General features: G+C 37.6%; 1 protein-coding gene across 1 annotated transcript; it reads right to left on the bottom strand.

The window, feature by feature from the left end:
• Positions 1 to 25,019: 25,019 nt before the first annotated feature.
• Positions 25,020 to 60,882, bottom strand: SLC17A6 (solute carrier family 17 member 6; the record flags this gene model as incomplete). Its single annotated transcript, XM_082660883.1, has 12 exons — positions 25,020 to 25,421; positions 26,142 to 26,269; positions 26,736 to 26,846; positions 27,258 to 27,390; positions 30,523 to 30,672; positions 34,402 to 34,544; positions 37,534 to 37,620; positions 38,154 to 38,241; positions 39,341 to 39,455; positions 56,121 to 56,239; positions 57,829 to 58,081; positions 60,797 to 60,882. The coding sequence occupies 12 exons, from the start codon at positions 60,880 to 60,882 to the stop codon at positions 25,086 to 25,088; spliced, it is 1,749 nt and encodes a 582-aa protein (XP_082517009.1). The 3' UTR covers positions 25,020 to 25,085.
• Positions 60,883 to 72,089: the final 11,207 nt, after the last annotated feature.

Here is a 72,089-nt window from a genome sequence, read left to right as displayed (position 1 = left end):
AGTATTTTGTTTTTAATGCCAGAAAACTGATTCTAGTATAAATTACAATATGTGTGTGTGCGTGGGGGCATTACATACCAGTCAAGTCAATCTCCAACACCAGGTGACTGTCCTACAATTCACTCAATTCTAATACAATCTCCCTGGAGATAGCATCAGATCCTATAGGTTAAGGGTTCAGTCACATAAGACTGCCTCCACCCACTTCAGATTCCAATCACAAGTCCAGGTTGTCACCTGTGCTTCTGACACATTGGCTGTGTAAAGCAGAGGTTCCCATGTCCTCCTCCTTGGGTTCAATTACTTTGCTAGAGCAGCTCACAAAACTCACGAAAATTTACCTACATTTACCAGCTTATTATAAAAGGGTATGATAAAGGAGACAGATGAACATCCAAACAGAAAACATGCATAGAGCAAGCCATATGGAAAGGGGTGAGGAGCTTCCATGTCCTCTCCAAGCCTGCCATTCTCCCCAAATTTTCATGTGTTCACCAACCCAAAAGCTCTCTGAATCTTGTCCTTTTTTGTGTTTTTATGGAGGTTTCATTACATAGGCATGATTGATTAAATCATTGGCAGTTGGCAATTGATTCAAACTCCAGCTTTGCCCCTTCCCCAGAAATCAGAAGTTGGAACTGAAAGTTCTAAGCCTCTATTCATGGTTGGTTCCCATGGCCAGCAGCCCCATCCTTAGGCACTTTCCAAAAGTCACCTCATAAACATAAACCCAATTGTGGTGGAAAGACATTTGTTATGAATAACAACATACCTATTTTATCTTTATGGCTCTGAATCAATTTCAGGAACTGAAGACAAGAGACCAAATATTATGGCAGAAGATGCTCCATTTACTCTTATCACTCTGGAAATTCAAAAGTGAACCAAGAACAGTGGATGAAGACCAAATAAAATTTTTTGTATTATAAATCAGGATATCACAGCAAGGAATAATAATTTTGAATGGGTTAGATTCTCACAATTAAACTCAGAGTCAAATCTTGTGTTAAAAACCCAGGCACATATCTAGGAAGGGCATCAAACCAAAATAAAACAAAATTTGGAAATAAAGAATAGAAAAAATTATATAAGTCAATGTTAACAAAGAGAAAATAGAACAGGCAATATAATGCAAAAATATAATTCAAAGAGGGAAATATTAAACAAGCCATTCTTTTCCAAAAGTACAATTCAACTTCTTGATATGACTTCTATGGATTACTTCATTGTATTTCCCTGTCCTTTGGCGTCTGGTTGGGTTTGGCCCAAGGAAGATCTAGGAAGATAGAGAGTGGAAAGGGAGTAAATGAGGTATTATACTCCTTCACTTCCTCTCTGCAAGGGCCACAGTGGATTAGCTATGTCCCTCTTCCAAGGCTGTAGTTGCAGACGGGTAACACTTCTCACTGCGTCTTCTCCTACAGCTGCATCTACAGTAACTCTCTCCAGGTCAGTTAAATGCTGCTTCATCTTGCCCCTTTGAGTCTAAGGCTGATAATGCCTCCCTGCCTCCCAGAGGTTGTTAACTCAAGAGGGCTTCACCATCTTTTGGTGGTTTCCTTTAACCAAGTTCAAGCTTTGTAAGTACACCCTGTAATAAAATTCTTTTCATTTACCTTGCTTGAGTGTGCTGCTTCCTGATGCAAACCTGGATTTGTATATAAACACATAAATATATATTTTATATATGCAGTCTTTGCTTTATTATGCTTGGCAGATATTACTTTTTTTTTTATTACAAATTGAAGGTTTGTGGCAACCTGCATCAAGCGAGTATATCAGCGCCATTTTTCAACAGCATTTGCTCACTATGTGTCTCTGTGCCTCATTTTGGTAATTCTTGAAATGTTTCACACCCTTCACCAGCAAAAAGACAACAACTGGCTGAAGGCTCAGGTGATGGTTAACATTTTTTAGCGATGAAGTATTATTTAATTAAGGTATGAACTTTGTTTTTTTAGACAATGCTATTGCACACTTAATAGACTACAGAATAGTGTAAACATAACTTTCATATATACTGGGAAACCAGAACATTTGTGTGACTCAGTTTATTGTGATATTCACTTTATTGCTATGGTTTGGAACCAAACCCACAATATATCCGAGGTGTGCATGTATACATATATTTAAAGCAATGAATAGAAGCATCTGGAAATTATTGCTTAAATAAATGCAGACGTTAATTTGACTTTCCACGTTGTAAGGAATAAGCTCAAAATTTAAAACATTGGGCTTCCCTGGTGGCGCAGAGGTTGAGAGCCCGCCTGCCGGTGCAGGAGACACGGGTTCGTGCCCTGGTCCGGGAGGATCCCACATGCCGCGGAGCGGCTGGGCCCGCGAGCCATGGCCGCTGAGCCTGCGCGTCCGGAGCCTATGCGCCGCAATGGGAGAGGCCACAGCAGTGAGAGGCCCGTGTAACACACACACACAAAAAAAAAAAAAAAAAAAAAAAAAAAATTTAAAACATTATTCAGCTGTCAAGAAATACTTTCAATTTGTAACGAAGTCAAATAGTAAGCGTCTCTGTAGTTAGTCCTGACATTTTAAGAGATTAAGTGCTAGGTTGTAATGTACACATCATTGTGTTAAACGGAAAGACTATTCTGAACATTAAAAATGCTCAAGTTCGGGCTTCCCTGGTGGTGCAGTGGTTGGGAGTCCGCCTGCCGATGCGGGGGACGCGGGTTCGTGCCCCGGTCCGGGGGGATCCCACATGCCACGGAGCGGCTGGGCCCGCGCGGCCGGAGCTTGTGCTTCGCGGTCGGGGGCGGGGGCGCAGCAGTGAGAGGCCCGCATACCGCAAAAAATAAAAAAAAATAAAAATAAAATAATGCTCAAGTTCTTAAATGTTTATATTGCCATGTGTAGAATATATGATTTATAGAATTGCTGTTTTTTTTAATTAAGTTCTTTTCTCCAAAATTCAAAAAATAGCCATATTGTTGAATTTCATTATTTCTGACACTGTCTGCACACCTAGCATTTTACAGACGAACAGGGAAAGGAAAAGACAAGAAAACAAAGAAAATCTCTGTCATATCCAGGCCAGATATGGTCCTCAGAAACATTGTGAATTAGACAAGTTCTTCTCAGTTCAGATTTAAACACCTTCCTATCATATGCCTAACATCCTGTTTTTCTCTCAAAACCTATCCTCAATCCTTTGCTTTTCATTCATATTTCATTTACTGATAAAACTTGAAATTCCATCTTAATTTATTTCAATATTCTTCCCTATGTCCTTGAATCCTCTTAATACTGGCACATCAAAGACTCCCAAAGCTGAGAATCTTGATGCATCACTGAATCTCCAAGTCATAGCATCATTTTATACCAATAACCCTCGTTTATTGAGTGCCTACTATATGCCAGGCTCTGCCCTAAATCCTTCATGCATTCTCTCACATTTAATCTTCACAACTGCTATCATGTAGATACTCTGACTATCCCTGCTTCATAGATGAAGTTTCTGAGACACCAAAGAGGTTTTCTTCTCAAGCTACACAACTTTTAAGCCGCTGAGATAGTAAAGGAGGTCTATTTAACATGAGAGACAGTGCACTTAAATTCTGTGTTGTCCTGTGGTCTTAAGAAGGTGTCCAATGCACAGTTGTTTAATATATAGATTCTAATACATAGAGAAATTCTAATACATAGAGAAATTTGTGGAAACTCTTAGCTAGAAAATGGTCTCTGTTCCAATAGGACCTGGATTTCTCTTCTTTATTCCAGTTGTTTTTGCAAACAAAAGAGACCAAGTACCTTGTAAATCAAAGGACTAATTGTGAAATTTTTCTTGATCACGATTTTATAGGCAGTATCATTCAGATCAACTGGGTTTGAAAAATGGCTGAAATTTAAACTGTCTTAATCAAAACTTTCTTTTAAATATATGCTCTGCTTTAGTATTTAAAGAGCACATATTGCTGTGGTTCTTATCAGAAGGTCACACCAAGATAAATTACAAGTGGAAGAGGGGAGAAATGGCAAGGGAAAAGAGTGGGGATTTGTGGCAGAAGGAAATAGCAGACCCAGCGGGAAGACATTTGGATCAATGGGGGACAGTCAGGGTTGATGAATGTAAGGAGGAAAGTAATCTAATTCTTATTACTGTCCATATTTATAGAACTGAAAAGGGCAGGTCCAAAGCATAGTCCCTCCAAGGAAGGTTTTCTTAGGGTCTAGGGAAAGATCCTGCCAGAAGAGTCTGAATCCTTCTCTAAGTCCTGTCACTTACTAGACAATGTCTTGCCTTGGGGGAATTGCATCTTACCAGGATGAGGGGCTTTGTATAAAGGCTGCAAATGCTGGTTAGCAGCAGTATTGGCATCAAGGTCTTTTCCTTGTTTTACCTGTTTTGGCTACCAAAAGGTATTTTGGGTATACCAAAAAGTATTTCTTTGTTTCTCTGAATCTCCTAGCTAATGACTTCTCTCTCAGACTCTTTAACCACTGTTACATCAGCTCCTGAGTCCCCCCAAAGTTCTGTTTACCTAATAAGTAACATGCCTAAAATTCATGACAAAAGTCAATATAGTCCGACAACTCCATTTATCAATGTATTATGAATATTTCCGTCACTTATCTAGGACTTTGAAAGTCATAAAATCCACCTAAGAACTTTTTTTAAACAAGAAAGATAATTTTAACACAACTATATGCAATGAACTATAAATAATACACAGTGTAGATTTAATTTTAAATCATCTTCCTTCTGCACTACTGTTAGTTCTGGTTTTATCTGATTCTGTCTTGTTCTTTCCCTTCCCTGATTGACCAGGATCTTTCTCTGTGCATTTATTGCATAATGGTAGTTAACTCCTACTACCCATTCTTCCTTATTATTTTTTTAATAAGAGAAATTTTAGTTGTATATGTGGTCACCCAGATAAAGTCTACATTTTCCAGCCTCCCTTGCAGATATGTATGGCCATGTGATTAGGGTTTGGCCAATGGAATTTGTCAAGGCAATATGTTTAACTTCTGGAACATGCCTTTTCCTGCAGACTGTCCCGTGGAAGTGAAGGAGAGCCATCTGTGAACGCGCAGACAAGGCAATACCCTCAAGAGGGAAGAGCAACAGAATGAGTGGGTCTCGGTCCTCAATATGGTCAAAGTCACCCTACCAGCCTTGGACATGACTTCCTGCTCAGAGATGAGAGCAAAGTAAACTTTCATACTGTTCAAGCCATTATGTTTGGAGTCTTATTCTTACAACAAGCAAGCCTACATCCTAACAACTATATTGTGTTCTTGTCCCACACCATTTTTTTTTTTTTTTTTTTTTTTGCGGTACGCGGGCCCCTCACTGTTGTGGCCTCTCCTGTTGCGGAGGACAGGCTCCGGACGTGCAGGCTCAGCGGCCATGGCTCACGGGCCCAGCCACTCCGCGGCATGCGGGATCTTCCCGGACCGGGGCACAAACCCGTGTCCCTTGCATCGGCAGGCGGACTCTCAACCCCTGCGCCACCAGGGAAGCCCCCACACCATTTTTCATTGGATTGGTCACTCCATGTACCAGGATCTTTTACTATTAATCAAGCTCTTGGTTTGTAATTGTCCAAAGTTTGGGTTTTAGAGTTGCCACCAACCAAATTTAAATAAGAGTTTCTTCATTCCAATGTACCTACTGTAATCTGTTTCATATGCAGGAAATAATCTTTCCTTGTTTTCATAGACATTCTGGAAGAGAAGCTTGCAGGTATGGAGGTTTCCTGAATGTGCAAATGGAGAATCTTTGGGGAATATATGTCTGTACCATCCCTGGTCTTTTAAACTCAATCCCTCTGCTCGTGCTCTGCATTCCAGATAGCGTACAAAATCAAACCAATAAAGAGGAGTGCAAAGTTTAACCAATTTCCCTACACCCTTCTGAAAACTTTGTTTACAGTATATAACATTAGTTCATTTTCATTAAAAATCATCTTAAATCCCAGAAAAAAACATAACAAAATTGCCAATAAGTCTGGCATCGTTCATAGTATTTTGTATTAACCATTCATAGTATTTTTGGTGTATATCTTCCTGTTTTGTTTCTGTTATTTTTCAAAATAAATGTAATACCAATATAAATTTTTCATACTTAAAAGCTAACTAAACTCTATGTCATGTGTATTAGAGCATGTTAACTGCTATAACAAACAACTCCAGTTGCAGTGCTTAATGTAACAAAGGTGTATTTCTCATGTAACTAATAGCAGAATATGGTTCAGTTGGGACATTTACTCCATTTGGTCATTCAGAGACCCAGCTCCTTCCGTCTAGTGGCTATGCCATCTTCTGGTGCTTCAGAAGTCCTACACGAAATTCTCTAGATCTGGCAGGGAGATAAGAGTTAAACTGAATGCATGGAGGATCTCATAGGATCATAGGAGATTTCAGGAGTCAGGTTTAAAAGTGGCACCCATGACTTCTGACTACATTCTATTGAGTGAAACTCAGACATTTAGGAACACTTAAATTCAAGAGTCTGGGGAATGCAGTTTAGCTGTGTGCTGAGGAAGAAAAGGTCACAGCTTTGATGAGCATCTCTTTTATCTCTACAACATAGTATTTTCCCATGTGACTTAAATATTCTTTGAAAATGTGACTTTAAATGATTACATAGGTTTGCTTCCTGCTTTTTCAGATACTCATATCCCTGGTTCTTGTATTGCTGACTGTGTATCCCAGCTTCCATTTCTGGTTTTAGAAGTACCATTAAATTTCCATGTTGTCTTTCTATCCATTTCTTGATTCTGTTCTCTCTTCTTGCTTCAGCATCTCATCACAGTGTTCATGAAGAATTTTCTACTCCCAATTTGAGCCTGCAGAAACCTAATTAGCTCCAAAAGTTGATGTTCATTTGGAGAAATGGGAAGTAGGAGGAATATCTGGAATCTGTCAACCATTCACCTTTCTTTGTTTGTGAATAGCTCCCTATTTTATTTGGAGATACTATCCCCATCCACTGCTGTCAGATCATGAACTTCAAATGGAACTGACTCTACCCATAAGTCCAGGGATAGAATTCAAACCCATGTCTGGTTGATTAGAACATCATATTCTCTTCTTCAAAGTAGTTATTTCAGAGAAAGGAGAGTGTGTGTAAGAAAGTCTGAAACTCAAGAGGAAAGTAGACAGATTCTTAATTTCAACATTTTAACTATTGGATACATGATTTCCAGATTTCTGAAATCTGTATGCCAATGGATTTTTAAGTTTTTTGTAAACCAGCACATTCCAATTTGGATTGGGTGTCTGCCTCTTTTAATAAAGAGGCCCAACTGATAATAAATATGGAGACATGGGGAGTAGTTAAGGTTTTATCAGTTCAAGGAGTTACGACTCCAGGAAAAGAAAATAAAGTGACATCTAGTAAATAGCAGAACACGTTAAAAAATGAAAAAAATTAAAAACATTCTTTCTTTTTTTTTTTTTTTGCAGTACACGGGCCTCTCACTGTCGTGGCCCCTCCTGTTGGGAAGCACAGGCTCCGGACGCGCAGGCTCAGCGGCCATGGCTCACGGGCCCAGCCGCTCCGCGGCATGTGAGATCTTCCCGGACCGGGGCACGAACCCGTGACCTCTGCATTGGCAGGCGGACTCCCAACCACTGCGCCACCAGGGAAACCCTAAAAGCATTCTTATTGAGCAACTCAGTAAACTGAAAGAGTAAAGCAAAAGAGGAAGAGAGTATTAGAACAAGTCCATCGTATAGCAGATAAAGTTTCAAAGCTGGTTCAGTAATTAATTCCAAGAATATCGAGCATCTGTTGTGGAATCCTTTTAAGCTCAGCTAGGTAAGCTTCACTAGTTAAAACACAGGTATATTTCTAAAGTGTAACGTCCACATAATCTCTCTATTTTTGTAAGATTAAGCTTCATATCTCAAGTTGCCAAAAAAAATTGTTTAATAGGGTGTTCCAGCTCAACCTGAACAGAAATTGAGTGTGGACTTGGCCAGAGGTCAGCTACCAAATGCCTAGGGAAAAGGCAGTGATTCCTCAGAGAAAGACATGGAAAAGAAAAATGGATTCTCCATTGTCATTGTCTCAGTGCTTAGATGTCTTCCTGGGTCATGGATTTAGGAAGCGTTTTCCTTTTGCAGGGGTTGTTAGATGAAGGGAAACATGTGACAGTTTACAGTTAAAATCTGGCTGATATTATCCCTTAGGTTGTTTAAACCTTGATGGAGAAATTGTCACAACAGTTACCTTCCTATAACACAAGGTGGGAGTTTAACTATAATATAACTATACCTTTGTGGTAGGCCATTTCTTGGTTCTTGGAAAACCATGCAAATGGGTTATTTACTTATGCAAGTACTTTTTAGAGATTATAATCAAAAATAGAGGTGTCTCAGAAGCTGTGGAATTGAGGCGATGAACCGTTTGATGTGAATGTTTGTTGATGTTGGACAGAGTTGCATCTCTGAATCCTGTGTTTCATTCAGAGAAGATCTAATTTCCAAGTATGGATTTGGAGTAGTGTGACTCCAAAATATCTCATGGATTTATATGCGCTTCCTTTGGACTACTTTTTCACAAAAGAAGAACATTTATTAACATCACTGACAATTTCCATGTTTCAAAATCTAAGCATTAATTTCTGTCCTCCTTTAAGTTACTCTCAGCAGCATTTGACACTGTGGTAACCCCTTCCTTTTTGAATTACTCTTCTCTTCTGAATTATGCATCAACTAGAAGACCTTGTATTGCAAGTTACTAAAGCTATAAAATCTGACTCAAAAATAAAAGGGATTTATTGGCTTATACAAGTATAAAACATTCAGAGATAGCATAGGATAGATTTAGGTAGAGTTTGGTCCAGGCTCTGACTCCATTTATACACAGTTCTTTCACCTCTACCTCTCTCCAAGAGTCAGCTTCATCCACAGGTGTGCTTTTTATGGTTATAGATACTTCCAGACACATCTAGGATTAAGAGCTCCCTCACTTACAACCAGGAAGAAAAGTCAGCTTTTAACTATGAAAAAATTAAGATATCTGTTTCATATTGACTAGAACAGACTAGAATGGAATCCTGTAGTCAAGATAATGTCATGCACTACTTGACTTAAACCAGGGCAACAAACCCAATTAGGTACTGAGTCAAGGGGGATGAGATTATCCCTACGTATTCACTTGGAACACATTTTATGGGGTGGAGTCAATCTCCCCCAAATTTCGTGGCTGCCACACCATGAAGGGATGAAATTGATGACCATTAGTCAAGGTTAGTCAAATACAACTTTGGTAAGATAGTCTCTTCTTTTTCCACATGTTTCCTTCTTATTGTCCATTACTGGCTCCCCTCCCCTACCCAAGCTGTAAATATTGCACAATCCAGAGCTTGGTCCTGGACCTCCTTCTCTTTTCTGTACTGTTTCCCTGGCTGATCTCACTTTCTCCCATAACTTTATTATCTATTGGTTAGTGACTCTCAGATTTATATCTCTAGCCCTGACTTCACCTTGAGCTTTAGACTCATTTATCCAACTTTTTATACAACGTCTACAGTTGAATGTTGAATAGGTATCTCATATTTAGGATGACCAATATAGAATTATTCATCTCCCTACTCTAAACTTTCTTTTATCTACCATATTAACCTGAGTTAACTAATAACACCACCAACTATCCAAAGGGCAGAAATTCTAGAGGTCATTACTGACTCCTCTTTTTTCCTCACTTCAACATCTAATACACCAGGAAACCTGTCAGCTTTCCCTTCAGCATACCTTGCAACTCTAACAGTTTCTTATCTTTTCTATGGCTACCTTCCTAGTCCAAGCCCCATTGTCTGTCAACTAGACACTAAAGTAACCTAACTGGTCTCTTGCTTTCATTCATGCTTCCCCTACAAGTTATCCTCTACAAGGGAACCTCAGATCTTATTCTGAAATTTAAGTCAAATCATGTCACTACTCACTTAAAACTTTATAGTGAGTTTCCCATAGCACAAGAAAATACATACAGGTATTGTTTCCCCATCTACTTCTCCAGCTACATTTCATCCCATGGCCCACATTTTCACTGGGCCCCAAAAGCATTGGTCAAACTCATTCCCATGATGGAAAGGACACTTGCCCTTTCTTCTGCCTGAAGTACTCTTCCTCCAGATATTTGCATGACTGACTGTTTCTTACTTCCAGGGCCAAGATCAAATATTATTCCCCATAGTGAACATGGCTGGCACTTACCCATTGCTATGCCAGTGCACCCATTCTCAACTGTTGGGTATATTGCTCATTAATAGCTCACAGCTGACACCTTTTACAAAGAACTGCCCTCAGTCCCCTAGTCTAAGAGGTTGTGCGCCCCTCACCAAGGGGCAGACTGAAGTCAATGACTGACTGATGTCAGCCCTCTTGATTCAAGATGGTACCAGTTGTGGTGCAGTTCATGTTCTAGAGCTCCTGGTGGGACCAGGATTATGGGACCTACAGCTGAGACCACATCCCTGATTTGCTTTCTTTTCCTACTCTCTTTTTTCCCTAATTCCCCTTCTCCTCAGAGTATACTTTCAACAAATCACTCAGGAATCCCCATCGCAGGCTTTACTTCTAAAAACCTTAAGATTCCTCCTCAGAGGCTTTCTTGACAGCTGGATCTAAAGTAGAAATCCACCTTCCCACCATTCTTCTCTATCTCACTACCCTGTTTAATTTTTGCCCTAACACATACCATTCTGAAATTATCTTTTTAATTTATTTACCTAGAAAAATCTGTCTCCTAGACATGTAATAAACTCCATGACATACATACATATCTTTGGAACAATACCTGCCGATCGATGTGTGGCCACGTAGTCTATATTTGTTGGATAAATGGAATTCAGGCTTTAGACTTAGATAAGGAGGGAAATGCTTTCTCTCTCTGGACGTTGATCTCTTGAGCCTGGCCTCTGATGTGGGTAGATGTTTTTGAGCACAGTTGCAGGTAAAGGAAAAATGTGGTCTCTGCCACAGGAAGATAGGCTAAGAGGAAGGCAGGGAGGTATCCCTAGATATTGCCAGCAAATCAGGCCTGCAATGAGTGTGGGGTATCCTAAGAGATGCCTGAGGAGTTTCCAAGCCTCCAAAATTGTTAGCCCAGAAACTTCCAAGTTGGAACCTGCAGGCCAAATTGTCCTGGAGAGATTTTGTAAGGTAACATAGATTGTTAAGCTGCCGATATGTTTGCCAACGTTAAAAAAAAAATTGTGAGATGTCACATAGATTTTCAGTCTCTTGGAAAAAAAGTGGCATTGTTCCTACATGGCCACAGTCTACTGGAACTGAGGAGTTGCTGCCCCCTTTCGGCTGGGCATGAGTTTTCCCTACCATCATATCCACACTAGCCTTCCTCTTTCTTTTGCATAATATGCTTTGTACCTACTGAGTTTCTAATCCCGGTAGTGATCAGTTGAAAATCTCTGTATTGAAAACTTCATCTATAATCCTGGATCCTTTCTTTAATAATTCTTTGTAAAATCTTCAGTTTGTCTTGATGTGTGCTGTGAATGACTATAGGGAAGATTGGAGTGGTAAAAAGGAGCTTGTAGAACCATCTCATAACTTGGTGCAAGGCATAGCCTGCACAAAGGGGCCAGGCTGAGGGAGCCATCGAGGGCTGAAACCCAGCTAGAATCCTGTGTGCCAGGAAATATACCCTGACATCAGTTCACCTGAACTGGGAGGAACAATGTCCCTTTCAAATCTTATCTGCTCTTTTGTAATTCATTAGTCACAGACAGGCCATATGTAGAAGCTATGTCTGTGGGAGAACCATACCCCCTCAGGTCAGCATGGTGGTAGCAGGAAGAGTCCCTGATGAAACTTCCAGCAGTAGCACTGTCAGTGACCAGTGGGTGAATCAGTTCCCTGGTATCGAATACAGCAGAGGCCCCGTCAGCCACTCAGATGCTTATGCCAGCCCAAGGGAAGCTCCCCCAAAAGAAAGTTGGACATTGAGACAGGAGGGAACTTCAGGTTTAACTGTTATGTGACCTCATTAGACGCCAGAAGCAGAATGACCTAGAAGAATACTTCTAGGTTTTATTTGATTTTCAGGCAACTATTCAGTTTCATATACTCTGCATATCTCACATTGAGATATACACAGTTGTTGATTCTTAAAGAAATACTTACACCAAATAAATGCTCTACCTCGTGCAGTGACTGCTGTTGCCATTATATTGAATGGCTTTGCTGAATTTTCTGAGTGACATTAAGCATAGTGTAAGACACAAACTGCCAAATGGAAGAAACCAGCCTCTTGAGTAATTGAGAAACCAGTCACACAGCCAGGTACACTTGTTTCATGCCCTTGTCTTCAGCGCTCATTTTCTTTCTTGCCCTTTGATCTAGGACTTCTACCATCTGATCCTTGAGGGGATCGACAACATGTCTTGTCAGATGGACTCCTTGTCAGCAGAATGGCCGTGCAGTGTCTCTGTGATGTTTTCCTTGCTGTCCAGAATGCGTGTTCACTCTCCCATTTCTGGACATGTTAGCGGTAAGATGAGATGGTCACATTCCTGCATGTCTTAGAGAAAATGCTGGGAAACCAATGCCCACAATAAGCCAAGTGTAGCAACATTTTGCAAGAGTCTTATTACCCACAGTAAAGAGGAGTAATGGAGAGAGAATATAAAAAATAGCCGCTTCGTTATCACTAACTGAACAAGCTCTGAAAAATGGAGAGCCTGGTAGGCTCTCTTAAGACCAGAGGGAGGTTGTGATAGGTTGAATTCATATGTAGAATTCCTGACCTCCAGTACCTCAGAATGTGACCTTATTTGGAAATAGAGCCATTGCTGAGGTAACTAGTTGAGTTAAGATGAGGTCATACTGGGTTAGGGTGGGTCCCCAATCCAATGTGACCAGTACCTTTAGAAAACGAATTCCACGTGAAGAGACAGACATGCACACAGGGAGAAGAATGCCATGTGAAGATTGGAGTTATGCTGCCAAGGAAATACCCAAAACTAGGAGAGAGGCCTGGAACAACCATCGTTCCATAATGCCTTCAGGAAGAACATGGGCCTGTTGATTTCAGGAACACCTTGATTTCAGACTTCTGACCTCCAGAACACTGAGACAATAAACTTCTGTTGTTCTGAGCCATCCAGTTTGTGGTACTTCATTACAACAGCCTGAAGAAACTTGTACAGAGGTATTCTGAGCTTCCCTCCTCTCAATTCTGTATTTATTAGGTGGGAGGCATAGTTTTTGGTAACATGGGAATATATGAAAAGAAAATAAGACATGATTCCTACTTTCAGTGAGTTCTCTGGGGAACACTAATTTAGGCACAAATAATGAGACAATGATAAATAAGGGCTACATGGAAATAAAAGTAACTTGCTGTCAGTGAGCAGAGGAACGCATGATGTACTAGACCGATTCCCTTCCTTCTCAGTGCTCCCTTTCTCCTCACCCCACACAGAGCTCCCATGCAGTCACATGGCTTCTCCTGCCTACCCTTGCCTGAGGTCTCCCTATCAAACCTACCCTTCCTAGAGAGCAGCTCTTCCCAACTACCACCCCTCTTGTGAGTTATTTCACTTGGGTCTCTGATCTAAGAATGAGTACTGTGGTGTATCTGAATTAGCACTAGTCCTGGGTTTTAACCCCACATTGGACAAATCAAATATTCTCTCTGAGTCTTGATTTTTTTTTTATTATTTGGAAAAAAAAGGGGGAATAATGATCCTTCTCCATTCTGCCTCAGATCAAATAAGAGACAATGTCTAGAGGAACTTTGAAAACATATAATAGACCATAAAATATTCATAGTTATTAGTGGCCTAATATATTGGCATCCAGTTTATATTTCACTTTTACTGGGAGCCTCTGGGAGAGTATCACCTTCAACTAAATGGAAGAACTTGAAAACACTGTATTTGTTTGACACCTTATAAAGATTTACAAAACATGCAAATCAAATCATCTCACTCAATTTTTACCATAGTTGGGTGAAATATGCATTGTTATTCCCATTTGCAAATGAGCATACTGAGCTCAGAAAAATGAAGTGGTTTGCTTATATATGATTAGAGGTGTTAAGTGGAGGCAAGTCCAATGCTCGTATCATTGCACTTGGCAACACCTAGTGAGGGGGATATTTTGGATCACCCAGCCCTTTCTATGTTTTTTTTAAAATAAATCCCAATACAGGCAACCATAATGTCCATCGTTACTGACGAAAAAGTGTGATTTTGACCTTGAAACCCCTCGTGATACATTAAGTTTTCATAGAGGTTTCTAGACACATCACGAATAATTATGCTCTGTCAAGGAAAAAGGAAGAAATACAAGGGGGAAATAAAGCACAAAAAATGATGGGGATATGGCCAAAGTTTAATGTGAATCTACCATTACGGCTATTGTTCCCTTGGTTGAATGCATCAATTTCCTTGAGGAAAGAGATTAACCTGGGGATACTTCTGGAATAAATATGCCCCTTGACATGAGAGAGAAAACAAAGTCAAAATTGAGATACTTTTTCTTCTTCTTGTGTATAAACCTTGAGTTTCATACTGAATTTTGAAAATGAAGGAAGTATTATCTCATAAATATTGTGCATGGTTCTATCTGTCTAGAGTTGTAGAAGCCAGGGACAAGTGGATCACGCTGCCTTGGAATCATTATTCAAGGTGTGGAAAGCATGAATTGTGTATTCGTTAATATATTTGCATTATCCACATCTTGCTCTGGGGTTTGAGTTGTGAGTGGGTAGATATGGAAATAAATATGCCAAGCTTTTGTCTTGACATCTGTAAATACACCATGGTCCCCAGGGTGTGCCACCCCCCACCCCACCATGTCTTCCTTGACACTCTTGTCCAGAACCTGCTTCCAGTCTCTTCCTACTCCTGTGCAACATTCTACCAGACAGATCTTATCACTCAGTCCCCACTTAAAATTCCTTCAACTATAAGAAAACATCTGAACACCTTAGCCTGGCATCTATGGCACTGCGCAACTAGCTTAATCGTCCTATCTAGCCTCATATCTGCTCCTAAGCTCACTTGATAGTCCAACCACACTCACTCCTCCAGACACATTATGGTAGATGCACCTGCATGATCTGCTAATGATGGGGTCTCTGCCTCTATGCCTGTTCTCCATTTATAAGGTAGACAAATATCTATTCCACTTTCAAATTCTAGTTCTATGTCTTCTTTCTTTCTCTGTCTTCCTTTCTGGAAAGAAGAATTAATTTAATGAGGATAATACCCTTCTGCCTACCTGTATAATTTTCTGTGCATATCAAATATGACCATGCATTTTTCCATTCATTAACTATTAGTTGAGTTCTTAATCTATGTTAGACCTTGGATATAGTATAGAGAACAAAAGATATACTTCATAGTGTTTATGGTTTAGTGGGAGAAATATATGATGAAGTTATAAACAAACAAATGTCTAAGTGAAAATTGTGATAAATCATATTTAAGAGTACCCTGAAAACATTAAGTGGTATACTTATGTAAGGAATAATTGTGAAATCTGTTGATATGCAGGATTCGCTGCCCAAATGACAGATTCTATATACATGAAGTTATCTTTCATTTGCTCTGAAGACATTCTATATCTATTTCTATGTGTATCATTCTTCTCCTCTAAATGAAGCGTTTCTCAGAGCAGAGACCATGTTTAATTCCTTCTTGTATCCTCATAGTGCAATATATACTTGCACATAGCTTAATAGATGTTGAATGAGGTAATGAATAGGCAAACATTGTAGCTCTTGAAAAAAATGTTCTAGCATGCTAGATTTAAGCATTAGCTGATTAGCATTTCTATGTATTAGTTAAATCCCATATATCCTCATTAACATTTGGGGAATGCTAACACTAAATACTAAAATACTTGCCAAGATCTTTCCACATTGGGGTCTTTGCACATAGTGCTCTGTCAGGCTAACTCCTTCTCACCTCTGAGGTCTCACATTGTATGTCACATCTCTGAAGAAATTTTCCTCAACACATTGACTAGATCAAGTCCCCATTTGAAATCCTCAGAGCACCTATACTTCTATTTTATAGCATCTATCACAATTGTAATAGATATTTTTGTTCATTATTTTTACCATCTGTCACCCCACTGTATTAAGGGTTCTATGAAGGCAGGACCCATTTAGTCATTTTCCCCACTGTATTCCTAGGACCAGCCATATAATACGTTATCAATAAATATTTATTGTTTGAAAAACTAACTTAATGAAAGAGTGGTTTTTATCTCAAGAGCACTGTTTTGAATCCCAAGATATAAGTCCAAGTTACCCCTCCGTCACTAACTAGTTGTGTAGACTTAAGCCTGTCTTTTCATTTTTCTACCTTCAGCGTCCCCATCTATAGAAAGAAGAGGTTTGAGCATGTATTTCCATCCTTTCCAGTGCCAGGACTCCATAACACATTCCATTACACCAGTAAAAGCTGAGTGTGACCTGTTATGGAAACTTTGACTCATGTTTGTCATACAAGTATTTCAACTCGCTGCAGGGTGTTTAGTTAATAAATGGTTTCATGAAATTCCCAAATCTCAAGTCAGAATGAAAGGAGCGTCTCAGTAAGAAGCCCACTAGGATGAAGGGAGCCTTCAATAGTGTCCAACCTGTTAGCTATTGAGATGGGTGGCTACTTTTTTTAAAAAGTCAATAGGAATGTAAGCAGAAAATATTTAGTCTTCTATTCAGCAGAATTCTGAGAACAGTTATATTTCATCAAGTTAACTTGAGGAACTCAGCTATTTGTCAGCAAGAATAAAGACAGAAAATTTCAGAGCTTCAGAGCTGGGAGGATCAAAAACCACTCAGGATAACCAATCCCTTTATTCTCCAGATGGGAAAGCCCAAGCCCAGAGGGCCAACATGGCTTGTCTTGGATTATATAAAGGGGCAGTGGCAGGTCTAGGGCATGAACCCCAATAATTTTGTTTTATCTGTGATCCCATTGCAACTGGAATTGAAAGTTAATGTGCCTTTAGACTAATGGCAATATACTAATTTCCACCCTGAATTCATAGTGATAGACATGCCCTTCCACCCACCAACACTCCTTTTTTTAAATCTTTGAGAAGCAGTCCAATAGACTATGATGAGATCTGTCAAGAACGATGGCTTTCATCTGTGACATTTATTCTCATGCACACTTTTGTTAGCTTTGTACAGAAGATCTTCATTTGGATTCATAAATCTGTTCATGAACACATATAATTCTACCTTTACCTTGACTTTATAAAATAAAAACATTCTCCCAAAACTGTTGTATTAAGTTCTGTGGCTTCAGAAAACTGTCAAATGCTCTTGAAGATCATGACAATATCTCCATTGGCAGCCCAGAGATTAAAAAAAAAACAAAAAAAAACTGGAGAGAGATAAGACTTGTGTTCTCTGGGAAATATATCTTATCTGGTTTGCTTGTTTTTACACTTTAAAATATAGAAAAGTATCATGAAAAATATAATTAAAAGCCACATGTGAATTCTGAGAATAAACGAATATTGATATTTTTCTCATATTTGCTTCAGATCTTCTTTGAAATTAAAAGATGACAATTTTGAAATTTATTTTATGCTTTTCCCAGGTCCATTCCCTTCCTTCCTTTCCAGATGCAATTGCTATGAATACTTTTTTTTTTAACATCTTTATTGGAGTATAATTGCTTTACAATGGTGTGTTAGTTTCTGCTTTATAACAAAGTGAATCAGTTATACATATACACATGTTCCCATATCTCTTCCCTCTTGCATCTCCCTCCCTCCCACCTGCTCTATCCCACCCCTCCAGGCGGTCACAAAGCACCGAGCTGATCTCCTTGTGCTATGCGGCTGCTTCCCACTAGCTATCTACCTTACGTTTGGTAGTGTATATATGTCCATGCCTCTCTCTCACTTTGTCACAGCTTACCCTTCCCCCTTCCCATATCCTCAAGTCCATTGTCTAGTAGGTCTGTGTCTTTATTCCTATCTTACCCCTAGGTTCTTCATGACATTTTTTTTCTTAAATTCCATATATATGTGTTAGCATTATGGTATTTGTCTTTCTCTTTCTGACTTACTTCACTCTGTATGACAGACTCTAGGTCTATCCACCTCATTACAAATAGCTCAATTTCATTTCTTTTTATGGCTGAGTAATATTCCATTGTATATATGTGCCACATCTCCTTTATCCATTCATCCGATGATGGACACTTAGGTTGTTTCCATCTCCGGGCTATTGTAAATAGAGCTGCAATGAACATTTTGGTACATGACTCTTTTTGAATTATGGTTTTCTCAGGGTATATGCCCAGTAGTGGGATTGCTGGGTCATATGGTAGTTCTATTTGTAGTTTTTTAAGGAACCTCCATACCATTCTCCATAGCGGCTGTACCAATTCACATTCCCACCAGCAGTGCAAGAGGGTTCCCTTTTCTCCACACCCTCTCCAGCATTTATTGTTTCTAGATTTTTTGATGATGACCATTCTGACTGGTGTGAGATGATATCTCATTGTAGTTTTGATTTGCATTTCTCTAATGATTAATGATGTTGAGCATTCTTTCATGTGTTTTTTGGCAGTCTGTATATCTTCTTTGGAGAAATGTCTATTTAGGTCTTCTGCCCATTTTTGGATTGGGGTTTTTGGTTTTTTGTTATTGAGCTGCATGAGCTGCTTATAACTTTTGGAGATTAATCCTTTGTCAGTTGCTTCATTTGCAAATATTTTCTCCCATTCTAAGGGTTGTCTTTTGGTCTTGTTTATGGTTTCCTTTGCTGTGCAAAAGCTTTGAAGTTTCATTAGGTCCCATTTGTTTATTTTTGTTTTTATTTCCATTTCTCTAGGAGGTGGGTCAAAAAGGATCTTGCTGTGATTTATGTCACAGAGTGTTCTGCCTATGCTTTCCTCTAAGAGTTTGATAGTTTCTGGCCTTACATTTAGGTCTTTAATCCATTTTGAGCTTATTTTTGTGTATGGTGTTAGGGAGTGATCTAATCTCATACTTTTACATGTACCTGTCCAGTTTTCCCAGCACCACTTATTGAAGAGGCTGTCCTTTGCTATGAATACTTTTGTGTGTATCCTTCCAACCTATGTTTTTATCCTTTCATTATGCAGTATATACTTTCTTAAATTTGTATAAGTATATATTATATTTTACATAAGTCGCATCCAACAGTGTTTAATGTTCTGCACTTGTGTCACATAACTGATAACATACAAATTCAAAAAAAATAATTTAGAGAACAAACCTGAGTAATTTAGTTATGGTAAAAATAAAAATTTCTCTAAAGATAGTTTCCAAAATGGTCCATTTTGATGAATCTGACGAAGTTATACTGGAAGAGTTAATGTCTAGTGTTTACTTAGTGTAATGAGGAAGGGGAAAGGGAAAGGACATTTGTTAAACACTACGTGCAGCTTGCTGTGCTAAGAAGTTCTCTGTTATTTGATTTAGTTACAAAACCAGCTACTAATGAGGTGTTAGATTGTCATTTTACAAATTAAAAAATTGAGCGTCAGTAGACTTAAGTAACTTCCCAAAGTCACACACCTATTTAGAGGCAGTGTATGGTAGTGATGAAGAGTACAGGGTCTGGAGCCAGATGGCTTGTGTTCACTTTCTAACTTTACTCCATTAGTTGTATGACCTCAGATAAGTTACTTAACTTCTCTGTGCCAAAGTTCCCTCATTTATAAATGTGGTTGATAGTAGTATCTACCATCAAGTGTTATTGTGAACATTATGTGAATTAATACAAATAAAACCCTGAGAGTAGTATCTGGCATTTCATAAGCTATAAATAATTCCTATTATCATAATTTTTATACTTGATCCTTCATTCACATCCTCCTTCAAAATAAAATCAAAGGTAAGTAACACCTAAACAAACCAACAAACTGTAAAAGACGAAAACTAAATGAAAATGAGAAAGGGAGATAAAAGCAGCAATTGAGCCAAAAAGAGTGTCTCTAAGCTCCTTGAGAAGCAGACAAGGGAGCCATGGTGGATCCCAGGTCCTTTCCTATCTAATCGTTGACAGTGCTCTAATGCATCAGGAAAAGCATTCCTCAAACTCTTTTATATTTATCTAACGCATATTAAGTAAAGTAATAAAACATGTTCTCAAATGTGATTTAACAAAACTGGAGGGGTTTCTTCATTTTGTTTGCTCTTGGTGAAAGCCAAGGGTTTCATTTCATAAAAGCTACTGAATTTGGACAAGAGACAGGATAAGAGTCCAGATTATGCAGCTTTCAGGTGCCTGCTGCATTCAGGGGAAAGCTTGGAGAAGATTGAGCATTTGAAGGGACTGTATAGCATAGACCGATAACCTTCACAAATAAAGTGCTTTTGACAGCTGCTGAATGAAAATTCAGGTTTGAGGTCTTGCATGAGATGAAGATGGAGAGAAAAGAAAAACCCACTAGAATTAAATGTCAATAGCCCCTATTTGAGGTTAAAACTTAGGGAGGCAGCATGTAGATAAAGGGGAAAAAAATGAAAAGAGAAAATATATAGGTCCTTAAAAACCCAGGGGAGGAGCACAAACAGAAAGAAATTTAGAAAAGAAAAAAATGCACTTAGAAGTTCAGTCCATCCCTCTCCCCTCCTGCAGAGAGTCAGGCACTGGAGATGGTTGACACTGATTCCCACCCCAGCCCAACCCCACAGCCTAGGCTCCTTGCAGCACAGGCATCTCTGAGGCTGAGAAAAGTTTCCTCACCTGAAACTTTTAAAAAATGATGTAGGGAGTATATTGAATGCAGCCCACTTTAGGTCTTTGGGGGATTAAGAAAAATCCTTTCTCAGGAAAGTTAGCAAGTTTCTGGTGTCTAGACAGGAGCTTCGTCTCTCCGTCACATCTGTGTGGCCTGACTGGGCAGCTGGGGGTGTCGCCAACATCTCAAGAAGGGGACTGGACTTTAGGGTCCAAGAGAACAGGGGCTGTTTTCTCCCACGTGTATCCCCCCTGATTGCACAGTGTAGCTGCTTAGTAGACATTTATTGAATGAATAACTAGTAAATGAATCTCAGAAAAGCCAATTGCCAGTAATACTCTCTGTAGACAAACACAGGAACAATAAACTACAAATAGTAACTTAAATATCCATTATGGTTATAGAAGTTAAAGGTATATGTATATGTGACGTCAGGTTTCCCCAAAACACCACGCAAGCAGAAAGATAAAGGGAAAAGGGTGCAAAAATGAAATGTTCACAACTAAGGTATTGCATAAATAGATTAAATATAGCCTATGTTATGTAATATATTAGACTATAGAACTCCAATAATCAAATAGGAAAATATGCATGCCACACTGTTAAACGAAAAATGTAGTTGGCAACAGTAGATCAAGTATGACTTCAAATTTGTAAATCACAAAGTATATGAGAGTTTTCTGTGTATTTTTCATAGAAAATAACCTAAAAATTTTAGCAGTGTTTATTTCTGGATAGTAAGATTTTTGATTACCCTTATTTTCACTGTTCTTAATACTGTTCTTTCCTTAATGAAGATCCCCTCCCCCATCCTACATTTATAATCAGAAGATTAATAAAGTGATTTAAAAGTAAAAAATAAATTACTCTCTTGCTGTAGCCAGATAGCCTGTATTCTTGTTCTAATCCTGCCTGTGGAAACTAGGAAGTTAACTATACTGCTTAGACCGTTCCCTTACTTGGAGAATAGAAATACTAATATTGATATGGGGCCTTTCAATTTTACAAGGCAGATGTGTGGATGGAATGAGGGAATGCATGGGAAAGCATTTTGTAAATTGCAAAATACTAGATGCATACAACAGTACAGATGGGGGTGGGCATTGGGATAAGGGGGAAAATGAAAGGGAAAGTGACTTTGCATGATTGAGATCAGAGTAAATGAGTGTGGCCAGTGGTAAAATTTAGAGACATCATTAGAACAATTTTCTTATAGGAACTGTAAACTTTTGTATTATGGAACTGGAAAAATTCCAGAGTGTTAGATTAAGACATTTTCATTCCTGCCCTCAAGTTATGGAGAGATGGCTTGTGGGCCTCCTTAAAAATTAGGCGAGGCCTCTGGCTGTTGTTTCTTTATGCAGAGGATTACGGGAAGAGAAAATATATTCCCTCACCTCCCACTCTGAGGTTATGTGAGTGGTGGATATGGGGTAGTGGTTGAACCAATAAATATTCTTATTTAATTCCTTAAGTAAAAACCAGTCTAAAAAAATCAAAGTAAGAGCAAAAACACAGCTAATTATAACAACTTCTTTCCAAATCCATAATATCCTCTGTGTCCTCTTGATCAAGTCAGTTTCCCTTATTGACCTTCAGTGTTCTCATTTGTTAAATAAGGAGTGTCAACTAAATCGTCCTGTGAGTCCCGTTAAGTAATAAGTTCTATGAATCTCAGTTACCAATGTTATATAATGATGGTCTTCCCTTTCTACACATCTGTAAAATTGGAAATCAGGGCAAATGATCACCTTTCCAGTGACATAGACATTCCATTGGCTTCCCTGAGAAATCTTGCTCACTATTTGCTGGTTTGGCTGACACGTTATACTAAAATATCATGGCTCAATTTTACCTTGGGAAAGTTATTGAAACTTTGTGAGCTTCAATTCCTTCATTTGTAATCTGGGAACAAAAAGAGTACCTACTTTGGAGGGTCCTTGTGGTGTTCCATAAGATACTCCACACAAAATGGTTAGGGCGGTTCCCGCACAAGGTATATGTACAGTCAAAATTAGGCAGTATTGGGGCTTCCCTGGTGGCGCAGTGGTTGAGAATCTACCTGCCAATGCAGAGGATATGGGTTTGAGCTCTGGTCTGGGAAGATCCCACATGCCGCGGAGCATCTAGGCCCGTGAGCCACAATTACTGAGCCTGCGCTCCGCAACAAGAGAGACCGCGATGGTGAGAGGCCCGCGCACCGCGATGAAGAGTGGCCTGCGCTTGCCGCAACTAGAGAAAGCCCTCGCACAGGAATGAAGACCCAACACAGCCATAAATAAACAAATAAAATTGGGTAGTATCATTGACCTGACAAGTGTTGAGTTTTTTCCTAATTTTTTTAAAGCTTAGCACAAGTTGTGAGAAGACAGGCATTGAAAGATAAGAGTTTGACTCAGAGACCTCCTATTTCTTGATGTAAAACTCTCTTTGTGGAACCACATCCCACACAATCTAAAGAATGCCATGTTCTTCCATTAAACCTCAAGTGGCTGAAAAGGCTGATGTTCTTGAGCCTGCATTTGATTTTGTTGGGACGTACACAAGCTAAACTATACAAAGCCAAGCTACAACGACATAAAATAAACCCAAATTAATGTACTGTTTTTTTGCAAAAGGATAAATAGAACATTTTATTAATACTTTTTTTTTTTTGCTGCAGCAAAATGATAGTCCACATCTTTTCATTCAACACAACAGAAGCGATGATTACATTACATCACTTTGAGACGCAAAGCAAAAGATATTTTTATTATCTTAAGGTCAAGAATCGTTTGCATTTTTAAAACAAACTTTATGTTTTATATTTGCATTAGCAGGGCCTCCAGTCACTAGCACAATACAATGAACAGATCAAATATCCAGAATAGACAATTAAACACACCAATAGTATTATAAGTTGAATTGGGAAATGCATCACTGTCATTTTAGAACATTATAAAGAGGTCTGATGTTAACTTTTTAAAGGAAAAAATTCATTCCAACCACCCAAACAGCTACCACAAGCAAAATGAAGATAATATACAGACAGGAAATTTTATTCATTGCACTTATTGCTCGGTACACAAATGTTACAATTCCTGTTGAGTTATATTAAGAAATGACAAGCAAAATGCCTCTGCCCCATCTAAAATTCTATGACTCTATGAAAGTAGAAATTGCAGTCCCCTAACCCAACATTAGGTGTATGCTATTTTTGGTTTTTTCTGAAGATTGTTTATTATGTATCTGTGTATGGATATGTATAAGATATACAGATATATAGATAGATATAATTTTAATATAATTTATTGTCCTATATATTTAAGACAAATATTTTAATGGGAATTTAAGTAATAAAATTGTCTACTTACAATATCTCTATTAAGTTTATCTTTTCATATTATATATAGCTCTGTGGCACAAGTTTTATCTATATTTAATTACTAAGGAAGAAGGATATCTATATCATTTCTATTTCTTTTGTTGTTAATATTGCATTTTAAGGGCTATATCTCCATAGTAAATTTCTTATTAGATTCTTTATGGTGTATACATCTTTTCTTTTTCTAATGCCAGTTACAACCAGTACAAAGTTGTAATAAAAAATACATTGGAGTTTATTTTTAATATTTTTTGCAAAAAAGTGATATGCTACATGAAAAGTCAGATTTTATTGGAGTGTGAAGTGTTTTATACTGTTAGGTAAATGAATGGAAGAACATGAAGCATACCCCTCACTTTACAAGTTCCTTTTCACAGATATAAATGTTTGTGCCAAAGCATTTCATATAAAACACTGCAAGATATTCCTCTTGAGAATCAACAAAATATTCTACATTATGTAATAACAATAATTATTTAGTACACCTTGCTAGTTGCTAGCCCACAACATTCTTCTCTGCATGACAGATATCTCAACTCCATGATTTAAGTCAGTAAATGTCGCCAACATCTAATGCAGCCAACATGACAATTTCACTTTTTTTTAGCAGGATTTCTGCACGATATCTTGCCCTACAGTGTAACAAATACATAAGTGCATTTTGCATGATCAAGTAGCTTTGGCTTCCTAACCTTTGTAGGATGGGATGTGCCAACTGTTTTAGTTGTGCTTTATTAAATGGTGATGAGTTTTCGCTCATATGAATCCAATGATTAACTACTTGCTTCTACAGTTTTGACCAGTCAACCTTTAAATCACAAATGCAAGAATGGATGACTTGAATGGAAACGATGGAATTTCACAACTTCTATAGATTGCACTTGGTGGTAACTTCATGAGTTTGTTTTGATTTCATTTTTACAGCAAGACTTGCCTGGCTGATATGTTTACATGTTTACACCACATTTTTTAAAAAATTTTTGTGCAATCACAATTAATTTAATCACAAACACTAAAAATAAATCCAGCAATTAGCTTTGTTATGAATAATCACCTCGGTCCTTGTAAGTGTATGAGTCTTGTACGTCTTCTTGTACAAATTCCTCTTTCTTTTCCCAATCATTAGGCCAACCTCCGTTGGCTTGTGTTGTGGCACCGTAAGACTTGGTGGTACCATAATTTATATAATTTTGAGTAATGTCCCCTGTTTCTTCATCAAGCTCATCTTCATGGATAAATCCACATTTTTCTTCACTTGTTTCCTCAGGGTCTGCCCAGGGTTGCTTCTCTCCTGAGGCGAATATTGCATAAAATATAACTCCACCATAGTGGACTAGGGCAGCGATCAGGAAGACATACTGCCACTCTTCACGTGACTGCAGTGACAAAAAGTGGCAGTGTGAGAACAAACTCCCCATGTTTGAAAAGCCTAACATCTCTGAATGTTCCACCATCAAGCTTTTCATAAAATGCTATCTTCAGGGGAAACACCTGTTCTGATCACACAAAGCAAATAATGTGATAGAAATGCTCTATAATACTATGACTTTCATTCAAAAAATTAAAAAAAATTTTAATCTAAAGTTCTGAAAGAGAACTCCAAATATATCTAAGGTCTGCTAATTTTTAAAATATTCATAACCTATCTTTTAATTTCCATTGAGTTACATATTTTTTCTCCCACTTCTTTTATTTCCTTTTGGTAAACCATAATTTAGAAGCTCTACCTATAAAGACAAATAGCTGATAACAATATTCTTCCATCAATTACTGCAGAGAAGTCTGAATTGATGTTTACAAATAAAGCTCAGAAGACTTCCACTTGTTTTTAATAATGAGCTAGGTTGTTGTTGTTTTGCCTCACCAGGGATATCAGAAATATTAAAAGGTGTTGAAAAGCATACACTTATTGGTTGAGGAAGAGGGTTCCCTCAGAGCTCTTAGAGATAAATTCTCTTCTGAACCTCAGTTATCTCCCCTACTCGGAGGTGTGGTGACTGGGTCACAAAGAGAATGCCAAAGAGAATATTTTAATGCTTTACCCCAACCATGAGAGAGATATTCTACAAGTGAACATCTCTTTTGCTCTATCTTACCTTATTCTTTGTCATTGCACCAACAATAATAGGGCAAACCATTCCTGACAATGTGCCAACACCATTTGAAATGCCCATTAAGATACTGGCATATCTTGGAGCAATATCCAAGTGGTTAACGTTGAAACCTGAAATACACACAGAAGATGTGGCTCAGAGAATCCCAAACTTCTAAGAAGTGGGTGACTATAGAGTATCCTCTACCACATTCACCACCCTCCTTAAAAGATACCAGGTTCATAGCATGTGCTTAATAACTACTTTTTGATAAGTTAGCTCAGGGGTATAATGAGAATGAAAGGAGGTATGATTTGTTATCCAATACTTAATATGTGATAGTCACTCCACAGAGAGGAGGAGATATTCACTTAAAAAAAAGAGTAAGGGTAAGCAGGAGAAAAGTGAGTAGTGAGTCGTAACATATCCAAATAATAATTTCTAAATGTTTTATTATTTTTATTTTCTAGTGGAAATATGTTGAGTAAACCTTCTCAACATTCAAAATGTTAAAGGGGAAAGTAGAATGTATAGACTTTTTATCACTAACAAAAATCAAAGTGTTACAAGTACATATTTTTTTAAAAAGTATCTTACCAGAGATAGCAAATCCACTGAATCCCACTGCAAGTACCAAGAACGAGATTGCTACCCCTCTAGTATGAGAATAACCAACAACCAGAAGCAGCGTTGCTTCCATGCCAAAACCTTCAGAAACAGACACGTGAAAATATTTCAGAAATTTATGTAAATTCTTCTGATGAGTCAAAAATGTTAAAAATGATCACATATCAATACTTGACCTAGCAAACCACTTCAGGGAGTCTATCTTAAAAAATAATAATAACAGTAATAATTTATGCACAGAGGTTACTGAAGCCTTCTTTGTGTTTTAATAAAAACAACCTTAAGTTTCAATGGTGGGAAAGGTAAAGTTAGTCATGCAATTATTTAAAACTAGGAGTTATGAAAATTTGAAGATGGGAGAATGATTATGAATGAACAGCAAGGGTGCAAATTTAACAGCATATTTGATACGCATGGAAAAAGTTGACTCACTCACATCAGTTGGAACTTCATGAAATAAACACATGCTCTTAACATCATTTATGTACTTACCACCACAATTCATGATCTTTCTTACTGTAGTAGTTGAAAGAATTTGCTTGCTTCTTAGAAAATCTGCAATCTGCCCTCCAATAGGCACAATAATTGTCATTACTAAGTGTGGAACAGCAGATAGCATGCCAACCTGATGAAAAACAGAAAGGGGAGAAATATACATGACCATAAGTAATATGGGCAATTTAATAGTCTCATAAGCTCTTTATGGACAAGGAAGAAAAAAAATACTGTCTCTAAATGACCACTTACTTACTTAGTCCCAGAATAAGCAATAACTTCCACAGAATAAATGAGAAAAGCTAAGCAAATTTACTTTGATCCTTTTTTATCTTCTAGAAGATAATACGTTTTTTCTGAGTCAGTAAATTTTGAGTGTATGAGTAAACTATCCTGAATTTTATCACAGAGTGATTCACATTTATGTATCCTTTTTATAGTCTTAAATATGTTTGCAAAATCTCATCATTAGCATGAGAGCGGGAGAGAAAGAGAGACAGAGACAGAGTCAGAGAGAAGAGAAATACATTAGACAAACCTTGAAGAGACTATTTTAAAATTCATTTTAATTTATAATAAGGCTAAAACCCTAATTCCATTTTAAATATATATCTCTTATGAGTTTTATATTTAGTTTCTAAAGATTAAGAGCCCAGAAAAATGCAAATCAATTCTCAGTTTTAGGCATTTCCTTGTCAAATACCAATACTTGGTCACATTGTCATAGAGCGGTATATAGTTTCTGTACTAATTTCATACTAAATGGCCCAATCTAAAGCCTAACCTGCCAGCATCAATTAAACACACGTTCTGATCAATAATTATATGTAAGACATTGTCCTCTGGACATCACGGGGGCAGAAATTATGAACAAAATACATGTTAATTGTATATTACCACATATATGGACTTAGTACATTTTGTATGTATAAAGATACAAGGAAGATTTTTACTAAGTATACTTTGAAGCGCAATTCCTGGAAAATGTTAAGTATTAGATAAATGTTTATTATTTGTATAAACATGCCCTTCCGAACTAGATTACTGAAGGTTTGAGAAAAGATTCTATTTTATAATGCTGTATACTGTGGTGTCACGACCATTGACTTGGTATGGTTAGTAATTAAGGTAGTAAAAGACTCTAAAATACCTTAAATATCCAAGCACTTTAATTCTCTCTTTCGCTCCAGATGGAAAATTTTTAATATTATTATTCTCAGTGCATTGACGAAGAAACTGTGACTTAAAGGAGGGTTATGTCATTCTCAAGGGGTTGAGAAGTTTTATATATGAGTATAGGCTGAGACTCTGTGTGTGTGTGTGTGTGTATGAAAAAGCCATTGCACTTGTGGTTTTGTCTACAGGATACTCAATTTAACTAAGGTTGGTTAGAACCATTCTCCATGTAAATATTTTAGTTCACTTAAATTTTGTTGCACTTCTGAAAGATGGTCTTAATACCATTATTTACAGGTAAGAAAACTGAGGATGACAGTTATTCAAGAGCAGGTCCAAGATTATGTTATGTATCAACAGTCTCTTGCAGAGCTTGGATTTGGGACCATGTCAGCCTGGCTCCAAAGCCCATGCTTTATTTCCTCAATCACCTCCTTTTCACATTTTTCAGGTTAAGTCAGTAATTTTTTTTAACCAGTATAATTAAAATCTTCAGGCCAATCTGTGTAGAATTTATCCAAAATTTTAGTTAAAAATATGGTAAGTGAATCAGAGCAACATATCTGATTATATTTAGTTTTTGCAAGAGATCGTTGCTTTTACTCAGGCATTTTCAATTAATTGGAGCTACAAGGCCAGAATGACCACACAGTTTCATTAACATCAATTGGCTCCTTCACTCTCCCCGACGAGACCTGACTTTATTAATAGCCTCTCAGTGTCATATTTGTCCTAGATTGTGAAAATGGACTCACACCTCCAGCAGCCTTTGTTGAGAAGTATAACACCTCTCAGAGCTCCCAAAGACTACCCTGCAATGTTTGATCAGCTCCAGAGAGAGGAGCCCTGTCTAAAGCAGTCATTCGTCTCAAGAATGGAGGAAACAGTTTCCTTAGAAACAGGGATTACAAAAGAGCTCTTAGAATAGAGACTCCTAAATTCAGGTTTTCTTCAGTTCCAGGCCTCAGATAGTCTTTCAAGTAGAGACATAATATGAATAGCGAGCCCAGCTGGACTTACGTAATGACATGAAGAGAAATAGCAAGTCCATGGCCAATATAGACAAATGGGTTCAGCAAAGGGCTTGGCACAGAGATGGCATTGAACAAATACTTGTGAAATGCTTAAATGAATTACGGTTTACCTGAATTTGAATGGCATAGTAAAGGGAATTGAAACATAAATCAAAGGATATGGGCTTACACTTGATTCTGTCACTTATTGTTAGCTTGGCCTTAGGCAATTTAAATACCTTCCCTAGTCTCTGTTTCTCCGTCATTTCCATAGAAATGACGAAAGTTATCCAGCTGGTAGACCAAACAAGGTTGTTCATGAGTATGAAAGGACTTTGTAAATTTCATGTAAAGTAGTATTTTTATGTTCATTTTATCCTTCTAAAAATCTCAAAATGATTATATTTTCATAGCGACAAATAAATGTCTGTAGCATTGAGAATGCTGTGCTATAATTGTAAATGTATTATTTTTGTCTACACCACCAAGCTGTGAACTCTTGAGGAAAGGAACCACGTTTTTATTTCTGAATCTAACACATAAATCTTCACATATCATGTTCCACAAATGCTTGCTAAATGATTAAACTGGATAAATAACATACAAGAATGTTTTCAGATATTTTTGCTATCCTCAAATCTTTTAGCCAGACAGATTTCTGAGAGCATTGAAGAAAAGTTAGATTGATAATTATATAAATACAATTCTATTGTAATAAAAGAATTTTTGTTCACTGTTGTATTGTCTTTGACCTGAAACTTCAAGGGAATTATGTTTATTTACAGGGAAAAGGCTATATTGCTACCCACCTCAACCAGGATGTAAGCTCTCTGAGGGCAGAGAATAGGTCTGTTTTGTCTGTGCTCCCAGCAACAAAGAGCCATTTCTATCAGGCACTTGATTGTAGTAGGCACTCATACACCTTACTTAGTCTTTGTTTATTAGAAGTTATTTGTTGAATAAATAAATGAATAACTCATGAAATTTAGAAGGTAAAATCTTGGCAAAGGAACTTAATGGTCACTTAAGTAAAAAAATAATGCTCTAGTTAAAGAAGGATAATTTTTACATACCTTGCTGATTTCAAATCCAAAGACTTCCTCAAAATATGCTGGCTGACTAATAAGCAATAAATAAAAAGTCCAGCTTCTGCAGAAGTTTGCAACAATTATTGCATAGACTGGCATAGATGTAAAAAATTTCCTCCATGGAGTCCTGAATTTCTGAAATCCCAAAAAGAGAGCCATTCTGACCATTATAAATATTTTCTAACTTAAATGGGAATAATAGATACTTTGCATTTTTAGGATATGTACGTTGGGGCATGAGTAGGAGGTAGGCAGGAGTAGTGAATCATTAATTGCAACAGTCCAGTCAAACTTAGCTGCATGAATAATTGTTGAAAGAAGAGAAAAGGATATCAGTCTCTCCTTCTGATTAAATTGATTTAGTTTTAGAAATATACAAGATTCTATATTTATAGAAAAGTAATTCCAAAAGCAGAGATCCTAGTTTCCAAGATCTTTGTTTTGTTTTGGCAGTGATAGATCAGGTCTCAGCTAAAACTCACTGCCAAATCAGTGACCTTGTTGGTATCTGACATATTTTATTTAAAATGTTGAAAATTCAATGTATCAATAGTTAGGAGGAGAAAAATAAGAAGAATTAAGAGTGCAATATCCTAGGCCCTATCAAAAGTCAATGATAACACTACCTAACTACAAATTCTCTTGATAGCCAGTGCATATCAGTATAAACTCTGTGACACTGGAGTGCAAGATTCGGTAAAATTCACATGGTATACATCTGGGTTAAAGCATGTGGCCACCCAGCACACCATGGATACATCATAACTAGTTATTTATGATATTCAAGACATTCAAAATTAACTTAAATATGATTGGCTTTGCTTATGACACTCAAAAAATTACACCTAGTATACTTAAAGATCCTGTGTATGCCCAAATATAAAACAAATATCTTTCCCCAAGACTAATATTTTTAGACCTTAACACCTCTTTTAGACCTTAACATCTCTCACAGTTCCAAACACTTTCTCAATTCTTTATTTTGAGCACTGAAATACTGTTTGGTGAAGAAACAATAGCCTACTCTAACTGTGTTTAATGCTAGCTTTGGATTATTAACCTGACCAAATTAGTAAAAGAGGTGGCATACATATTTTACACAGATTTAGTAATTATTCCTGGATGTAGAACCTCATAATTGCTAGTATTAATTGTGAATCTAATGAAACTTCTTACAGATCACTTTAAAGCAATATAGTAGGAAGATATATTGTGGTGCTCACAAGGAACAAATCAAAACACAAAAACCTGTCCTAATAATAAACAGTGAGTATTGTGGCTTTAGATAAAAGTTCTAGTGACACCATCATAGATAGATTCAAAAAGTGCAGAGTTAAAAGAATTTTTTCTGATGTGTTCTGGAAAAGTGGTGCTAGATGAATCTACTTATTTCAAAGATGGCCAAATGCAAGAATGTCTATTATAACATTATAGTTGAATAAGTAATAACTTCAGAACATCATAAGAAAATATTTTTTTCCTGCTGAGAAGGTGTTGTTTTTAATTCATACCAGGATCATCTCTATTAAGTACTTTTTCTTCAGGCTGCAAAACATTTCAACAAATATAAGAGAAAAGTGTCCAATCATATATCTTAAAAAATTGTTGGTAGCTGTAGGAGGGCTTATGGTATTCTGATAACATTCTATTTACTGAACTGCTGTTTGCTTCACAGGTGTGTTTAGTTTATAAAAAATCAGCAAGCTATTTGCTTACGATTTGTGCACTTTTCTGTATGTATTTATATTTAATTATCTTGTAAAGAAAAAAATAGAGATTTAAAAGACATTAGAGTCAACTGCAATATGTGATCCTTAATTGGATCCAGACTCAAAACAAATGGCTACAAAAGACATGAATATTGACTAGGTATTAGGATTTGAATCGGGTATCAGAAACTTGAAAATGATCTAGTTATTAGATAATGTTAGAGAATTATTTTCAGTTGTGTTAGGTATGATGATAGTACTTAGTCGGTGAAGGAGAATATTCTTATTTTTCTAGAGATGCATGTATTTTGGGGTAAAGAGTTATGATACCTCATTTACTTTAAAATCGTTCAGCAAAAAGAAAAGTGAAATAAATAAGGCAAGATGTTAAAAACTTGTTTCTATACAGTGGATATATGGATGTTCCTGTTACTTATTCTTTCAATTGTTATTGAAATTGATCACAAAAAGCTCAAAATAACTAAAGTACAAGTCCTATTCCCACTTGATCTCATTTTTAAATTTACTTCAGGAAAGTAAAAAACATCAGTAAGAAGTAAAATATTGTGTCTAGAAACACAGTAAGGTCTAGAAAATGGGGAGTTTGAGCTTATCTATACTGTTTTATCAATCTACCAATTATTCCTTTTTGGCTCATTTCCAGAAATTGGTTTTCAATTAGACTAAATTTCTTATTGTTTTAAAAAATTTATGCCTGACCTGGACACACAACCTCTCGAGAACTGGTAAATAAAAGAAGTATATTTGATCACTAAAGATATGGGCCAATCAGACTATTTTTGACTAGAAATTGAAGCAAAGTACTGAACTCACCATAGATTAGTCTATGTTTAGATTCCATTCAGAGCAACTGGAGCTGGTGGGCACCAGAGCTTACTGCCAACCACACCACCCCGCACATCACCACTTGCTTCTTGAGTAGCTACCATTAGAAAGAAATGACCAGTCTCTTTACAGAAAGAAACAGGAGGGGCACGTTCTAATGCCACTCTATTTAGCTAATGGAACAATTATAATGTAAGATTTTTTTTAAGTACTGGTTTGACTTCTGAATGATATCCAATATGGCATTTTTCTTATTCATTAAAGGCCAAGATACCCTCAGCAACAATGGGTGACAGACCTTTTTTTTACCTAGGATGAGATGTCAAAGACAGGCCTTCCCTAATAAATGAAGTAGAGAATCAGAGCTGAAATAAAATAGAGTTGAAATTGGAGAGAAGTCTTTAAAAGAAAGAGGAGAAGCATAATGCATGAGGGGCATTGGTTCCTCAGCCAATGTAACTTCCTCAGCCAGAGTAACTTCCAACTCTTAGCATAAAGAAATTGAGCTACTGATTAGGTGCTGAATTACTGAACCTGTCTAAATACATTACTTTTGCTTAACAGTTTTCTTTTCTTTTCTTTTTTGTAGCATCAGATGGCTATTCATGAATTACTATTTATGATGTATTAATATGTGTGCTAAAATATTTACTTATTGATATACAGCTGCATTTCTCTCTACATCAGCAAATCCTGCCCAAGAAACTAAATCATAATCAGAAAAAGGCTTCACAACATTATCTTTATAATACTTGATCTTCATATAGTAGTCCTAAAAAATTGGTAACATTTTATCAATAAAATGGTTACATTATATTAAGAATACTTTTCAGGTTAGCTACCTATGGTTGGCATGCTAATGCTTACTAATGCTTACTAAATCACATAGAAATACACATGTATAAAACTTAGATTTAGAATATTCAATGAACAAAACTAGCCCTTTTCATGACTGTGTTAGGTGATTTGACATTTCCTATAATCTAAATTTAACAAATATTGGTTGAATTTGTTTCAATTATAAGCTATGTTGAACTGTTTTTAAAAACTTGTTGAGGTTTACAGTCATAGCTATAATTCAGTTGAAATTTGAAGATGCATAAGAAAAGATAAGGAAAAGAAAATAAATCATAGATGGAGGAAGTAGCAATAATTTCTAAATCAGGGAATATGCATGGAGTAAAGAAAACAATCATGATTGATACCAAATTAGTTTTGTTGAATAGGGACTCATAAAATAATCTTGTTGGTCAAAGGGAGGTGAGATGGAGAACAAGAATAGGAATATACACCATAATAAAGTTCTTACTTCCATTGCACCTAAAAGATTTGCACTCTCTCCAATGCTTTCTTCTATGTACCTACGTTCTTCATCTGTAATAGTAGGATGCTTTGCAGGACTCTCATAAGACACCAAAAGCCAAAACATGTACCAGATCATTCCAAAGCTTCCTGAAAGCAAAAGTTCAAAAGGAAAAGCCATCATAAATACTTCCATTTAACAGTCATTTACTGGAATAAAACTACAATAATCTTGTGATATTCCATAGAATATGAATTCAAGCTTATGTTTCTCCAAATGAATCTAGCCATCTTTGCTTGTCTTTTGCCACCAGACTTCAAGCATCCTGAAAATTGGTCCTGTAGTTTTATCTCTTTGTCACTATTAAATAATGTGGATACACAGGAAATTCACAATAAACAATTATTGAATGGTGTAGTTTGGAACATGTTCATACAACCAACAAAGATTTACTGAGAAGCTACTCTTCCAGGCACTCTGCTGAGTGAGAGAAATATGATAAACAAGACAAAAATCCTGTCCTCAAAAAATTTCTCTAGGAGTGAATCCTTTTATTTTTGTCTGTCTTTAATATGTGCCAGTGGTCTGCATTTCCAGGGAAAAGAAATGCTTGTTTCCCTCTCCTGTTAGCACTTCCAGATCTAGTAAACAGACTATTAAATAAAATCTAGAAGAATATTTTAGCCTGAATAACTATTATACATGAAAAATGGGCTTCTGTAATTAATGTGATAACATTCAGCAGTTTATGTGACTGTATACCACAGCACATACTATTGCCTATTGATCATTGTTTGGGCAGATGAAAGTTATGAATTCCAATATAATAAATATACTACTGCAAGTTCTTTTTCATCCCTTTATATAGCACTCTCACCATTAAAATATACCCTTATTGTGCAATATAAATCTGAAGCATTAATAATAGAAAACTTTCACATAATTTATTCTGGTTTCCCAGCAACTGGCCATTTCATTTCTGCCTCATGCTGTTCTATTTCCCCCCTGGGTAACAATATAAATGCCCCTGACCTCTATAATACTGTTTTGGGTTTTTTTTTGACTGTTCAATCTCCAAGTGTTCCTGAATACCATAACTTCTGATGTGCTGTGCCCTTTTAATTACTAAACATGACAGCAAACACTATTTGGAATCAGATGGTGTATGAAAATTTGGTATAGTGTAGCAGTTATGGAGTATGGCTCTTCCCAGATGAGAATCCTGGCTGTGTCACTCATTAGCTACATCTTCTAATCAGTAACTAAATCCCTGAAAATCTCCGCTATGAAATAATTCCTTTTTTTTATAAGATTGTTGCAAACAGAAGTTAAAGGAGGTAATACATAAAACAACTAGCACAGAGGATGGCACAAAATAAGCACTCAATAAATGAGAACTCTTGTAATTTAGTAATAATTATCATTTCCACTAACTGAATACATCTAAAATGCCAGACACTCTGCTAATTGCTATATATGCATTATATTTTTTTAACTTAAGCTGCCATATGGGTCTTATCTCATTAATTTTTAAAATATGAATATTGAATGTGTGGCTCAAAGACCAAATTTTTGTTACACACAGCAAGTAAACAAGTACAATTATATGACATTTTCAGATTGATATTTAAACTTTGTAGCATTCAATGATAAATATTGAGATATAACTTGAAATAATGAGGTTGGTTGTCATGAGTCCTCTGTGGAAATTAATATTCTTACTCTAAAGTCACATCACATCTTCAATTAAGTAATGGACTAAGGCACAAATCAGAGAATTTAATGGATGGCAATACCAACTTGTAATATATACCCTATAAGTAAGTGCTTTAAACCTCTTTGAATTATGGGCTTTTAAAAAAATCAAACAAAAGGTATGGATTAAAATCTGATAAAAAGATCTCCCTAGAACACAAAAATATGTACAAGTACATGTATGGCTTACCATTTAGGGCATTCATGAATCCAAAACCCAACCACGGCTTTTTTTTTTTAACATCTTTATTGGAGTATAATTGCTTTACAATGTTGTGTTCGTTTCTGCTGTATAACAAAGTGAATCAGCTATATGTATACATACATCCCCATACCCCCTCCCTCTTGAGTCTCCCTCCCACCCTCCCTATCCCACCCCTCTAGGTGGTCACAAAGCACCGAGCTGATGTCCCTGTGCTATGCAGTTGCTTCCCGAAGTGAGAGAGTAGCACTGACACATATACACTACCAAATGTAAAATAGATAGCTAGTGGGAACCAACCATGGCTTTTGAACCAGGATAAGAGACCCTACCATAAAGTACATTTAACAACATTCTGCAAATACAAGAACTTGCTTTAATGAGAACATTTCAAAATTAGAATGGATCATAGCAAATTTGGAAGCAGCCAGGTCCTGTTCTGCTCACCATGACTTCATTAATCTTTCAGATTCTTCTGCCCACGTTCAAAAATGGTATTAATCAGTGACAACATCAGTTGGAATCCAGATCTCTTATATTTCTTCTTTCCTTTTTATTAAAAAAGAATCTCTTAGAGAGACACTACAGGGATACTTTCAAGTACTATGCTTCCAGGTTCTGGTTAGAAAGTGAACAGAAGGGGAGTTTGGACTTTGGGTTTCGTGTCAGTTTTTTCCACTTAATCTTCTTTAATTCTGGGGAAATATGGACTAAAATGTGCTGCTGCTGCAGCTGACTGCTAATAGTTCATCACAAAACTGAATTTTTGCATTAGCGCTAATATCACCTTTCAGCTTTCTACCCCTATTGAGTCTTGAGGAAGCAGGATTAGGGAAATGCCCAAAAAAGCAGTAGCCGAAAAAGAGAAGTGGGTGCTGCCCAGCTTCTTCCTCCTAATCAGCTTTGAATCAAGAGCTAATTTAATTATTTCATAATCAAGGACAACACAAACCATACATTACAAAGTTTCCATCAGCAATGTGGTTGCTGTGAAAAACAAAAAATAACAGTGTAGAGAAAATCACAGAGATAAAACATTTTCCTTGATCTTCTCAGAATAAAAGGAAAGGAATCTTCATGAAAAAATAATAATTAGCAAACACAATATAGTCACTGATCTATCTTACTGTTTTAGTTTATGCACATTTCTTTTAACTCTATTGTATAGAAATGCAACATACCATAGACATAGAATACTGAAGACCAGCCAGTATACTGTACAAGAATGCCAGCTAAAGGCATTGCAATCACAGCTCCAGCATAGGAACCTAAAGTAGAAGAGAAAATGGGAGGAAGGTAAGTGAAATCAATAAAATTCTTGACTTCATTTCATGTTTCTTGGTTGGATCACACAAACACACCCTTGCACACTTGGGTGTGTGTGCACTCACACCCATGCACATCCAAACACATACATATGTCTATGTACTTAGCCTTAGGAGTACAAGACTACACAAGTGAATATTACCTACTTACCCAAGTCAGATATATAAAAACAATACAATACTATAATTTAAAAAAACATTTAAAAGACTATAATAAAAATTATTCATGAGTATATTTGAAAACCAGATGAAATGAACAAACTACTATAAAATACAAAATGTAAGAAGGAATAGAGGATTTGAGGAGACTAATAATAATTACAGAAATTGAAATGGTGGGTCAAAAACCTTTCCTCACGTATACATACAGACACACCACAAATGGTTTTACAGGTGAGCTTTACCAACTTCCAACTCTTATCAAAGTTGTTCCTAAGCTTTTGCCGGCCATAACTATATCTGCACATAATACTCACCACAAAAGGAGGTGGTTGCCAGTCTACTCCTCTCTAGAGGAGGGGCCCATTTGCTCCATATCCCATGACATGCTGGGTAGGTGACGCCCTATGATGGGAGAAGATATCCATCACCATTTAGGATGCAGGATCATTGGAAAATAAGTACATTCACTTCTCTGATGCAATGCTGTTTCCTTAGAATGGGTGCAAGGTCTTAGGGAAAGCTGCCACTCATGGGCCTTTCTTTGCTCATTCCATGAAATTCCATTTTAAAAACTTTCAGCCCAGACCAGGTAAGACATGGCCTCTTTTTTAGTCAACTGTTCAAATTCTTCCCACCCTTCAAGACTTCCTGCTACCTCAAGTTTCTTCTGATTAAGGCCAAAGAAAAGATCCTCTATTACTCAGTTCATCTGCAATTCTGAACAGTTAGAGTAATTTGAGACACATTTTTGTGAGGCGTTAAACTCAGTTATTCCTAACTATAAGGAATCCCTACAGAGGATGGTGACGCTTAGATCCTTGAAGGTCATACTTCCTGAAATTAGTGTCTAGAACTTAAAACCTTAAAAATATTCTTTTTCTGTTATCTTGATCCTATCATTTCTTTTTTCTTTATGGAGAGACAGGAAATTGTTTTCAGTGCCTTAACACTTTATCTGGCTTGTCTACTCCCACCATACTTCATGGAAAGAGAAGGGGCAACAGGTACGCCATTCTCAAGTTTTTAAATGATGTTCTTTCAAAGGCTACAGGCTGATGGAGCAAAAGTCAATCATTAGAGTTAGACGCCAAAAGTATACATTCAATGAAATGTTTTAGTGAAAACTCAGATCGTGATTTAAAGCCAACAGGGACTTGTTATAAAACTCTCCAAAGGTATTAATTCAAGGTTATCACCAGCAGAGGATGGACTCAAAATTTTTATCACAGCACATTAACAAAAGTGCCTGTTGTTTTTTTTTTAAATCAAATAGTCACTAGACATTTCTTTAACACCACTAAATTCTAGAGAAGTGGGGTAAGCTGTCACAGTTGTAGTTTGTCATCATTTAAAGACATCTGATTTCTAATTTTCCAATTTTTTTAGCACTCTGTAGACACAACCTAATAAAATATATTTATTTGTAGATCAAAACAAAGATAATCTTCTGATTCTTACTAGCATGCCAACCTTAAAATGATGTCATCCTGTAGTTGCATACCTCAACAAGTCCCTGCAGTATCCTAACAAAGATGACACACCCATAATGCACTCTGGCTGCTGATGGGATTAGCATATTCAGGGTAGAGGTAAGAAGTATGGCAGCTCCAAAAACCCTGAAAAATAAAAGGAATTAATAGATCTACATTTCTCAGATCAAGGTTAATTGCAAGCAATTTTAAGGTAGACTGTTTTATTCTAAAAGAATAAGAATGTTCTGAACTTGATTGGCTAGCCACTGTAAATAGATACTTGGACTACCTTGCATTGCTATATCATTTGAAGCACAAGAAATAAAAGAAGGACCCAATAAATCTGGTTATACTTAATTTTTTCACTTTCTTCACAGACCTAATTACAAATTGCAAATAGATAATTAATCATTGTATATGTTTTTGGTCTATATATCAGTCTACAATGTAAGGTGCTTAAGGGCAAGAGCTTGTTTTTTAGATACACTTTTGTATCTCTAATGCATAGCACAGTGCCTGATACATAGTAGATACTCACTGAAGAGTTGTTGAAGAAATAATAAATGCCTAAATGGAATTGTAACTCATGTGATACCATGAAGTATGGTAAATATGATTCCATTCATAAAATTTTATGAAACAAATCTCATGATCAGCTCCCTCAGGACATGTTTATAATAGAAATCATGATCACTTAATATATCTATCTCAGGTTTGTCTGTCTTTTTGTGTAGATGGGTAGGTGGTGGGATTCTGTCTGAGGCACACCTGTCCTTGCATACATATAAACAACAATTCAAAATTGCTAACACTTTTATCCATCTGCAAGTAAAAATTCCATTCCATCATCAACCGAAAAATCTTCCATAATGCTAATACCAAGCAAGAAAAACATCCCCTTAACTGGGCAAATTTAGAAATATTTTCTGGCAAAGAAATTTGGGGACACATTATATCTAATGAGCTAAGCTGTGTGTTCTGTGCAAGTTTTTTCAAGTCAAACTTTGAGCCTTGGATTCAGTCAAGATTGGTTGCCTCATAGAAGCTCTCATTTTTCCAAGGGCCCATTGAAATGTAACTGTTAAAGACATGAGTTTCTGAAAGGGATCTTGATCATTATTAATTTGCTCCTGAAATTTGAGAAATGGCTTTATGAAGGGCTGAAGTGGATCAGCTCTTTTTCTATGAATCATAGACTGGGCCAAATACATTTATTTACTTGATGTAGCCTAATATGTACCTGTCCTCAATGGCTTTTCTTCAGAGGTAACTAGTCACTCAGGAGGTGAATATTCTGTTCCATTCTTCCTCTGTGCTGTTTGCTAAATAGGTATCTTTGAGTTTGAGTCAAAGAATAACTTATTTCCTAAATGTTGAGCACAAAATAGAAACTTTCTATTCCTAGAAATGATTATTCTCATTAAAATGCCACACATGCAGTGATATTAAACTTCTGCCAAATATGGATTTATTTTTTAGAAAATAAATGCAAAAATCCCATAACCTGTCTTTATAAAATAAAAATCCAAAATTGTTATTTAAATTGATTTAAAATGTATTTTCATGCTTGATTACTATCAAGTTAAAGGAATTTTCACCTCTTTTAAGACTGAAATACGCATGTTCTTGTGTGCAAACCCCAGAACACTTTGGAGGTTTCCTTTAGGGCTGAGAGGAACTAGATAGAAGGAAATGTATGTAGCAAGTTTCCTGGACATAGTGGTAAATGGTACCTGATCCCAAAGCCCAATGAGGAAAACATATTTTCCCCCTGTTCTGGGAGTTTGAATGTTGAACATGTACAACAGAGAGGATGAAGGCAGAAAGTGCAGATGACACAGGAGTTCTGGGCATATGGGTAGGCTGTCTTGATACTGAAAAACCAGTGTTGAGAGTATCTTTCTGTAGATCCATCCCATTTTGCTTATTATGCTTGATAATAATGAGACTGGGGCTGCTTAAGACATCAAGGATAAAGAGAACCAGAGCTACATGGTGCTAAAGGATTTTCAAAATTGTCTATATGAGTTATGCATCCACCCCATTCAGCCCTTTGGAAGAATTCCTTCAAACTGTCATCTATGAACCAGCTGCATTAGAATTCCCTGGAGTGCTATTAAAAATGCAGATTTCTCACTCCAGACTTTCCAAACCAGAATGTGCTAGGAGTGAAGCCTGGAAATCTGTTCTAATAAGTAGTCCAGGTGCTAATTTTGCATGCTAAGTTTTACAAAAAAAATAAAAACAACAACAAAAAAAACACTGTACTTTTTAAAATCCAGGTTTATCTAACATATGTCTTTTCTAATACTGTACTTATTTTGAAAGAATGATGCATGATGTTTATTTTCTATGAATATAGCTTTTAATCATCAGTTTCTTTCTCCCTATTTGAAAGAGTTTAAAATACTGCTATCTCTAGATAAACTAGAGAGAGATGAATTTTATCCATTCTTTAGCTCAAGGTTTCTCAACCTCCACACATTGATATTTTAGGATGGTTAATTCTTTGCTGTGGGATGTAGTCCTGTGCATTGTATCATGTTAACAGCACCCCTGACCTTTATGCACTATATGCCGGTAGCACATGCCTCCAAGTTGTGACAACCAAAAATGTCTCCAGCAATTGCAAAATATCCCTTGGGGGATAAAATCACCTGCTAGTAGAGCTGAATCAATTATGAACTATTTGTTACTCAACTCATACTATAGTCAGAGCTAAATTTAATAAGTGCTTATTTAACTTGCTAGACAGGACATGAACATTTCACATGCCATAAAACCCACAACCATCTAACAACCTAATGACATGGGCATTATTAATACACCCATCTTATAGATGAAGAAACTAAACCTGAGATAAGTGAAATCACTTGCCCAAGTTGTTAACCAGCTCTAGGTAGAGGAACCTTGTTTCAAATCTAGTCTGATTCCAAAGTCAGTGGGTTTTGCCACTGGGATTTATACCTAATTATGCACATAATATGTAGTTAGTAATGTGTTTCAGTATTCTAACCATAAATTTAAATAATCATCTTCACAAAGCTACTTGAAATCACACTACTATTCCTGAGATAAAATGTCAATAGATCACTTTAGATGTTTATTTTCCACTCTTACCCTGAATATAGTTTCCAATTATATAATCTGTGACATTTCTAAATGCTTCCTACTTTTACCTTTCTTAATCTGTTTAACAATCCATTTTCATTATTAGTGGCCATTGCATCATAAAAATAGATTGACTGGGCTTCCCTGGTGGCGCAGTGGTTGAGAATCTGCCTGCCAATGCAGGGGACACGGGTTCGAGCCCTGGTCTGGGAAGATCCCACATGCCGCGGAGCAACTAGGCCCATGAGTCACAACTACTGAGCCTGCGCGTCTGGAGCCCGTGCTCTACAATAAAAGAGGCCGCGATAGTAAGAGGCCCGCGCACCGCGACGAAGAGTGGCCCCTGCTCGCCGCAACTAGAGAACGCCCTCGCACAGAAACGAAGACCCAACACGCCATAAATAAATAAATAAATAAATAAATAAATGGATTGACTTTTTTCTAACTATTTAAGAATACGATCCATCGAAATTTTCAGAACCTAGTCTTCTTTTCTAATTTCATGAAAATGATATCCAAATCAACAGCCAAGTTATTAAAATTATGATTATCAAAATTCTTGGCCAATATGGGAAGACTTTATAGTTTTTCTTGATGTACTACATACAGCCCAAACTGAAGCAGCCACTTCATTCAACACTCATTTATGCATTCACACTCCAAACCTCTGTGAGACTATATTTAAGGTACTGTGTGGAGGAGAAGGGAGCTACAGTTTACAGAGCACTTACTATACTTTCTCCACCTACATTAATTCACTTAATCCTCACAACAACTCTCTGAGTTACACTTTCTTTTCATTTTATAAATCAGAGAATAGAGACAGACTGTGCAAGAAAAAAGCAAGCAATAGAGCTATTTGAATCCAGAACTGTCAGATACGGAAATCTGTAAATCTGCGCTCTTTCATCTACATGATGCAACTAGGCAGCTAGAAAAAGGCAACGATGTCCTTGGTGTAATAGAAAAAAAAAAGAAAGACAAGTGGCCAAGAGACAACATATGCCAAAGGCCAAAACAAGAGTACAAATGGAAAGCAAAAGAGAGAAAAGTCCATTCCAGCTGGGGTGACCAGGAAACAAGTCCATCAGGAGGAAACTTTAAAGTTGGGCTTTGGAAGATTAATCTAAAAATGAATGAAGAAATTCCAAAGAGGAAATGGATCAGCAAAGTTTTGAAACATAGAAGAGATTAAATTACATACCAAAAACTAGGGCAGTATTGGAAATGGCTGGACACAGTAGTACACGTGAGTAGAAGTAAGAACGTCAGGAGTGAGGTGATGAAAAGGGAAGTTGTGAAGAGGGTTTGATGAAATGTAGATAGGATAAGGAAGACAAGAGAAGAGACCATAAGTCCATGACATCTTGGAGATGATGGAGTTTAGGGTGATCATAGAGGGAAATCAATTATGCCCCTAAAGTCAAGTAAGTATGAAGCTTACTGAAATTGAGAAGAGAGGAAACTATGAAGTCAGGGAGACAGAAGGTGACCAGCATGCATGTAAGTTCAAGTAAGATGAAGGCTTGCAGGGGAGTAAAGGGGCCAAGGTCAATAAAGTTGGTAAAGAAAAAGAAGATGACATAAATATTGTACAGAAATTTTTGTAAAACTTTAGCTTTATTGCTTAATAACTATGTGACTGGAAAGTTACTTAATCTCTCTAGGCTTCTGATTCCTTGTCTATAAAAAGGGCAGTGCTGTGTAATGGTCTAGAGCATGGTTACTAGGCCAGACATCTGGGATTCAAAGCCCATTTCTGTTACTTATTAGTTGAGTGATCTTGAACAGTTTATTTTACTATCTATGCTTCATTCCTCATCTACAAAACATGGATATTTACAGAACCTATGAGTTATTACAAATTAAGCACCCAGAAGAATGTCTGGCATATCCTAATCATTTAAGAGGTATTAGTTGTTCAATGATTATATTAATCTATTATATTTCATAGGATTGCTGTGAGGCTAAATGAAATAATATACCTAAAAGGCTTAGTCTGGTGCCTGGCACATAAAAATAAATCCATAAATGTGAGTCAGTCAAGTAGAAATAATCATAGCCAATGGTGTTATGCTAGTGTGTGCCAGACACTATTCTAAATTCTCATTTTAATCTAACAACTATATTAGAGGGCCACCACTACTATTCTTATTTCACAGATAAAATAACCAAGTCCCAGTGAGTTAAATACATTGCTAAGGTCACATAGACATTAAGTGGGGAACTATGGCTTATAATGACTCAGTCTGATTGTAGATCCTAGGTATTTAACCACTAAGCTCTATTGCACTTTAATAGGGGCAGAACTAATACTAGCACTAATAGTGCCAGCAGCAACAGATAAAATAACAAAAACTCTGAAAGACCAAAACATTATTGAAAGATGGATTGTCAAAGCAGTGGGGAGTGAGAGCAGAATTCTACTCTATCCTTCCTATGGTTTGTTTGTTTGTTTGTTTGTTTAGTATAGTTGACTTACAACATTATATTAGTTCCAGGTGTACAACATAGTGATTCAATATTTTTATAGATTAAACTCCATAAAAAGTTATTATAAAATAATGCCTATAGTCTCTGTGCTGTACTTACATGCTTGTAACTTATTTAATTTATACCTAGTAGTTGGCTTTGAAGTAAGTAGTTAAATGGAGAAGCCCATTTCAGGAGGGTTGTCTTTTTATGAACAAAATCTAAGCTTCACAAAAGAAGTGGAAGAAATAGTAAAACTGAGTATGGAAAAGAAGTTCTAGGATATAACCTAGGTCAGCACTATGATTTCCAGAGTTCCTCACGTATGATCAACACCTTAGGAAGCTTGTTCAAACACGGAGTGCTGGGTGCCAGAGCTTCTGATTCCCTAGGTTTGCACGGTGCCTGAGAATTTGCATTTCTAACAAGTTCCCTGGTGAGGCTGATGTCGCTTTTCCTGATATTAGAATCATTGATTTAGCAGTACTATGCTAGATATTCCCCCAGCCATCACAGAAGAGACAGATCTGGGGCAAGGGACAGACCCAGAGAGAACAGAGCTTGTCACCACAGCTGAAGTAAGAGCCTTACCTTTTATTATAGAGGGGAGCAGCATGGGTGGAAAGGAAACACCTGCTGAAAAGGACAATGTCCCTTATAAAACACAAACCATAATTAGATCATTTGATCAAGACCCAAAGTGAAGTTCTTTGACCTGGTTTTGATTGTCTTCATTAACCAAATTGACCGAGCAGCTGCCATATTTTTCTTGGGGGCATATGAACAGCATGACATAACATTAGTTAAGAATACACGTTCTATGGTTACACTGTACGAATTCAATTTCCAACTCTAATTTCTTACTATGTCTGACCTTGTGCAAGTTGTTAATACTTGAGTTCTCTAAGCCTTACCTTCTCCATTTGTAAAATGGAGATAATATGTCTTCATAATTCAAGGGATTATCATGAAGATTAAATAAATCACTTATGAAAGGAGACAGTATCTGGTTAACAGTAAGTAGTTTATAGTATCAGTTATCATAATATAGAAATTCCCTAACATTCAACAGAGTTTTCAGAGAAGTTTTATTCTCTGTCTTTTTCTTCCAGAATGTTTTTGCCCTAATTAATAATGCTATTTCTGTGACCATGGATTCAAAGTCATTCTGTATTATCCTGAAATTCTAGAAGCTTAAAGTGCATGAATTCTAGCTCCCATTCTGAGGGCATATAGAATTGATTAAAATGCATCAGCCTCTCAATCTGTGCCTCAACAGTCCATCTAAAATACCTAACAGGAAACAAACAAACAAAAATTGACAGCCTTCTTCAGATCAATTTTACTTGTCTTGGAATCCCCACAGACTTGCCCCCAATACCTACCCACCATACACGCACGCATGCCTTTCTTTTCCAGCTAATTGCCTCTCTCAGATATTCCTAAAGCACTGTAGATCATTTTTATAAGACTTAACCCAAGATATCATGTGTTCCTCCATCCCCCACATTATCTGTGTCTCTTGGAGGGCACAGTCTAGGTCTTTCATTTCTTCAAACTCCTTGATGGTAGCAGAATACTTTGCTTGTGGCATGCTCTTAAGAAATGATCACCAGTTACTTTTTTATAAAGATTTTAAATCGAGGGAAATGAAATCTTCCCTTCCTGAGATATACGTAGGTGATAACAGGTATTTTTTTCTTTGAGCTTTCTTTATCCCAATAGCCTTAAAATCAATTGACCATTTATTTGTTCTCGAGTTTTTAATGGGGACAAACTGCTGTTCTGGGTATCCTAACAATCTAGGAAGCTGAGTTACTCTCATAGAATAACTATAGGATGGTAGCTATGGACTATAGAATTTAGAGTACTCCTGTGGATAAATCCTCACTTGAAATAGTTGCTGAGTTCAAGTACATGACCCAGTCTGGCCTCATCCTTAAGTCTTCCAGACAACATTGTGGAATCTCCTGAAACCAACTGCCATTACACTTTCTGTTCAGCACAACATCCTCATTAGCTTTTGAAACCACTGTCTTTGAAGCTCTGCTTTCAAAATTAAACTAGGTGCTTCAGAGGTGATATATTGTTCTCTTAAAGAATCTCTCCATTTATCAATATTTAACATAGTTGTGTATGTTGTATTATGCTTGATAGTCATGATTTTTGTTTGGCTTGATGTTACAAAAACAAATATAAGCATTGAATATATTTTTGATAACTCAACAGAAGGAAATAGATTACATACTAAGAAACATTTAATATTCATGTGAGTTTTATTTTCCCTAGCACCAGTCTCTGACACACAATTACATTTCACAGCAATATTGCCCTGAAAATATTACCCAGCATTACCTGTTTTTCAAGTTTATCAAAAGACTTGTCTAAAAATCAAAACCATGCAAATAAATAGATATTTTAAATTATTCCACAGCTGTGCTGCTCTTTCCTATGGACCTAGCCCAGCACTAAGTAATATAGTAATTTTTTAAAAGAGACTATAAAATAGATTTTTTTAAAGAACATACACACAAATCTATCCAATAGGAAAAATATATTTAGTAAAGAAGCACATCATTTGAAATCAGACATACTGGGGTTCATATGCCAGATCTTCCTCTTACCAGATAGTGATCTTTGGGAAAATAACTCTGCTATTCTCTGTTCAGTTCTCTCATCAGTAAAACAAGTATAATAATGTCTGCCTTATAGAGTTGCTATAAGGAAGAATGATGATATGTATAAAAAGTTTAGTGATACATATATTTATTATTCTATTTAATTCTAATTGCATCTGCCTCCTGAAATGGAAAACTAAGGCAATTATGAAGACAATTTATATTTCATATCCTCTCTCTTCCCACCCCCAATACAAATGTACTGTTTAGGGTGAGGTAGAAATTTTATACCTCAATGATCTACTTCACATTGATTGAAAAGCTCTTCTGATATTCACTCACCCCTTTCCATTTCACATAATTAGAGTGTCTCTTCTGTGTTTCCATGCAATGGAGCTGGCTTTCTATTTTTCCCCATTTTAATCTAAAAGCTAGATTTCTGGACTCTTTTTAACTATGGATTAGGAGAAGGCTGTCCTCTACTCCATCATATAAATTAAACAGTCATGCTACTGCTTGACGTCAGGAGGCTCAAAGAGAAAATTTGTGCTGTTTTTCAGATTCATTTTTACAATCTTTGTGTCTTTTGAAATTCCACTGTGGATTTTTTCAGGTGCATTTTTCAATGCCTCGCCATAGGTTAAATGTTAAACTTTAAAACATATCAAATAATAATGTAGTTTATCTGAGAATGTTTTAATGAATTGGTGATTATAGAATAGACATTTAAGACTCTATTCAGTATAATTAACCAATTACACATTTGTAAAATTAATCCAATCTCTGATTTATAGCCTGGGCTTTCCATTTTTTTTGTTTTTTGCTTTATAATCCATTTCAGTTAAGAAACTCACATAAGGTCTGATCACTGCTTCTTCCAAATAAAGGTGAATAATGTGAAGAAAAATAAAGAAATATTATATTTTATATTAAAAAACTTTTTTAGAAATAAATTCCCCCAAATAAATATTTTTCCATTTTTAAATAAATTTTTGATTTTCTGGCTTGTAAATCTAGGTTATCTATAATATCAGGCAGTATTTATATCAGTATATGTAATATCAGGCAGTATATTTATATCAGTGTACTTATATTTATGTTAATACCATATATAAAAATAAACCATCAGTGAAAATTCTAGCAAATTACACGAATTTTTTAGCAATAAATGAAACTAATATATTGCTTTTGCTGAACAAATAGTCAAACTATCTAATTAGTAATTAGATAAATATTGCTGAACTTGAAGTTCCAAGTAATAAGATGAATCTCAACTAAAATGATATTTTATTCTGTTTAAAGCCCTTCTCCTTATAATTGGCAGCTAAAGTGCTACCTTGAAAACCCACTCCTGGTGCAAACATAAGTAAGTAACTGGGTTGAGAAAGAAAAGCAAAGAAATGTGCAAACTAAATATGAAAAATCTTAACTTTTCTGTGCCTGAAGAACAGGATTAGAAACTGATGGGTGCTCTAAATGTCTCAAAGAACATCGTTACAATTTCTGTGAAATGAAATAAGAGCCATTTGCTTATTAAGATTGATTTTCAAAACGATAAACCACTTGAAAGCTACTTAAAATTGTTGTTTTCCTCATGATTTCTCTTGCAGCAAATGACATACTAAGATGAATTCAATTTGCTTATTTTCAAGTTAAAACCTCATTTTACTTGTTTCTTTTCTGCTTGTTATATACACACACACACACACATACGTACACTCCAGTATTCTTAAAGTGATTATATGTAAGATAATATAATCATTTCACACTGTAAGACAAAAAAGGGAAAAGAAGTGTGTGTGTGTGTGTGTGTGTGAGAGAGAGAGAGAGAGAGAGAGAGAGAGAGAGAGAGAGAGAAGATAGAGAGAGGGAGAGGAGGTTCTATATTACCAAACGGATTGCCAGAATTGAGAGGCATATAGTATCCCTGATACAGAAATGTTTGGAAAAGCAAATGCAGTTGCTGAGAACCGGCATCACGCCCTGCCTGATGATTAACATTCATTGTGACCCAGAGTGAGTTAACTGTGAAATTCCCAGTCATCTTCTCTTTCTATGACCCATAGCCACAAACAACCTCACATATCAAGCCCACCCGACAAGGATTTGCCCGGAAGATGTGACAGGAACACTGGTGACTTGTCATTTCTACAGATGATATCTATTTTCCCGGAATCAATCAATCAGTTTCCATTTGCGTAGGGGCTTGTCACTTAACAGGGATCTAGTGTTCCTCACCCCAGGTGTGGCACTAATCCTCTTCTAGAGGGTCTGCAGGAATAGACTGATTCAGGCTGTTTAATGGATTTAATCTAATCAAATCAGGACTCCAGTGCCTCCCTTTGTCACATCTGATGCCCCCATTCCCAAATTAAAAAAGGAATACACAAGCACAAGCCAGCCCTCTGGGTCCCTTGATACCTCATTATGTTGTAAAAATGACTTCATCACTCATGACAGAGAAATTAGACAGCCCCAACAGTGGCATATGGCAGCGGGAGAATCATTCTACCAGCTGCCCACCTGACTCTCTCCTCCCTCAAAATCACGTCCCTCCCCCCAGAGGCTGCTTCTGCACTGCAGTAGTAGGCTGTGGCAGCCGCAGGGGAAGGCAGACCTAGTAAGGGTGGGAGGAGAGGAGAATGGAAGGAGAGAGAAGCGTGTGTCAGCAAACCACGTGCAAGCCCTTAGGGACCCCTCCTCCCAGATACATCTATTCATCTCCTGGAAAGGGTATTTTCTTTTGTCAGAAGAAAAGAAGGCCTCTTCTGCATTGCCCCAGATACCTAACCTATAGAGCCCACAATGGGAAGATGGCTAGATGTTTGATAGGCAGCTAGATGAGTGAAATAGAGATAGTCACCTCTGGCCCTGAAAGACTGGAGGACTATAAACCAATTCCATCATAGCAGGATGGTGGTCTCTTGCAGCAGGCTTTATGAAAATAATCTGAATTATTTTCTCACCAAAAGGAATTTGCAAATATTTCTCACTGGAAGTGTTAAGAAACCCCTGCTTGCAATCCACGTTACAATGGATAAGTAAGTGTAGAGGAAAAAAGATGATAGGAGAGAGAGGGAGAGAGGGAGAGAGGGAGAGAGGGAGAGAGGGAGAGAGGGAGAGAGGGAGAGAGGGAGAGAGGGAGAGGGAGACAGTGTTTGGTGATGAGACTTAAGAATCTATTTCCAATGCTTATTACTATATATAAAGCCCATCTTCATTATTTTATTTCTGTGAAAGAAAAATGACAGAATAACACCAGTAAAATTATTTCTTTCTGGACTTAAAATATGAAGATGTGTTTAAAATATCTTTGTTCATCTTCCTAAAGATCATTCTCACATTTTCATAATCAGGCAAGCCATATATTTACCTAAAGTATATCAAACTCCACTTACATAAATGCAAATGCACATTAGTAAACAGTTCTATAATCCATGTATTAAAATTTGTTCATTTTTAAGTATAAATCTTCTCTTTTTTATATCAGTAGTACAAACTGAGCTGTATCAATCAAAATTGCAAGGAAGAACCTCTTCTTTCTTGCAGACAAAAGTTTTAAGCTATCCCAGTCACGCTCAAACCTCTTCAATCTTCTAGAAGCTCAAACTCCCAAAGGGCTGCATCAGGAGAAAAAGTTCCAAATACCACGTTTTTTCCTCCAGAAAAATCACACTATTTGTCTAAGTATTTATCAAGTTTGGATTTTGCCTTTTGCAGGGAAAAGAACAGAAGCACTCATGTTATGGCCAAATAATTTGGGAGCCAGTACACACACAAAAATACAGTATGTTTCTCCTGCCACGAAAATCTAAGAATCCCTTGGGCCTGCTAAAGCCTTCTCTCTCTAATTCGTGGATTTCTGTCCTGGATTTGGGACATGATAGATTGCAGGCACTCATTCAGAGAGCAGAGGGCTCAGCTTGCTACTGAAAGTGAACTTTGCCATAAAGCAAATAATATGAGGCAGGGATGATACATTTCAACATAGAGAGAGCCTGTGGTCATGTATTACTGGACACCTGAGTTTTAGTCACAATCTCTTTGTGACTTTGAGCCAGTCACTGCCTCCCTGATTCTCCATTTCCTTTCCCGGTGGATAAAGTGAGAGGATTGGATTAGATGAGCCCTGTCCAGGTCTAATATGGGTTCTTTCTGTTATAGGGAGTTCACTATATGCTACACATACATGTGATCCTCAGTCTCTTATCTGAATAAAGAACTGTTTTCTCTTTAACGAAAGTTAAGTTAGAAACTCAAGAAATACCTGAAAAGGTAAAATGTTGCACTTGGAACTGAACCCTCTTTGAATAAAGGATAGGGGTGGGGGAAATAATCTTTAATTTTCATCAGAGAAGACTAACCTCAAACTTAAATGGATTTCTCTAAGCACATTTATAATGCCTGGCCAGAATTCAAAGATTGCATGCACTGAAATACTAGCACTCTCTACACTCTTGGCTATAAGTAATTTTTTAAGACAGCCCTTTACAAGCCTTCAAATGAGACTTATGACATTTTCAGTGAACAATAATTTTAATTGTGAAGTGTGTATGGGAAAATAATTTTAAAGGCAGAAATCTGACATGTGAAAAGAGGTATTTTTATCACAATAGAAATAATCTTTTTGCATTACTAATACTTACAGCAAATTTAAACACAAGTGATATCGAGTGATCACAAGAGGTTTTTTCTTTCAATTTTTTCTGAATTAAGATGTGATTGAAAATAAATGATAACAGCCAACAATTATTGAGTGCCAGGCATATCTAAGAACTTTACACATATTCTCTTAATTAGCTGTCATGATACTCATATCAGGTAGATAGTTTGATTAGCTCCCTTTTACAGAAATGCAAACTGAGGCTCAGAGATGTTAAATAATGTTTTAAGTCATTCAGTTATTAAGTAATACATTCAGAAGTCTGAACCCATGCCATTTGGCTTTAGATCCTGTATCTTAACCACTATGTAATATTGCCTTTTGTAAAAGGTGCAAAACACTTTGTGATGTTTATTTCATTTATTCCACAAGTATCTATTATGGGTCAGGGTCTCTTTGGATAGAGCAGTGTAAGTAACAAGGACAAAACTGCTTGCACTCATGGAGCTTACATTTTATTGTAGGAAGGCAGTTATTTCTTAGTTATAGATCAGAAAGAAAAATAGCGGTATGATAGCTGGCAATAGTGTTACATAAATAATTAAAGCAGAGTTGGGAAGTCAGGAGGACAGAAGCAGAACAGGGAAATTTTTTAAATAGGGCTTAAATAATATTGCCACCTAGACAGAGGCAAGAAGAGTCTTTGTGAATACAATATCATCCATTAAAAATATAGTGTTGACCAAACTTCCTTTGGTAAATCTGAACCTCTTTGGTTATGCCTTTGTAAAAATTGTGTTGTTTCTCCCACTAAATACTTGACCAGGTTCCTCATCACTCTCTAAATGCAAGATAAAGATAGTTTTTTTAGCAATTTCACGTTCATAAATTTTTGAGTTACTGTAAGCCCTATGCTCTTTATTGTTTAAAGACAAAATTAATTTGCCTCCAATACCTTCTTATCACTGTATTAAATGTTTTCATCTTAAACATTACAGATTTTGTGAGGAATCTTCCTTTGATTCCCCACTCTAAAGCCCTCCATGGATTTGACTAAATTCTCTGGCCCAGGATGTGCATTAGCCCTTTAAGGAAAGGCAAAAGAAAAAAATGATGCAAGAGGTCTCCCTGAGACCCAGTTTCCTTTCGCCGCTACTCTCCCACCTTCTCTCCTCATTGAGCAGGACAGCAAGCATACTTAGAATAGGACAAGAAAAAGGACCAAGAATCTGTATTCTGACCAAGAGTAGGGCTGCTTTTGCTTAATCCATGAAATGGAGAAGCCAAATTATCATTTGTTTTTCATTGAGAAATCTGCCAGGAAGTGTAACCAGAAGCCCTTCTCTCTAGAGGAACTGTCTCCACACACTTCAGTTCCTCTGCTCTAGTTCCACCCACAATGCTGATGGCAAACACTTTCCAAAATGAGTTTCTTTTACACCTAGAGGGAAAGGACTCTGTCCCCAGTATCTCACTCAAGGGAAATCTTGTTCTATTATTAAATGATCTATAGGGAAGGGAGAATGGGTGTACAATGCCTGTAGGTGGAAAACTGGTCTTGCTGTGTTGTTTTTTTACTGTTTTTGAAAAGGAAATATACATCTTTCAAGCAAATTCTAAAAATCTTTAAAATTTTGTGTTAAAAAAGTCTTCCAAGATAAAATTCTATGTAGCATGTATAGGACTAATTGGACATTCACCAACTTGTCAATAAAGGTGTTTCTGGGTGATTATGTTATTTATGATTTTTTATTATCCTCTTTTTAATATATTTTTATTCGATATGTAATACTTTTATAATCAGAAAAGGGAATGTTATACATTTTAAACCTGTTTTCACAGGAGGCTGTATATTTCTCACTGTATGTTTTGTAATATTATTTTCAAAATAAAGCAAGTATGTAAAAATCTTAAAATGTGATAAGGAAATGAATCTATACTCTTCTATCTGTTCACAAGATTTTACAATAAATTTTGACTTTATTTTCTCAGCCTTGGAGAATACAAAGCATTGTGTATGAAAATATTGTTTCTCTTCCCTAAATATCCACTTAAAGGTAAGGTGATTTTGGATTCAAATAATAATTCTAAAATTCAGAAAATTTTTCCCTTGAGGAAAATCTACCAAACAAATTAGAACCTGAGTCAACATCAGTCTTTTCTTTACTAAACATGACACAAATGCTAGCAATGAGCTTGATTTTTTTTTTTTTTTAACTAAGAAAACCTGTTTACTGACCTCCCAGTGTTAGAAAGAGGGAATGCTGGAGCATCCCTGGTGTTTTTTCCTGGCAGGAAAATGTTAGCATTTTAACATTTGGCAAGCTGAAGGTTTTGACTCTGAAAAAAGACTTAAAGGCACAGCCATTATATTTTTATTTCACATTTTATTGAGTTTCCTTTTTTCTTTTTTGGTGACTTGTTGGATGTTTTCCCAATGAAGTGAAAATATTTTACATATGTATGTTTGGAGTATCTTTCTGGGAAGTTTGTTTTGCTTTAGAAAATATTTTTAGGAAAAAGAGAGATTCAAGACACTGCATTTTGGATATAAAAGTCAAAACTCTAACATGTTCATTACCAGTAATATTCCTTTACATTTTTCTGCCTTATATCAATTTTTAAAATTTATCCCATCCATAAAATTGGGTTCTCTACACAGTTAATAATTTTCAGTTTAAACTGATTCATTTTTAAAAAGAATATTTTTTTCTCCTGTTGGGTCTGAGTATTAACCATAATCATGTCAAGGTAAAGATGATATTCAAAAGGCACTATTCCTAGTCTATTGCACTCTCCTCTCGACATTTTGAAGGCCAGACCAAAAATCCTCACCCTAGGGGCATTAAGCCTAAAATAAATTTCCAAGAATCTCTCCCTAGGCCTTGGAGATGACTGAGAAATCTTGCGCAGGAAAACACCTCTGGTGAATGGATTGTAGGTGACAAAAGCCAGGGAAGGGGCCTTGGAGATTTCACTGAGGGATAGGGAGCGACCAGTTTAGGAAAGCAAAGAGATCAAGACTAGAGAGGTGCCCAGTTCTAGATTACTTCCCAGGAAAACTTGACCTTTTGCGGGGAGCGAGAGGGGTGAAGTCATAGGTACAGGGTCTGAAAGAAGGCCCAAAGTCTTTATTTGGGGTCTCTATGTAGCAATAACTGAAAGGGCGGAGTGCATCTTTTCTTTCTCAGCTTAACACTTAGATTCAAGAAGCATTTAGTTTTATTTATCAAAATACACACAATGAAGCAAATGAAGCTGTCTCTCACAGTCGGCGTGCCAGGCTGTGCTCCTTGACACCCTTATCCCATCAGTCCTTTCGCCTCGTATTTCGGGGTGCCTCTGCAGGTGGCGCTGGGGGCACTGCTGAGGGCTGGCGCTAGGACCTCGGCTGCAGCCACCACCGCGGCCAGGCTGGAGGCCTCTGGCAGCAGCTGAGCGCCTTCCCCACCCCCGCCCCTACTCAGCAGAGCTCATTAACAGGTGGAGTCGCACCCGGGGCGCCTGAAATCCCGCCTGGCTCCATAGAAACAAATCCTGCAGACCCAGAGCACCATCTGGGCGGGCTGTTTTTTGCGCTCTACGGGGAGGTCAGCATCACACGGAGCAGGGGCACCCGAAGGACGTGCACACCAGAGCGCAGTGACGCCCCCCATCCCTTTGTGCGCTCGGCGGCGCCGTCTCTGCTCCCCGGCTCCCCGCCTGGCCTCAGCTCCTAGCAGCCACGGAGGCACGTCGACCATTTCTCGAGAAGCAGGTTACGCCAGGGCAGGGAGGCGGCGGCGACAAAGTGCGCCCGCCGTGGAAAACCCAAATCCTTTGGGGCGCCTTATTCTGGAACGAGGCACAGTGTTCGAGCCCCGCGAGTGGGTTCCAGGGTACTAGGAGACCTCGTCCAGGAGTTCCCCAACCCCGCGGGGCCGTCGCCCCTGCCCGCGGCCTCCGCTGCCCCTCGGAGGGTATAAGTCCCACCTCCCCGAGCCCCCGCCGGGCCCGATGCTTTACCTGTTGGCGGCCAGCCGAGAAGCGATGTAGCCGCCCGGAATCTGGGTGATGATGTAGCCCCAAAAGAAAGAACCGTGGATCATCCCCACGGTTTCCGGGTCCCAGTTGAATTTGGCTTTCTAGGGGAGTAGGAAAACAAAACAAAACAAAAAACAGGTGGAGGGAGAGAGTAGAGTCAGTGCTTGGGCTGAAAATTCATGTTCAGTAATTCTCGGTCGAACAGCCCTCACCGCCCGGGGTACTCCCAGCATTCTGAGCATGGGGGTGGCTTAATTTTCGTTTCCTAACAAAATTGAAGCTGTATCTTCTTACGGAGAAGAAATGCCTCTTTTAACTGAAAAACCGTGCTCGTTTGAAATGGATTGTGATTAATAGCGAAGTTGGGCGCCCTGGCTTTGCTCCCCGACGACTGCCAGGAAGGTCGGATCGCCTCTGCGAGCGAGGAGTCATCAGGGCTCGAGTTTGGGAAATGAGGACTCCCCACGAAGGGATTCTGTTCGCTGGCTGGGGAAAGAGACACCTGACGCGGGTCCATTTAGCCGACGCCGACCACGCAGTAGTGGAATCGCTTGGAGAATGGAACCCAGCTGGAGAAATTCTGGGGAAGGGAGGTGGGGAGCTTGGGATGGAAGGTGCTGAAGTCGGAGGACCTAGTAGGAAGGATGGTCCCAGCACAATGGGGATGGGCATAGGCCAGAAAGATTTGGAAAAGCCCGGGGAAACTGGGGGACTCAGTGGAGGGGAAGGGGCTGTTCAGAGGTGGTCAGAAGAGCGGGAGAGGGTGTGTCTGAAGGTCGGGGCCTAACTCCGCCCTCACCAGCCTGGTCCGCTGCACAAGGTGAACCTTACAGTACACTGGGGAGAACTCTCTGCGCAGGAAAGATGAAAGAGCCCTTATCCGGCCTGGGGAACTGAGGACCCTTATTTTTCCTCCCTTTGAATAAAATTATGAAACCAAACGCACTTTGCACTGTTTCCCGGAATACCCAGGGCCCATCAGCGCTCACAGCTTCCCATCCACAGCCCGTCCCAAATTTTGCATCCCAACCCCCAACCCTCGCTCTGCTTGGCTTACGTTAGCTCAGATCACTAAACAGGAAGTCAGGGCCCACGGGTTTCTGTGACCTTGACGTTGACCCTCCTCTCCCTAAGCGTCACCCAACGCACATCCTAAGATTACAGGACTGGCTTCCCCGTGACCCCGAGACTGTCCTGCGCTGCATCGGCTCCCCTCCGACAGTCAGGTGGGACGCTCCTAAAGACCCCTCGGCTAAAACTGCCGATGTGTGTGCACAGTTGTTTGATTTGTTTTTCGGTTTCGTTTCATTTTGGTTATGGAGAATGTTGGCGAGAATCGGAAGCCGGGGAAAATTATAACTAACCTCCTGCTCTATTCTTCCGAGTAAAAGAAAATAGTTCGATTTAGATTTAGCGGACAGTATTAAGGACCAATTCCTTGTGTAAAGTCACTCTCCTCAAAACCCTAGTGAGCCAGATGTTTTATTTTACACTTTGCAGGGGAGAAGAGGAAGGCCCAGAGAACAGAAGAGACTTGCTCCAGCCTGAAAAGGGCTTGATTATACTGTCGCGTCCCAATCTAGAAGGGCAGTGCTCGAGGGGCCGGACAAGCCTTCCTCATTCAATGGGGATAGTGGGGCTCAAACAGGTGAAGTGGCTTTGCGAAACCACAGGGCCAGCTGTTGCCCACCTCCTTGATGACCTTGCCCCCGCGGTGGATGGTGCTGTTGTTGACCATGTCCACGATGGCCACGCCCAGGTTGCAGCGGATGCCGAAGGAGATGCAGAAGCCCAGGCCGCTCATGATGGCGATGATATAGCGACGTGGCAGACCGAAGCACCTGCAGTCGCACAGCGGCGCCTTCTTCTCAGGCACCTCCAGGGGCTTCCCATCCTCCGTCAGCTCGATGGTCTCCCCGGTCTCCTGCTTCTTCTCCAGCACCCTGCGCGGCACACCGTGGGGAGGCAAGGACGCCACGTGTTAGGCACCCCGACGCCGGCCCGTTCCCAGTTCCCAGGACCGGTCAGGACTCGGGGGATGGGCCCTGACCTGCTTCCCCTCCCTCAGGGGTTAGGGGACTGGGGCGCCACCAGACTTCAGGACCTCCCGGGCTCTCCAGCCTTCTTCCAGGCTCCCTCCCCGCGGCAACATCTCTTCAACTTTAATATCTTCTGTCCTATGGCAACCAGTGCCCATTCCCTCGGGATCCACCCCACAGCGTCTTGATTCACGTACACCGCCTGAGCCTAACTTTCTTGCGGGGTCTGCAGTTTGTGAGGGTGACCCGAAAGGCGCCTTCTCAGCGCCTGTGTAGACACCTCCCGCGTGCAGTGCTCTGCCCAGGCGACAGCCGCTTTCATCCAGCCACCCAGCCTCCCGAGGGCTGCTCCCTGGTGGGCGGGCCCAGGCACAGTCCTGCACCCACGCTACTCCTTCCTTCCCAGCCAAGTTGAAGGTTTCCGGGTTGAGGACACCGGGATCCAACCCCCTCCCCGCCAGCTAAGCCCTGGAGCCCCTGGCACCAAGGCCTGTCCCGTCCGGTGCCCAAGCGGAGAAGGTCTGTGAACGCTCTTTCAGTGTCACGCACTCTCCTTCCCCTTCCTCCAGCTCCTAGGATGCCAGTTCAACATTTACTCTCCTGTTACACAGCTTACTCTTTTATCCCTTGTTACTTGAGTTTGAAACAAAGGCCTCCACAACATATGGCCGACACCTAAGATTCCTACTGCCAGAACATGAATAATTAATTATTCACAATCTTGTGTCACTACTATCTCAGTTACAAACACCGAAAAATGTCATGGACCCATTTCCAAAGAAGTAAAATGAGACTCCCAGATTATACCAATGCACCCGCAAATCAACTCTGGTAAGATGTTCCACACCAAGGTAGAAGATCTCACATTTATGTTTCGTTTTGTGTTTTTTAACTTGCATAGTATTTCCTAAGATTTCACCCCACTGATTCAGTTGCTTTTAGGCTTTCCTCCTTGTGGGGAGGGGAAAGGGGAAAGCAGAGTGATAGAATGGTTTTACTAAAAGCTGATAGTGTTGTTTTGGTCCACAATATATCAGCGAAATTTCTGTTTAAAAGAAGAGGAATGTGAAGGGTAACACACCGTGGACCCTTGAGATGGATATTTAAACAAAGAACCTCTCCGTTTACGATTTGCAGATGTTTTCCAATCCACCATATATCTTTTTTCTATGTGTGCCCCTTTAAATGATTATATCCACACACAATTGTTTTCATACCCGCAGGTAAAGCGAATGAAAATTTTAGATCAATTTCAAGAATGCATAGCTTGGGAGACGGCTGTCAAGCAATTTGAGAACTACCAGGAAAAAAATGTCAAACTTCCAAATTCTACAAAATACCAACTGGGGAAACATCATAACTGCATTTGCGGCTATGTTAATACTTATTCCTAAAGCCCAATTCCAATGTTAGCGTACAGAGCAATTTATTCTAAGAGAGAAAAATTCAACTAATGTGATTTTTTTTTCATATTGGCTTCATGTGCTCATATATGCAAAGTTAAACTCCGCACCTGAACTCCCCACCTGATGGCAGTTGAGCTGGGAAAGAACAGCTCTTTCCAGGGCAGCTGCGGGACTGCAGGGCCTTTGCAGTGTCTACTGCCGCATAGGTGCATGATGGTGCCTACAAGAAGCCCACCAGGACCAGAGAGATTTGGAAAATTGGGAGGTGCCTTGGTCATTTTCTTTACATATCCTATACATTTCCAAAGGCTTCAATTTCTCAAATGCAAAAATTAGCGCTCTCTTAGAATCATTTATCCTTTTGTTTCTGCCCTTCTTGATTTTCACATTATTAAGAAAATGTGTATTCATTTAATATCTTGAAAAAATTTAAAGTTGTAAAATTTACAGAATAATTAGTATAGTGACTACAGGGAGGATTAAAATTTTAAATCATTTCTAGTACTTCCAAAGTCATTTTGCTGGTTATTATTATGGCTTTTCTTAAAAGCACTGTGACATTTCCCATGCAAGAAATAGACTTCTAGGAGAGGTCAAATAATTAAAAATGCATATACATTGTTTCAGATTTAAAGAGAGGAACTATTTCAGCTATCAATTATTGATATATTTTGATTCTTCTTCCTTCAGTACAGAAGGAAGATTCCACTGGGGGATTCTCTACTCAAGTGGTTTTAAAGCTGAGACCCAGCTTTCTTTTCACCACTACTCTTTGGAATTTTATTGTTTAATTTTTTAGGTGGTTGTGTTTTTTATTCATTTTTCTGCATTAAAGGAATTTAATTTGGTGTCACTATAAGCAACAAAAGAAAGGCTCTTTGAACAGGTGCAGGTCATTTCTTAATTGTAAAGGGGATAAATCCTCGGTAGGAAAGGATAAAAATCTGCAGGTACCAAAACAAAAATCACACACACACACACACACACACACACACACACACACACACACACACACACCAGACAGGTTAATTTAGTGCAACATTCCTGAATTACTAAGTAGGTTTCCAGAGCAGCCCCGCTTCAGCAATGAGCAACAAAAAAGATTTTCCGAACATATTACAATCTCTCTAAGCAACCAGGACTTAAGGAAATAGCTCTGCAGATTTTCTTTTCATGCTGAGTCCCAGGCAAACAGAGGTTTGCTTTTCCTTACCTGTAGATCTGGCCGAGGGATTTTCCAGCAAAATTCTTTAGTCCCTCTTTTCCTGGGGTCAAAATCCTTTGTTTTACCGACTCCATTCCTGCAAAGCGTGGTGTCGGCTCTTGCCAGATTTAAATAGAAATCGCTAGGAAAGGGGAGAGTTGCGCATATTGTCTTAATCGCTTAAGGTAGTTGTAGGTTTTTTCTTCTCAGCAGAACGGTATCGGTGTGCCTCTTGCAAGAGTGCGAGTGAGAGAGGGGAGGGAGAGTGAGAATGAGAATACAACAGAATAGCTGCATGCAACCCACGGGTTTCCTAATAGGAGAGTTGGTAGACACAATCAGAAAGTCTCATTGGAAGGGGAGGATCCGGTGGCAAAGGGCGCACGCAGTGCCATGGTATTTGGGCGGGTGCAGATGAGTCCTTGTCCTGGAAGTCAGTCCACTGGAAAACAATGTAAATTCCCGGTTTTGAAAGCCTTGTTGCTGTCAAATCTTCTGCCTTTTAAACGTGGGCGGAAATACCACAGAACCCTTGTGTAAGGACAAAGTCAAAAGAATAGTACTTTTTAAAATGGTGCCTTTGCGGTAAGGAGCAGAGCAATTCCAAAACTCATGGGAGCATCTTAGGTCTCAAGTGAGCGATACTGCTATAGTTTTTCCTCCTTGCCCACGACCTCCTCCCATCACGCCGGCGCAAACTCCGCTCTGCGGTAGTGTCGAATTAAGATGGAGAAAGCTTGCTGCTCTTTGAGGACGTGAGTAAATAACAGATACACGGTTCTGATTTGAGCAGCGTCAGGGAAGATTTTGTTTTCAGCACCGCTGACAGAGCCCGTCTGGGCGCTCCTCGGAAAAATTGTTCAGCACCAAGGACAGAGTAAGTTTCAGGAAAAGGGGAGGTTTCTTTTGGCTGGCCAGGTTGCCAACTTTCTAGGGGAACTGGGAGGATGGCCCTGACCAAAGACTATACTGGGGATCTTCAGGAATGGATGCTATGGAAACCAAGTGAGAAGATGTCATCATCGCCAGGGTTTGCAGGGAGCATGGTGCATTGAGCTCTGCAAAAGAGAAAGACTTTATTAAAAATTGACAAGTTACTTCTAGTTTCCTATGTTTTGACCAGCACGCTGATGCCAGCTCTGACAGTGTTGCAGGGAAGGAAGATTACAGCACACTTTACTTATGTTTGTGTTATTTGGGGCACAGGGGCTCCCTTGAATATAAAATATATGTATACAAAGTGCATAATTATATTGTTCCTGTGTTTTGTTTTAACCCCTGATAGGTAAGAAAAAAAAGGAAGGAAGAAAGGAGGAAAGAGAAGGAGGAAGCAAGAAAGAGGGATAGAGGGAAGGAGGGAGGTGGGGGAGGGAATAGAGAAATAATTTAAAAAAGAATAGTTTTCCTGTGTTCTTGGTTAAATAAAAGAGAAGCAGTTTAATATAAATTCCTTGGAATTGTATGCTTCTTCACTTAACTAATTTTCAGCACACTACTGAAATACCAATATACTGATGAAATTTGTGGCTCTACCTTGTGCTTGTTAACAAATTATCATTGATTATATTTTCAAGATTTATTTAAAATTATTTATAATCGTTTAAAATGTAATTTTTATTTTGTACCATCTTCTCCTAAAGCAGAACTACAGAGAGAAATTCATGTAAGATATTTGCTTTCACATATATGGGAATAGCATCAATGAATCTATTTCATTAAGCAAAGCAAGAAAACAATGCAAGCTTAATGTTAATTATTAATGCATTTGACATGAATCACGAACCTCTTAGATGAAATTCAGGCAAATAGTTACAAAACAGATTGTCCTTGAAACACATTCGCAAAGTCGAAATCCTTCAATTTCCTTTAAGCCAACAGGGGGAGTAGATTTTTCTTAGGGATTCTGTTACCGCATCTCAGAAGTATGGATCTAAGTACAGAATCATGTAAGAATATTACCCAAATAGGCCAAATAACACAATGAATATGCATACACTGAATGGATAGCTGAAAAAAATTTCAAAAGTAGCTAAAACTACCATTATTAAATTTAATATTTATCAAATTATATTTTCTATGAATTATAATAAAGAAAAGGGTACCGGAAGCATCTTTCTCTTATTTTGTTGTGCATTAAAATATATATTTCCTATTACAATACTGAACAAGATTTTTCTAAAACTCTGGAATGCCTCGAAATAGTATCTACCCCCAAGGTGATCAACTGTAAAAACGGAAAAAAGAAAACTCATTAAACTACCTTCCTCCAAACAAAAGATTCAAGCTTGTCAGGACTTGACTCATCAAGTGTTTTTCAAAATATCTAAGTTTTTCAAATCTTTAGTGACCAAGTTCATTAAATTTAATTCATTTGGGATATCCATTATTTTGAAATTCCAGAAAGTTATATAAAAAATAGAAGTCAAAGAAATATCTGTGAAGCTATGATGGTGACATAAAAATGATTTTTCCAAGCATTCCTGCTTAAGTTTCACCCGAAATGATTAGAGATCTAAACCACTGGCAAACTTGATTGCTAAGTCATGTGTGTGTGTGTGTGTGTGTATATATTCATATATACCATATATATGAATGATACAAATCCAACACAAAAGCATTGTTTGTAGAGTAAAATAATTACATTCATCTTATTGAAATCAATGTCATTTGGCTCTCTCCTCCATTCTCTTGATAAAAGTGTGAGTGTTTAAATCAGAATTACTGCTAATATTAATCTATTCATACTAAAAATATTTATTTAGTGCTAAAAATTTCACTAGGTTCTGAGGCTGTTCCCTGAAAGATCTCACAAGCTGCATGGGAAATAGACACATAAATACAATGACAGATACTTCTGGGTGAAATTGGACAAGTTAAGTAACCCAGCCTGGGAGTATAAAGTGTACAGAAAAGATTTCAGGAAGTGATGTTTCCTTGTCTGTCTTAAGACTTGAAGAGAAACTTAGTCCTGTAAAAATGATGACAGCCCAGGAAATTGGGTGGGGAATGATGGTGGCACTTGGGGAGATCCCAGCCAGAGGAGAGACATCTTGAGCAAAGTCATAAACAAGGGGAAAATGTTGTATGTGAAAAATTACAAGAATTGTTGCTAGGCTACAATTTAGGCTATTCTTAACAGCTACACCCAATATTAGAGACACATACTTACATATTACTTACTAATCCAACATATTTTCTTCATGCATGGTCCCCAAATCCAAACACTGAACATGTACTTTTGTGACCTTACTTTCACCAGATTTATCTTTATGCAAGGAAATATTAGTAGTTATACATATGGCATTCATTTAGGGACATTGAAAAAGTCTTTCATTCTCTGGACACCTTCCCTTACTGTTAATATTTTCCATCCAATTTTAGCCTTAAATTACATTATTAGGCAATTCTTTCTCTGGTAGAGTTGTCCCCTTTATCCAAGCACTCTTAGCAATAAAAGGAGAAGGTTTCATTGACTATAACTAACGTGTGTAGTGTTACAATTTATGAATGACTTTCATTTACATTATCTCATTTATTCTTTGGAATGATTCTTCAAAATAACTAATTTCATTCCCAGTTTTTTTTTATTCCCAGTTTATTGAGGAGGGAAATGAGATTTAATGAATTGCCTGAAGTCGTGCAACCAGTGATGAAGAAGCAGTATGGGTTAGAGTAGTTTTTCACCATTTAAGATTTTGTTAAAATACAGATTCTGATTCAATAGCTCTACAGTGGAGCCCAAGATTCAGCAATTCTAACAAGTTCAGGGCTGCACCTGTGGATCACGATTTGAATATCAATGGTGTAGATTATGAAATGTGAAATCAGCTGACCTGAGTTTGGGTCCTGGCTCTGCTGATTAGCATCCCTGCAACTTTGAATCAATTACTTAACTTTAATAAACTTTGGTTTCCTTATTTGTACAAATGAAGGCTTGCAGTAAGTGATCTCTATCAACCCTTCCACTTATAAAAGTCTCTGACTTTTTCATTAATTTATTCATTGATGTAGAACAATATTTTCTTCATTTCTTCCACCCTAAGATTTTTTTTATTGTATTTGAACTAAACAGCTAATAATGAACTGAAAAAAAAAATGCCAATGATATAGAGAAATATGTTCCTTTCTGAAAGTTCTATTTTCTTACATATTTAAAGAAGTCAATTTATTGTTTGTGTTTTACTGAGTATTTTTAAGTTTTATAAGCAATTGTTTAAATAATTGTCATCATAGTAGTCTTTGAAATTTACATACGATATTACCCAATAGCAATGTTACGTTTGCATTTGTTTATATCTTTGTGGTAGGAAATACTTTTGAGAGATCATTTAAATGTCTTGCAAATGTTGCCCTCTGGTGGAAGGATATGTTATTATTTTAGAAGCAATTGTCTTGAATTATGTAATTAAAACTGTTTTCCTTCCTTCCTTCCTTCCTTCCTTCCTTCCTTTCTTTCTCTTTCTCTCTCTCTTTCTTTCTTTCTTTCTTTCTTTCTTTTCTTTCTTTCTTCCTTTCCCTTCCCTTCCCTTCCTTCCTTCCTTCCCCCTCTTTCCTTCCTTTCTTTCTTTTCTTTCTTTCTTTCTTTCTTTTCTTTCTTTCTTCCTTTCCCTTCCCTTCCCTTCCTTCCTTCCCCTTTCCTTCCTTCCTTTCTTTCTTTCCTTTCTTTCTTCCTTGCCCTTCCCTTCCTTCCTTCCTTCCTTCCTTCCTTCCTTCCTTCCTTCCTTCCTATCTTCCTTCCTTCCTTCCTTCTTTCTCTCCTTCTCCTCCTCCTTCTTCTTCCTCTTCCTCTTCCTCCTCTTCTTCTTTTCTTCTCTTCCTCTCCCTCCTCCTTCTCCTTCTTTCTTGGCACTTGTTAAATTAAAATCTACACCTAAAAATATGAACATCCTCTGTGGGCAATATGTTTGCAATTACCTGACAAAATACTAAATGTCCTTAGAAATAACTTGGTTGTCTGGGAGTCCCTCAGTTAATGAAAGAGTCATTATAAAGAAACTTCACTCTGTTAAGATTTAGAAATGACGTGGTAATCATGGGGTAAAAATGGGTTAATGTTTTCAGTCCCAACAGAATAAATTGTGATAATTTTATAAGTATTTTGAAATAGTTATATAAGTTTGATAAACTTCCTTTCTCATCACCAAATATGCATATATATATATATATATATATATATATATATATATATATACTATATATACTTAAAGGCATTATAATTCGGGCTATTTATAAATCACTGGTAAGGTGTTTTTAAGGCAAATTTATTTCAAAAAATATTTATCAACAAATATTCACTCAACAGATATTTGCACTCACTGTGGGCTAGGTTCTCTCTAGGATGTAGTAAACCAGTTGACTCAGCACAGTTTTATAGCGTTTCATAGCAGTTGTACAGCGTGCACATTCCTAAAGAGAAAACTGCTTTGGAAAGGTTTTTTATAGTATGGCTTTATTTGACTTTGAATACTTAAACCAATGTTCATTCTAATTACACCCTTCTTTCAGGTTGAGGCTATACAAATAAGCTCTAGGATTCATCTGTGACTTTTTTCTTACCAAGGGTTTTTAAGTGGATGGATTTTAGTTCAGCTTTATTTGACTTTGCAGTGTTAGCTTCAGAGACATTTCCAAGAAATTATGATTATACAATTTCTAGAGAAACAGAGATAGAAGAAATAATTTAGTTTGTCTTACCCACATCTGTGTACATAACTCAGTACTTTGCACTGCTATATTTAATGGCCTAATATAAATTATCTTTTGATTTACCTGTGATCTGTCTGATTTAAAATTTGGATGTAGGGAGTTCTAAATAAACTGTAATCTTAAATATATATAATTAATTACCAAAATACATGTATATAGTCATATACGTAATGTGTCCTTTTTGTGTGCATCTTACTCTTTATAATTTACCATTAGAAAGATGTATACATTTTATTCCATTTCTTTCTTTGTGTACCCAAGGGGAAAAAATTCTCATTCACTTACACAACATTGTCCCTTGGAAAAACCCAAGTGTTAAAGTGAATGAAGACCAACTATTTCTCTTCTAATGCCAGAAAAGTATTCCTAGTTTTGAATCCCACACTATATACATAGAGCAATGCGATAAATTACAAAAGGACTTAGAAAGTATTAGCCTCTTTAAACTCTCAAAAAATTTTTTTCTTAAAGTAAAAGCTGTGATTGTATAAGAGAATATTGGAAAACAATTAATAGAAAAGAGATGCAACTTGTAAAGAGAATTAAAGAAATACATACTTCAACATGAAGGAGTCTAAAACAGAGATCACCCTGACTTAAGGTATTTTACAGACTAATAAATAGATTAAATGACAAGTAATATGTAATGTTCTTCGGGTCTGATGAAATATTACCTAATTGAAATCTCTCTCTCTCTCTCTCTCTCTCTCTCTCTCTCTCTCGCTCTCTTTGAGTCCTATAGGGATGCTATTTTGCTTTCATCATCCTGGGTTACTGATTCCCTTTGGGTACCATTATGCTTATCATTCCAGATTGTGGAATATGGTATTCCTTGGAAGAAAGCATATAACATTATTGAAATCACCCACTTGGCTGCAAACACCTAGAGATTGTCTGTTTAACTTCTTCACACTGTTTTCTAAGTCATACTGTGAGAGGCAGAAGGTAAAAAGATTTCATTTCTAGAATATTTAAAGTTACCCTTTCCAGAGTAAATATCTGAATACATAGTTTGATAATAGGATAGAATATTTAAAATACAGAATATTTAACTGCTATAAGCATACTCTAATCAAAATTTTGGAGAAGGAACAACAAAAATGTAATGAAATGCAATGGCAGCTATAAATGTTTTCAAACTGCTGCCCTCTAGTGATCAAATAGAAAATTTTCTTTGACCTAAAAAGGCTAATCTACAGCTAGTTGATTTTAATTTTTTGAAAGTCAGCAGGAAAACATGCTTCAAATAACATTTATATTATATGTATGGCTTTTTTCCTAATACAAAGAATAAAGGGGCACTGATAAATCAGGATTGAATAACTGTGCAATTTACACAATTTTTTGTGCCTGTCGGTGGGATTATAATAACAGTAAATACACCATTATACCGTGGTGAGAACCACAGTGGGTAGGTTTTATTGTGTAAAATGGAGAGGCTGTGGTCATTCACTGAGACTCTGGATACAGAGTGCCAATATGTTCGGTCATTCATTGTGGAGAAGCAGAGTCAGAGCTCTTATCAAACCATACCTGAAACCTGCCCTCTAACTAGACTGATCTTCCAAATTTTTGAGTCAATGAACCCCACTTAATTAACACTTAAGCCAATTGGAGTTGGAGTTTCCATTACTTACGACTCAGAGTATTTTGATTTATCACCTTAAAAGTATTTTATGAATGGATAAATGGATGAATGGAAAAAGGATGGATAGACAAATCCAAGGTTTAGAATATAAATTAAAAGTACTGGAAAGAGGGAAGGGTCATGTAAGAATAATTATAGATCAAAATATTAGAAAGGCAGAACAGGGTAAGACAAAAGGTAGCCTTAAATTTCAAGTTAATTCAATTAAATGTTTATTAACATTGCTAAGTCATAATTACATGCTTTTACTGGATACCAGGGAAGAAGAAATAAATAAGACACGTATCTTGTTCTTAGAGGCCTCAGATTTTAATTAAGAAATTTAGATTTTTTTCTTATGGATAATTGGAAAAAAAATTTAATCATGAGCAAAGAAATGATTTTATCAAAGCACAGTAATGTTCTTAGAAGTTTATCAGGCAGCAGTATGATAAACTGTGTGGAGAGAAGAAGAAGGCAAAGGGGTCTCAATTCAGAAACTAGCTACTGTAACAGTCTGTGTGTGAGCCAATAAAATATTTTAAAAGAATAGTCTCCTAAAAAAAAAATAGTCTCCTTTCCCCTATGATCATCAGACTTTTAAGTCATTCAGGAATTGGGGAAAAATTATCCACAGACATGTAGATAGTACAAAAGAGCCATCACTAGAACACTTGTTTAGATCAGTTTGAAAATTATGGACTCAAATGACATTGGGAGATTGCTTCTGTGAGATAACTTAATTTCTAATAAGTGTATTTTATTTCTCCCTAGCCCACTCTCCTGTTTCATCACTGGCATGACCCCAGACATCCAAAGAGAAAAATTAGCACATTTATTTAGTGAGTGGAGAAAAGGAAAATGTCAATGGCAAATGGCATCAATCAACAGCCCTTACTCTTCTACCCTTGGGCCCTTCACAATCTAAAAATTCCTCCTCGGGACAGATGCAGCTAACAATGGATCTGATGGAACTGACTCCTTTTAGACTGAGATGACTCAGGAGCAAATGAAACCCCCACTCTTTGGCCACTTGTATTTTCCTTCTAGGGATAGTCCTCAAGGTTGAAATGAGTCTTGAAACAATATCAGGACATGCAAATTGTGTGCAAATCAACCCTGATATTTGCATGGATCTCAGCTTTCTTATAGTGCTTCCTATCCCGGAGGCTATAAGATCAGAAGAGGGTAGATGGGGAGAGGAGAGTAATTTTCAATAGTTCATGACTTCATATTCTAGGGAGGCAAAATTTTGGTAATAACAGAAATTAAAGAACTTTTCTACCATAGCAAGTAAGACAATACAAACATATCTCTAATGCATTATACATTTTACATTTAGTTTAACTTTTATTTTATCAAAGTGATATATGAAACTAGATTTAGAAGTCAAACTTTTTTTTTAACAGCAGCAGTCCTTTGACTCATTTAACCTACTGACAATTCTTGCTACTAAGAGGTACCACTTTTGTGGAGAAGATTAAATGAGTGTGTGTGTGTGTGTGTGAATGTGCATGTGTGTGTTAAAGGATAAGGGAGTTCCTGGCATAGAATAAGTAAGCACTGTATGTGTCAGCTATTATAATCATTACACTGCTCTTGTTTGATGTTCAATTTTTGACATCTATTGACATCCTCCTTTGAAAGATGAGGAATTAATTTTAATTCTGCTTTACACTTCTCTCTCTTTCTCTCTCTCTCTCTCTCTCACACACACACACACACACACTTGCTATCCCCCATTCTCTCACTAATTTTATTTAAATAAAACTGTAATGTTAATATACCAATCAAAATAATAATGACAAGCAACTCTCACAGGATCACACAGTTTAGTGGCAGAGTTAGAATTCCACCTCAAGCCATCCACCTCTCCCTGCTCACAGCCAAACTATAGGGCTACTTTGCTTTCATTTCCTTTCTTTTTTTTTTTTTTTTTTTTTTTTGCGATACGCGTGCCTCTCACTGTTGTGGCCTCTCCCGTTGCGGAGCACAGGCCCAGCGGCCATGGCTCACGGGCCCAGCCACTCCGCGGCATGTGGGATCCTCCTGGACCAGGGCACGAACCCGCGTCCCCTAGCATCGGCAGGCGGACTCTCAACCACTGCGCCACCAGGGAAGCCCCTCATTTCCTTTCTTATATACCATTTTCTTTTCCCTAGAGTCCATAACTGTATCCTGCTATGTGTTGATGTTGTTTTATTATGTTTCTATATTCCTGTCATTAATCCGTCTCAAAACATACCAAGAGAACTAATTCCTCTTGATATAATCAAACTCATCAGGTAATCTATTAGTTTCTTTTTTTCCCCTGGAAACATTTCTCCTGGAGCTTTCTGCCCTTCAGTCTACACTAGATGCTTTCTAGTTCTGTCATATACATGCCAACCTGGAGTTCTCAGTCACCATCCCTCTGGGGGGCTTTCCATCTCTCTTCTGTGTCACCTCCTTGCTTTCTGGATCCTATATCCTTCCTGGATTACATACTCCCACAGTTTCCTAAACCAGGAGCCTGTTTATGTATATAAACAGGGGCCTGCTATTTATTTATTTATAACAAATCTTGTTATTTGAAACCCTGCAAATGTGAAGACTGATTTTTTCTACCTTCACACTTGATTGATAGTTTGCTTCTGTGAATTCTAAGTATTGATACAATATTTTTTGATGGTATTATCTCATTGTTTTCCATCTTCTAATGTTGCTATTGGGAAAACTAATACCATTCTGATTCCTGAAGCATTGTGTATGTTTTTTTAAAAAATCCTTCTCTGGAATCATTATGGTACTTTCTCTGTAGTGTTCTGAAATTTTAATAAGGGACTTTTTGTTGTCTTTGTGCTTGTCACTAAGAGGCAGAGCCTTGTAAGTCCTTCAAATCAAGAAACATTCTTATTTAATCTTCCTGATAATTTCCCCTCTTCCTGTCTACAGGAGTTCTCCAAGCTTTTTCCTGAAGAAGATTAAACATCTGGTAACCAGCATTCTAGGAGCTGAACTGAGAAAGGAGCTGGGGGTAGAGTCTTACTATTCAGTATGAAAACTTTCATTTTTCCTCCTGACTTCAGTAAGGCATCTCATCTCACCCCAGACCTCAGCTACACCTTTGTCCTTGAGGTCTGGGACTATATGATCACCCTGCAGAGATATATTTCCATATTCTTCCATGATAGGTGAGGTCCATTTGCTTGTCTGCTGGTCTGTGTAGGCTGGGGTGGGTCTAACTCCTCTTCATATACAATTGCGGCAAATCATCATTTTTTAACCCTCAGTCAACCATCCTGCTTTCAGAGTTACCTGGTCATTTCAATTTCCAAACTTTTCTACAGTTAATGCATGAATTAGATGAGTTCCTTTTGGTTTCCACTGAAAGGCATTTAGAAATCACCCTTCCCCACTCTCTAGGTCACTTTTCATTTTTCTATCAGCTTTCCATCGTCTAAAAGCTGGGTAACATCTTCTAAATATTGTTGCCTGGTGTTCCACTTTTTTTTTTCTTGGGGGTTTATAGCTTTTTAAAAAACTTTTTCACCATCATTTTAGTGAAACGTTTGGAGAAAATGAACACAAACTGTATGTTCAATTATCCAAATTTAACTGGAAATCTGTGTCCATTTTATATTTAAAACAAAACTCAGCTGAAAACTTATGTCCACACAAAAACCTACACTTGAATGTTTTTAGCAGCTTTATTCATAATTACCAAAACTTGGAAGTGATCAAGATGTCCTTCAGTAGGTGAATGAATAAACTGTGGAATATTATTTACATACAATGGAATATTATTTAGTGCTAAAAAAACATGAGCTATCAAGCCATGAAAAGACATGGAGGAATATTAAATGAATCTTACTAAGTGAAAGAAGTCAGTCTGAAAAGGCTACATACTGTATGATTCCAATTATGTGAAACTATATGACATTCTGGAACAGGCAAAATTATGAGACAGTAAAAACATCAGTGGTTGCC

Source organism: Grampus griseus (assembly GCF_964374135.1).
Source record: "Grampus griseus genome assembly, chromosome: 8".
Taxonomy (NCBI): domain Eukaryota; kingdom Metazoa; phylum Chordata; class Mammalia; order Artiodactyla; family Delphinidae; genus Grampus; species Grampus griseus.
This window is presented reverse-complemented; position numbering and strand designations above follow the sequence as displayed.